The sequence below is a fragment of the Heterodontus francisci genome, chromosome 22 (assembly GCF_036365525.1).
Source record: "Heterodontus francisci isolate sHetFra1 chromosome 22, sHetFra1.hap1, whole genome shotgun sequence".
Taxonomy (NCBI): Eukaryota; Metazoa; Chordata; class Chondrichthyes; order Heterodontiformes; family Heterodontidae; genus Heterodontus; species Heterodontus francisci.
This window is the reverse complement of record NC_090392.1, coordinates 34,091,572-34,152,519: the sequence shown is the minus strand read 5'-3', so window position 1 is coordinate 34,152,519 and position 60,948 is coordinate 34,091,572. Positions and strand designations below refer to the sequence as shown.

The following is a 60,948-nucleotide window of genomic DNA, read 5'->3' as shown; positions in this document are numbered from 1 at the left end:
GGAACTCCTGTAGTGATGTCCTGGGACTGAGATGATTGACCTCCAATAACCACCACCATCTTCCTTTGTGCTAGATCAGCCATGATCTTGGTGAACGGTGGAGCAGGCTTGAAGGGCCAAATGGCCTCCTCCAGCTCCTATTTCTTATGTTCATATAATCTCAGTCTGATCCCTCTCAATCTGCTGAGTGAGTGAATTAAATCTTTCTTGACAAATCACCAACATACCTGACTACAGGTCATGCCCGAAACATCAGTTATTGGTTACAAATCACAACTTAGTTAACTTTGGGCACACAGATGCTTTATAGACATGTATAAACACATATAAATGTAATCAGTTATCCAACAGCTGAGCACTAATGAGAATATTTCACAAAACAAGTAACAAAGGTTAACAGGTTATTCAGTGATTCACTGTAAATCAGCACTAATGGATGCTCAGTATTAATTACAACAGGAACCACAGTCTGAGCTTGTAATTGGCTGATTTAACTTTAAGAGTAATTCCTTCAATATCTGACAATGTTAACAGCAGTGAACAACCTGTCTATCAAACAGCTCAAGTTTGTTGGTGCTTACAAACATTCAGATCTCAACAGCCTCATTCTAGAGCTGAAGAACAGACTTTCTCCTGTCAATATGGAGCTGCAGGATTGGTCTGTGATCTGTTTACTGTTCATCTTTAGTTCAGTACATTTACTGAGTGGATTTAAGACGAGGTTTGCAGACATGATGGTCTAGTCACACATGAATGCGAGATGCCGTGGGGTACACACTCAGTCCAAGAGGGGCAACTGACATCAGAAATAAACCCCACTGTCAGAATGAACAAGGTTCAGTCCCGGATGTGATTAACAGCAGCAATAACAACAGGAACCAACCCCTGCAGTCACTTGTGAATTCGCTGCTGGTGTTTCAGCAGTTTGGATGATCGATTAAATCCCTTTCCACACACGGAGCAGGTGAACGGCCTCTCCCCAGTATGACTGCGCTCGTGTACAGTGAGTTGGCCTGATTTACTGAACCCAGTCCCACAGTGAGAGCACCTGAACAGGCTCTTGTCAGTGTGAACACGTTGATGGGACATCAGTCCCAGGGAACTTTTATAACACTTCCCACAGTCTGGACATTTAAAAGGTCTCTCATCAGAGTGAACTCGCTGGTGCGTCAGCAGGTTGGATGACTGAGCAAATCCCTTCCCACACATGGAACAGGTGAACGGCCTCTCCCCAGTGTGAACTCGCTGATGTCTCAGCAGGGCAGATGAGCAGGTGAATCCCTTCCCACACTCAGGGCAGGTGAACGGTCTCTCCCTAGTGTGAACTTGCTGGTGTCTCAGCAGGTCAGATGAATTAGCAAATCCCTTCCCACACATGGAACAGATAAACGGTTTCTCCCCACTGTGAAGTCGCCGGTGTCTCAGCAGCTTGGATGACTGAGTGAATCCTTTCCCACACACAGAGCAGGTGAATGGCCTCTCCCCAGTGTGAAGTCGCCTGTGTGTCAGCAGGGCGGATGAATCAGCAAATCTCTTCTCACACACAGAGCAGGTGAACGGCCTCTCCCCAGTGTGAACTCGTTGGTGTCTCAGCAGCTTTGATGACTGACTGAATCCCTTCCCGCACACCGAGCAGGTGAATTGGTTCTCCCCAGTGTGATTGCGATGAGTTTCCAGCCCAGATGGGTAATTGAATTCCTTCTCACGCTCCCCACATTTCCACGGCTTCTCTCCAGTGTGACTGCGCTTGTGTTTTGACAGGCCAGATGGTCGGCTGAAGCTTTGTCCACACACAGAACACGTATACGGTTTCTCCACACTGCGAACAAGGCTTTTTGCTTCCATGGTCAAAGGCTGATGACATTCAGATCCTGATGAATCGAGTGACTGTCAGATCTTGGCGTGATGTTTGGTTTGAGTTTCCTGCCTGCAAATCCTCCCCTTCTAAAACCCTGTTAAAGGAGTTTAAAACAGGAAAAAGGGAGTGAGAGAACACCCACAAAAAACAGGTTTTGAAATTGAGCTGAATGAATCTGGTAATTTGTGGAGCCAGAACAGAGAGTGGGTGGAGCTTCAGGGTCCCAGTGACCAGGAGAGAAATTTATTGACTCATTGATTTTATTCTTACTTTGCACACAGGGGTTGGAGAACTGAACCCAGCCAGAGTAGAGGGAGGGAGAAAACTGGCAGTGGAGGAAAGAAATGGAGCAGATGGTTCCATGAGTTTGGATTTCAGCACAGGGAGGAGGGAGAGTGTGTGGGACGGGGATTTACAGCTTTGGGGGAACAAGAGAAAAAAATGTTCCATCGAAACTAGAATTGTCTGTTTTGAACTTCTGTTCTGGACTAACAGTGATGAATTTTGTAAATTCCTTTTCCAGAGTATTGGCAGAGGTTTTACAGACATTGATTTTATTCACACTCTGCACACAGGGGGAGGTTTCTCACCATTTCTCCTTACGGTGTTGGTAAGTGCCAGGGTTACTGTTTACATCCCGCTGAATTGTAACAAATAAAATCAAACCAAATATCACGTCAAGATCTGACAGAGTCACTCAATTCACCATCATGTTCATACTTTGAGCATTAAAGCAAAAAGCCCTGTTCACAGTGGAGAAACCATGTATGGACGAGGCTTCAGCTGATCATCTGGCCTGTTGAAACACATGTGCAGTCACACTGGGGAGAAGCTGTGGAAATGTGGGGACTGAGAGAAGGAATTCATTATCTGTCAGAGCTGGAAACTCATTGCAGAGTCACACTGAGGAGAGGTCGTTCACCTGCTCAGTGTGTGGGAAGGGATTCTCTCAGCCATCTAGCCTCTATACACCAACACGTTCACACTGGGGAGAGGCCATTCACCTGCTGTGTGTGGGGCAAGGGATTTAATCAATCATCCAACCTGCTGAGATTCCAGTGACTTTACAAGTGACTGCAGGGGTTGGATTCTACTGTAATAACATCCAGTACAGAACCATATTCATTCAGACAGTGGGGTTTATATCTGATGTTAATAGTCTTTATAGATGGGGTGGAGTTTAAAAATCTAGCAATCAGTTTGCCTCACTTTGTAACCCTTACTCTTCAAATAAAGTATCTTTCTTTGAGTTTTTCTCAAGGTTTTGTGGGATGAAACCAACCACTGATTTACTTGTACTTCTTGCAATTTAATATATTGTATTTGCTGCTCACAATGCAGTCCGTTCTATACTGGGAAGATAAAACATGGACTGAGTGATCACTTTGCAAAACATCGCCGTTCAGCCTGCAAGCGTGACCGAGTTTTTCGACACTTCCCATTTAAATTCTCCGTCCCACTCCCACTCTGACCTCTCTGTTCTGATGAGAGGTCACTGACCTGAAACGTTAACTTCTCTCTCCACAGATGCTGCCAGACCTGCTGAGTATTTCCAGCAATTTTTGTTTTTATTTCTGACCTCTCTGTTCTTGGCCTCCTGCATTGTTCCAATGAAAAGCTTCATGGGAGCTCAAGGAACAGCAGCTCATCTTTTGATTAGATACTTGACAACCTTCCAGACTCAACATCGAGTTCAGCAGTTTCTGTACCAACAGAGAGTTGTCAGGCTCTGGAATGCTCCACCTTGAAAAGGTGGTGGAACCTGATTCTATCAGTAATTTTAAAGCAAATTATCAGGCATTTGAGAACGAGGAACTTGCAGGCTTACCAACAAGTGGGTGTGTGGAACGAAGCACGACTACTCTGAGCTAGCACAAGCATAAAGGGTTGAACAGCCTCCTTCTATTCTGAAAGTTTCTATGATTTTAGGACTTAGCCATTTAGACCCTCGAGCCTGTTCCACCATGCAATGAAATCTTAAACAAGGGTGGGTGGTGAGGGATCAAGCTTGGGTAGATGTAGCAAACCAAGGGGTAGAGTCAAGGCAGGAGAGAATAGTAATATGGGAAATGAAGGTCAGTCAAGACTAGATATTACAAAGCTAACAAAAAGACAAAACTAAACGCTCTGTATCTGATGCCACGTAGTATTCATTGTCTTTAGTCTTTAAAGAAATATTAAATTTTACATAGTTTACAGCAACTATACTTTCCTTCGAGGCACAAAAACCCCAAAAGTAAAGGCAGTCAACCGTGGATAACAAAGGAAGTTAAGGACTGTATAAGAATAAAAGGACTGTATAAGAATAAAAGAAAAGGCCTATAAAGTTGCCAGAAATAGTAGTAAACCTGAGGATTGGGAGGATTTTAGAATACAGCAAATGAGGATGAAGAAACTGATAAAGAAAGGGAGAATAGAATATGAATGTAAACTAGCAGAAAATATAAATACGGATTGTAAAAACTTTACAGGTATGTAAAAAGGAAATGTTTGGCTAAGACAAATGTGGGTCCATTACAGGCAGAGTCAAGAGAATGTATAATGGGGAATAGAGAAATGGCAGAGAAGCTAAATGATTACTTTGTGTCTGTCTTCACTGAGGAAGATACAAGAAATCTCCCAGAATTAGAAACAGAAAATAGGAGTAGGCCATTCAGCCTTGCTCCGCCATTCAAAAAAGATCACGGCCGATCGTCTAATTCAGTACCCTGTTCCCACTTTCTCCCCATATGCCTTGATCCCTTTGGCATTAAGAAATATATCTGTCTCCTTCTTGAATATATTTAATGACTTGTCCTCCACTGCCTTCTGCAGTAGAGAATTCCACAGGTTCACCACCCTCTGAGTCAAGAAATTTCTCCTCATCTCTGTTCTAAATGGCATACCCAGTGTCCTGAGACTGTGACCCCTGGTTCTGTGAATTCCCAGCCATCGGGAACATCCTCCCTCCATCTAGCCTGTCTCGTCCTGTTAGAATTTAACGGTTTATATGAGATCCCTCTCATTCTTCTAAACTCTATTGAATATAGGCCTAGTCGACCCAATCTCTCTTCATACATCAATCCTGCCATCCCAGGAATCAGCCGAGTAAATCTTCTTTGCATTCCCTCCATGGCAAGAACATCCTTCCTCAGATAAGGAGACCAAAACTGCACACAATACTCCAGATGTGGTCTCACCAAGACCTTGTATAACTACAGTAAGACATTCTTGCTCCTGTACTCAAATCCTCTTGCAATGAAGGCCAACAAACCATTCGCCTTCCTAACTGCTTGCTGCACCTGAATGCTTGCTTTCAGCGACTGGTGTACAAGGACACTCAGGTCTTGTTGCACCTCCCCCTTTCCCAATCTATCATTCAGATAATAATCAGCCTTTCTGTTTTTACAATCAAAGTGGATAACCTCACATTTATCCACATTATACTGCATCTGCCATGCATTTGCCCACTCACCCAACTAGTTCAAATCACATCGGAGCCTCTTTGCATCCTCCTCACAGCTCACATTCGCCCCCAGCTTTGTCTCATTTGCAAACCTGGAAATGTTACATTTAATTCCCTCACCCAAGTCATTAATATATATTGTGAATAGCTGGGGCGCAAACATTGATCCCTGTGGTACCCCATTAGTCACTGCCTGCCACCCCGAAAAAGACCCATTTACTCCTACTCTGTTTCTCAATCCATGCCAGTATATTACCCCCAATCCCATGTGCTTTAATTTTGCACACTAACCTCTTATGTAAGACCTTATCAAAAGCCTTCTGAAAATCCAAATACACCAGATCTACTGGTTCTCCCTTATCTATTCCAATAGTTACATCCTCAAAAAACTTAAGATTTATTAAGCATGATTTCCCTTTTGTAAACCCATGCTGACTTTGTCTAATCCTGTTTATGCCTTCCAGAGATCCAAGGGACTAGGGAGAATGAGGAATTGAAGGAAATTAGTATTAGTAAGAAGGTTGTATTGGAGAAATTAATGGGGCTGAGGTTGACAAGTCCCCGGTACCGGATATTCTACATCCCAGAGTGTTGAAAGAGGTAGCTATGGAGATAGTCGATGCATTAGTGATCATCTTCCAAAATTCTATAGATTCTAGAGCGGTTCCTACAGATTGGAAGGTCGCGAATGGCACCCCACTATTTAAGGGAGGGAGGGAGAGAGAAAATAGCGATTTACAGACCTGTTAACCTTACATCAGTCATTGAGAAAATGACAGAATTTATTACAAAGGATGTGGTAAATGGACATTTGGATAATAATGATCTGATTGGGCATAGTCAACATGGATTTATGAATGGGAAATCATGTTTGATGAACTTGTTGGGAGTTTTTTGAGGATGTCACTAACAGAATTGATGAAGGGGAGTCAGTGGATGGGTATACTTAGATTTTCAGAAGGTTTTTGTTAAAGTCCCCCACAGAAGGTTGGTTAGCAAAATTAAAGCACATGGGATAGGAGGTAATATACTGGCATGGAATAAGGATTGGTTAACAGGCAGAAAGCAATACAGTAGGAATAAACGGGTCATTCTCGCATTGGCAGGCTGTGACTAGTGGGGTACCGCACGGATCAGTGCTTGCGCCCCAGCCATTCACAATACATATCGATGATTTGGATGTGGGGACCAAATGTAGTATTTCCAAGTTCGCGGATGACACAAAACTAGGTGGGAATGTGTGTTGTGAAGAAGATGCGAAGCGACTTCAAGGAGATTTGGACAGTGAGTGGGCAAGAATGTGCAGATGGAATATAATGGGGAAACATGTGAAGTTATCCACTTTGGTAAGAGGAATCGGTGCAGAGTATTTCTTAAATGGTAAGAGATTAGAAAGTGTAGATATACAAAGGGACCTGGATGCCCTTGTCAATAAGTCACTGAGAGCCAACATGCAGGTGCAGCAAGCAATTAAGGTGGCTAATGGTATTAGAATTAGAACATTACAGAGCAGTACAGGCCCTTCGGCCCTCGATGTTGCGCCAACCTGTGAAACCATCTGACCTACACTATTCCATTTTCATCCATGTGTCTATCCAATGTCCACTTAAATGCCCTTAAAGTTGGCGAATCTACTACTGCTGCAGGCAGGGCGTTCCACGCCCTTACTACTCTCTGAGTAAAGAAACTACCTCTCACATCTGTCCTATATCTATCACTCCTCAACTTGAAGCTATGTCCCCTCGTGTTTGCCATCACCATCCGAGGAAAAAGACGCTCACTATCCACCCTATCTAACCCTCTGATTATCTTATATGTCTCTATTAAGTCACCTCTCCTCCTCCTTCTCTCCAACGAAAACAACCTCAAGTCCCTCAGCCTTTCCTCGTAAGACCTTCCCTCCATACTAGGCAACATCCTAGTAAATCTCCTCTGCACCCTTTCCATAGCTTCCACATCCTTCCTATAATGCGGTGACCAGAACTGCACGCAATACTCCAGGTGCGGTCTCACCAGAGTTTTGTACAGCTGCAGCATGACCTCGTGGCTCCGAAACTCGACCCCCCTACTAATAAAAGCTAACACACCATATGCCTTCTTAACAGCCCTATTAACCTGGTTAGCAACCTTCAGGGATTTATGCACCTGGACACCAACATCTCTCTGTTCATCTACACTACCAAGAATCTTCCCATTAGCCCAGTACTCTGCATTCCTGTTACTCCTTCCAAAGTGAATCACCTCACACTTTTCCGCATTAAACTCCATTTGTCATCTCTCAGCCCAGCTCTGCAGCCTATCTATGTCTCTCTGTACCCTACAACATCCTTCGGCACTATCCACAACTCCACCGACCTTAGTGTCATCTGCAAATTTACTAACCCACCCTTCTACACCCTCTTCCAGGTCATTTATAAAAATGACAAACAGCAGTGGCCCCAAAACAGATCCTTGCGGTACACCACTAGTAACTAAACTCCAGGATGAACATTTGCCATCAACCACCACCCTCTGTCTTCTTTCAGCTAGCCAATTTCTGATCCAAAGCTCTAAATCACCTTCAACCCCATACTTCCGTATTTTCTGCAATAGCCTACCGTGGGGAACCTTATCAAACGCCTTACTGAAATCCATATACACCACATCCACTGCTTTACCCTCATCCACCTGTTTGGTCACCTTCTCGAAAAACTCAATAAGGTTTGTGAGGCACGACCTACCCGTCACAAAACCGTGCTGACTATCTCTAATGTACTTATTCTTTTCAAGATGATTATAAATCCTATCTCTTATAACCTTTTCCAACATTTTACCCACAACCGAAGTAAGGCTCACAGGTCTATAATTACCAGGGCTGTCTCTACTCCCCTTCTTGAACAAGGGGACAACATTTGCAATCCTCCAGTCCTCCGTCACTATTCCTGTCGACAATGACGACATAAAGATCAAGGACAAAGGCTCTGCAATCTCCTCCCTAGCTTCCCAGAGAATCCTAGGATAAATCCCATCTGGCCCAGGGGACTTATCTATTTTCACACTTTCCAAAATTGCTAACACCTCCTCCTTGTGAACCTCAATCCCATCTAGCCTCGTAGCCTGAATCTCAGTATTCTCAACAACATTTTCTTTCTCTACTGTATGTTAGCCTTTATCACAAGAGGATTTGAGTACAGGAGTAGTGAAGTCTTGCTTCAATTGTATAGAACCTTGGTTGGACCGCACCTGGAGTAGTGTGCGCAGTTTTGGTCCCCTTACCTTAGGAAGGATATTATTGCCATAGAGGGAGTGCAACGAAGATTCACCAGACTTGTTGCCGGGATAGTGGGACTGTCCTATGAAGAGAGATTGGGGAAACTGGGCCTGTATTCGCTAGAGTTTCGAAGAATGAGAGGTGATCTCATTGAAACCTACAAAATACTTAAAAGGATAGACAGGCTAGATGCAGCTAAGATGTTTCCCCTGGTTGGGGAGTCTAGAACCAGGGGACACAATTTCAAAATAAGGGGGAAGCCACTTAGGACTGAGATAAGGAGAATTTTTTTTTACTCAGAGGGTTGTGAATCTTTGGAATTCTGTACCCCAGAGGGCTGTGGAAGCTCAGTCATTGAGTATGTTTAAAGCAGAGATTGACAGATTTCTAAATACAAATGACATAAGTGGATATGGGGATAGTGTGGGAAAAAGCCATTGAAGTGGATGATCAGCCATGATCATATTGAATGGAGGGGCAGGTTCAATAGGCTGAATGGCCTACTCCTGCTCCCATAACAAACTAGATGAACTGATAGCGCACATTGAAGTAAATAAATATGATCTGATAGTCATGACGGAGACATTGCTGCATCATGACAAGAATTGGGTCCTGAATATTGAGTATATGATCTCAAGAAGAATAGGAAGCTAGGTAAAGGTTGAAGGGTAGCACTCTTAATTAAGGATAGCATTGGTGCAATAGTTAGAGATGACCTTGGTTCAGGAGATCAGGATGTAGAATCGGTTTGGGTGGAGATGAGGAATAGTAGGGGAATGAAGTCACTAGTGGGAGTGGTTTACAGGTCCACTAACATTAACCATAATGTAGGACGAAGTATACAAGAAATACTGGGTGCTTGTGATAAAGGGACGGCAATAATCATGGATGATTTTAATCTATATATAAACTGGAAAAATCAGATTGGCAATAGTAGCCTGGATAAGGAGTTCATAGAATAGGAACATAGGAAGATAGGAACAGGAGTAGGCCCTGTTAGAGACAGCCCCTCGAGCCTGTCCCGCCATGCAATGAGATCATGGCTGATCCGTGGCCTGACTCCATATACCTGCCTTTGGCCCACATCCCTTAATATCTTTGCTTAACAAAAATCTATCTCAGATGTAAAATTAACTGTTCTAGCTTCAACTGCTGTTTGTGGGAGCGAGTTCCAAACCTCTACCACCCTTTGCGTGAAGAAGTGCTTCCTAACATCTCTCCTGAACGGTCTGGTCCTAATTTTTAGACCATGCCCCCTAGTTTTAGAATCTCCAACCAGTGGAAATAGTTTATCTTTATCTAGCCTGTCTTTTCCTGTTAATATCTTGAAGACTTCAATCAGATCACCCCTTAACCTTCTAAATTCTAGCGAAAACAGGCCTAATTTGTGTAATCTCTCCTCGTAACTTCACCTCTATAGTCCAGGTATCATTCTTGTAAACCTACGTTGCACTCCCTCCAAGGCCAATATATCCTTCCTAAGGGTGTTGTGCCCAGAACTGCTCACAGTACACCAAGTGGGGTCTAACCAGGGTATTGTACAGCTGCAGCATAACCTCTGTGTCTTTATACTCCAATCCTCTGGATATAAAGGCTTGCAGTCCATTTGATTATTTTCTGCACTTGCTCGTGGCATTTTAAAGATCTAATCACCTGAACCTCCGCTTTGGACATCCACTGTACTTAACCTCTTCCCATTTAGAGAGTACCCTGCTCTATCCTTTTTTGGTCCAAAATGGATAACCTCACATTTGCCCGCATTGAAACCCATCTGCCACAGTTTTGCCCACTCACCTAGTCTGTCAATATCTCTTTGTAATTTTATGCTATCATCTAGACTGTCTACAATGCCACCTAACTTTGTATCATCGCTGCGGGACACCACAAGTCACATCCTATCAATCGGAGTATTTACCCATTATCCCCACTCTCTGTCGCCTACCACTTAACCAACTTCCTAACCATGTCAATAATTTGCCCTCAACTCCATGGGCTTCTACCTTAGTTAACAGTCTCTTATGTGGGACTTTATCAAATGCCTTCTGGAAGTCCATATAAATAACATCCATAGACATTCCCCTGTCCACTACCTTAGTCACCTCTTCAAAAAATTCAATGAGATTTGTCGGGCATGACCTTCCCGTCATGAATCCATGCTGGCTGTCCCTGATTAACTGAAATGTTTCTAGGTGTTCAAGGTATCCTTGATTATAGACTCCAGCAACTTGCCCACCACAGATGTCAGGCTAACTGGTCTGTAATTTCCTTGGTTGCCCCTTTCACCCTTCTTAAAAAGTGGAGTGACATGTGCAACTTTCCAATCATAAGGAATGTTTTTGAGATAGTTTCTTACAGCAGCACATTCTGGAACCAACCAGACAGCAGGTTATATTAGACTTGGTATTGTGTAATGTGACAGGATTAATTAATGAGCTCAGAGTAAAGGCACCTCCAGGTAAACTTAAATAAGGGCAACTATGTGGGCATGAAAGCTGAGCTAGCTGAAGGGAACTGGGTTACTAGGCTCAGGGATAGATCAAAAGAGAAGCAGTGGCAGATATTCAAGGGGATATTTCAGAATACTCAGTATGATTGGTCAGAATATAAAGAACAGCAGAGGATGACTAAAAGGTTAATCAGAAGAAAGGAAGCTAGCTAGAAATGTAAAAACAGACAGCAAGAGTTTCTACAGGTATTTAAAAAGGAAAAGAGTAAGTAAAGCTAGTGTTGGTCCTCCAGAGAATGAGAATGGGGAGTTAATTGTAGATAATAAGGAAACTGCGGATGAAATGAACAAATATTTTCCTTCTGTCTTCACGATAGAGGATAGAAAAAGCATTCCAGTGATAGCTGTAAATCAGGAGGTGGAGGAAGAGAGGAACTTGGGTGAAATTACAATCACCAGGGAAGCGGCACTGACCAAACTGATGGAGCTGTGGGCTGACAAGTCCGCGATTACGATGGGCATTTTCCTCGGGTCTTAAAAGAGATGGCTATTGAGGTAGATGATGTGCTGGTATTAATTTTTCAAAATTTACTAGATTCGGGGAAGGTTCTGTTAGATTCGAAAATAGCGAATACAAGTCCTTTATTCAAAAAGTGAGACAGAAAGCAGGAAACTAAAGGCCAGTTAACTTAACATCTATCTTAGAGAAAATGTTAGAAGCTATTAAAGATATTATAGCAGGGCATTCAGAAAAATTCATGGAAATCAGGCAGAGTCAACATGGTTTTGGGAAAGGGAAATCATGTCTAACCAATTTATTGGAGTTCTTTGAAGGAGTAACATGTGCTTTGGATAAAGAGGAGCCTGTTGACTTACTGTACTTGGATTTCCAGAAGGCATTTGACAAGGTGCCACATAAAAGGTTACTGCACAAAGTAGGTGCTCATGGTGTAGGAGGTAACATATTAGCATGGATAGAAGATTGGCTGGCTGGCAGAATAGAGAGAGTATTCATAAATGGGTCCTTTTCTGATTGGCAGAATGTGACAAGTGGAGTCCTGCAGGGATCTGTGCTGGAGTCTCAACTTTTTGCGATTTATATCAATGACTTAGATGAGGGGAGCGATGGCATGGTCGCTAAATTTGCAGATGACACAAAGATAGGTAGGAAAGTATGTTGTGAAGAGGACATAAAGGAGGTTGCAGACCGATATAGATAGGTTGAGTGAGTGGGCAAAATCTGGCGGATGGAGTATAATGTGGGAAAATGTGAAGTTGTTCACTTTGGCAGGAAGAATAAAAAACAGAGTATTACTTAAACGGAGAATGACTGCAAAACTCCGAGGTGCAGAGGGATCTAGGTGTACGGGTGCATGAGTCATAAAATGTTAACATACAGGTACAGCAAGTAATAAAGGCGGCTCATGGAATGCTATCCTTTATTGCGAGAAGAATTGAAAATAAAAGTAAGGATGTTATGCTTCAGTTATACAGGGCATTGGTGAGACCACATCTCGAATACTGACTGTGCAGTTTTGGTCTCCTTATTTAAGGAAGGATGTAAATGCATTGGAGATGGTTCATAGGAGCTTTTCTAGGTTGATACCTGGAATGAGCAGGTTGTCTTATGTGGAAAGGTTGGACAGATTGGGCTTGCTTTCACTGAAGTTTAGAAGTGTGAGGGGAGACTTGATTGAAGTATATAAGGTCCTGAACGGTCTTGACAAGGTGGATGTGGAAAGGATGTTCCCTCTTGTGGGGGAGTCCAGAACTTGTGGGGGGCGGGGGTCACCCTTTTAGGACAGAGATGAGCAGAATTTTTTTCTCTGAGGGTTGTGAGTCTTTGGAAGTCTGCCTCAGAAGATGGTGGAGGCAGGGTCATTGAATAATTTTAAGGCAGGAGTAGATAGATTCTTGTTAGACAAGGGAATCAAAGGTTATCAGGGTAGATGGGAGTGTGAAATTCGACACGCAAACAGATCAGCCAAGATCTTATTGAATGGTGGAGGCGGCTTTAGGGGCCAAATGGCCAACTTCTGCTCCTATTCATACGTTCGTATGATCATGGCTGATCTGTGACCTAACTCTATCAACCTGCCTTTTCCCTATATACCTTAATACCTTTGCTTAACAAAGATCTAACAATGTCAGATTTAAAATCAACATTAATCTCGCATCAACAGCAGTTTGTGGAAGAGAGTTCCAAACTTCTACCACCATTTGTGTGCAGAAGTATTTCCTAACTACTCCTGAAATGTCTGGCTCTAAGTTTTACACTATGCCCCCTAGTTCTAGACTCACCAACCAGTGGGGAAACAGCAGACAGAGAGAAACCATCAGTCCCAATTAATATCTTGAACATTGGGGCTGCACAGTGGCGCAGTGGTTAGCACTGCAGCTTCACAGCTCCAGGTTCAGTTCTGGGTACTGCCTGTGTAGAATTAGCAAGTTCTCCCTGTGACCACGTGGGTCTCGCGGGGTGCTCTGGTTTCCTCCCGCAGCCGAAGACTTGCAGATTGATAGATAAACTGGCAATTGTAAACTGCTCCTAGTGTAGGTAGGTGGTAGGAGAATTGAGGGAAGGTGGGGATGTGATAGGGAATATGGGATTAATGTAGGATTAGTATAAAATGGGTGGTTGATGGTCGGCACAGACTCGGTGGGTCGAAGGGCCTGTTTCAGTGCAGTATCTCTCTATGACTATGACTCTATTTCAATCAAATCACTCATTAATCTTCTAAATTCATGTGAATTCAATCCACATTGTGAGGTGATGCATTTTGACAAAAGGGATAGGCAAAGGCAATATATATTTAATGGTAAAGTTCTAAAGAATGTGCAGGGACAGAGACACCTGGTGGTTCATGTGCATAGATTCATGAAGTTGGCAGGATATTGAGAGTAGTTAGCAAAGCATATGGGATCCTGAGCTTCATAAAGAGAGGTATTGAGCACAAAAGTTGGGAGGCAATGCTAAACTTTTATAAATCTCTGGTTCAGCCACAACTAAAGAATTGAAAACTTCAGAAAGGATGAGAGGGTCCTTGTGAGAATGCAGAGGAGATTTACCAGAATAGTTACTGATATGAGGGAATTTAACTCCAAAGTTAAATTGGAGAAGCTGGGGTTGTTCTCCGTGGAGCAAAGCAGATTGAATGGAGATCTGATAGAGGTGTTCAAAATTATATCAGGTTTAGATAAGGTAGACAAGAAGAGCTGTTCCCATTTCCTGCTGCTACAAGGACTAGGGGACAACAATGTAAGATTTTGGCTAAGAGATACAGAGGATGTGAGGAAGAACTTTTTTTTTTTTTACAATGACTGGCAATGACCTGGAGCTCGCTGCCAACGAGGATGGTGGAAGCGGAGATGATCAATCATTTCAAAAGAAAATTAGATAGGCACTTGAGGGCAATAAACCTGCAGGACCACGGGGATAGAGTGGGGGAATAGGACTGACTGGATTGTTCTACAGAGCTAGCATAGACACTAGGGGCCAAATGGCCTCTTTCTGTGCCATAATTAACTCTGACTCATTTGTGTAATCTCTAATTTAACCCTTGGAACCAAAGTATCATTTAGGTAAATCTGCACTACACTCCCCCAAGGCCATTGATTCGTCCCAAGGTGTGGTTCCCAGAACTGAACACATACTCCAGATGTGGTTGAATCAGGGCTTTATGTATCTCTGTGCTTTTCCAGTCACACTGATACCTGAAATCGTTTTCCACAGACAGAACAGACAAACCTTTCTCTTTCCACATTAAAAGACTGATGATATTCAGGTTCTGATGAATCGAGTGACACTGTCAGATCTTGATATGATGTTTGCTTTGAGTTTCCTGTCTGCAATTCCTCACCTAATACCCTGTGAAAGGAGGTTATAAAAACCATCACTGTCTGTTCATGATAGAAGTTCAGAAAAGACAAATACTTCTTTTGGTTTGAGTTTGCTATGTGTAAAACCTCCCTTTCTAAAACCCTGGAAAAGGAGTTTATAAAAGCCATCACTGTCAGTCCAGGATAGAAATTCACAACCTTCTTTCCTCCTGCTTCCTGGCCCAGGAGGGCTGCGCATGCCCCACAAAGATGGTGGCAAGTCGAGAGATTTCCTGGTGGGACTGCTCCTGAGGCTGGCCAAAGTGGCCCTCAACAGGCCCAGGCAGCAGGCAGTCGAGGGGGGTCGTCCATCCAGACTGTCTGCCTCTCTTCCACGACTACATCTGCACCTTGGTGTCCCTGGAAAAGGAGCATGCAGTGTTCACCGGTGAGTTTCTTCCCTTCATCGGCCAGAGGGACTGGAATGTATCATCATTCCTAGGAATAACCTTATAGTTTGATTTAGCTAAGTTTCCTTTATATTTTTTGCTACCGCATATTATTAGTGCCCCTACCTTTAAATTACCGATACAACAAAAAAGACCTACACAAGTCAGGGATCGACTTACTCATCCAGCACCCACCCTGATAAGCAGCTCTTAATTGGTCTGTCTGTCTTTCGCGACTCAGTTCTGTGAACAATGCCTACAATAAGAACAGAAATAAAATAATGCAGATGCTGGAAATCTGAAATAAAAGGAGAAAATGCTGGAAACACTCAGCAGGTCAGGCAGCATCTGTGGGGAAAGAAACAAAATTAATGTTTCAGGAACATTGAGCCACCGGAGCTTGCAGCCTGGAACTCAGAGTGGGAAGAGGAGGAAAAATGAGGAGAGGCAATCTAGTCTAACACTCTCAGCAACCTACAATCCACTTACATTACCGGGATAGGGAGACAGAGTTTAGAAACATTCACCAACACGACTCCAGGAAAACATCCCAGGAGGAAAAGGGGGAGCAGTGTGTGTACCTGCCCTGATATCCCCCCTCCCCAGGCCTGTCAATCAAACCCCCCACTCCTCCCAGTCCACAGCTCAGCCCAGCAGCTTCCTGCACCTTGAGCCAGCCCTGCCCAGGTGTGGCCCAGTCCAAGGGGAGTCTTTGTGGGAGTGGGGGAGGGGGCACCTCCTGCCCTGTGCCGTGTGGCAAATGTTTCCTCCCTCCCCTCCCCCAGATCCCTTTACTACTGAGATAAATTTCCTTGAAAGTTTTGCCCTTTGATGTTAGTTTATTAATCCTTAGTCCGTCCAAAAGAGCTAAAAAGCTGTCCTCCATTAACTCAGGCCCATCAGCGAAACAAACCTCGCAACTGCCGTCCCGCTTGATGCAAATGCGGGACCGGGAACCGCTTATTAGGAGTGTTGAGGCCTAGACCGGGTGTTTCTGAAGTCTCCCCGCGGGCACCATCACGCCCGCCGCCGCCTACCAGCTGCAGCGCGATTCACAAACGACGTACGATCACCATCACTCACACTGCGCATGCGCCAGACTGTACCACATTCCGCCTGCGCACTGGTCTCCTGTGACGTCAATGGAACGCTTCAAGCGCGGAGAGTGTTGGGTCAAAGCAGCGCCATTGAACGTCAGAATATGAACAGGGGAGAGAAGTGGCCATTGAGGGACTTTGGGTTGAATTCGCTTTTTGTCATGTTGAGCAGCGCCATCTTTATTATTGGCAACTCCCTCTGACGTCTATTAGTGACGTTTCAATCGGTGAAGCTGCTTTTGCGCATGTGTCCGTAGTGCGCCACCTAGTGGTTTGGTCATCAGCAAATGCGCGTCCTGAATACATTTTCACTGTTTTTATATCATTGTGTGTATCTTTGTAAGAAACATGAACTTCCCCGATATTCTATTACAGATAAATGGCAGACAACACTACCCAGAATGCTCCGTGCCGGTGAATCTCCCCCATCTCCATCAAATGGGGAGCTGAGCACGGACGAGTGCAACCTGACGAATACCGAGTTTCAGTGTCTCTCAGGCCCCGAATCAGAGCCGCTGGGTCCGGCGGAAAAGGAGGGGGCACCATTAAAGCGGTGGTGCAGCGCCTTCTCCATCCGAGCCGCCGCTTCCGAGTTTCTTCTTCCGTTTCCACCGAGTCAGGAAGCTGTGATTTGATTGGCTGGTAACTATTGTAGCTTTGTTTCCCTTTCTCCAAAGTGAGGAAGTTACTGCAAGGAGCTGGAAATTAAAATTGGAGCATGAGCAGCAGCTGGCATCACTGGGGCATATCTGTGAGGTCGAGCGCTTCGTGGATAGCACATTTATAGATGTATTCATTGAAGAGTATGCAAGGAGAGAGGGAATGGTGGCCATTAGACAGTCAAGAAGAAATGGGACGGGTTTGCTGGAGACCCCTGCGTGCATCTCACTCTTCTGCGAGTATTCAGTTCTAAATACTGATGAAAGTGATTGTTCATCTGGGGAGTGCAGCTAGAGCCAAGTCCCGAACACCACGGGTGGCTCAGCTGCACAGGGGTCACAAAGAAGACTGGAAGAGCAATAGTAGTAGGAGATTCACTAGTAAGGGCAATAAACCGGTGTTTCTGCAGGCGCAGGTGTGACTCCACGGTGGTGTATTGCCTCCCTAGTGCCAGGGTCGAGGATGTCAGTGAAAGGCTGCAGAGTAAAGGCTTGCTCGGGTCTGAAAAAAAAACCCGAACCGAGCCTGGCAGAACCACATCCAACCAAAGCCCGACCCGGCCCGAGTCCTTCCATTTTTTCCTGTGCCCAACCTGACCATCAGTTAACTTGCTGATCTGCACAAGCTTAAAGTAACTGTAAGAAAACCATCTTTCTAGTCCAAAAATGAAATTAACAGTGGAGCCACTTAACTGTGATAGAGCATGTCCGACCCGAGCCCGAATGCCGGACCCGGAAGTGCAACCCGACCCGAACCTGATACATCGTCGGGTCCTGTCGGGTTCGGGTCGGGTAGCAAGCCTTTACTGCAGAGCACCCTGAATGGAGAGGTTGAACAGCCAGCAGTCGTGGTCCACATTGCTACCAACAACACTGGCAGAAAGAGGGATGTGGTCCTGCAGTCAGAATTTAGGAGCTCGGTCCTGGTTGCCAATTTTCTACCTCAAAAGTAGTAATCTCCGGATTACCCCTGGTACCACTCGCAAGAGAACAGAGAAGTAGGAGGAAAAAGCATATGAATATGTAGCTGGAAAGATGGTGCAGGAGGGAGGGCTTTCGATTCCTGGAATATTGGGATCAGCTCTGGGGGTGATGGGGCCTGTACAGGCCAGGTTGCAACTAAACAGAGCTGGGTCCAATTTCTTTGTGGGGCAATTTGCTAGGCGGGAAGGTTTAAACTAATTTGGCAGGAGTGTGGGAACCAGGAGGTAATATCAGAGAGCAAACCAAGGTGCACAGAATACTGGGAGAGACAGACAGCACTAGTGTAGGAAATAATAAGTTATTAGATGGGTCAGAGTAAGGGAGAAATAAATACAGTCTAAATTAGGATTACTGTTAATGTATGTGAATGTGGTAAATAAGATTGGTGAGATACAGGTGCAGATTGCCATGTGGAAATATGCTGTGGCTATAACAGAGACCTGACTCAAAGAAGGGCAGGACTAGGTATTAAATATTCCTGGATGTAAAGTGTTCAGGAAATATAGGAAAAGAAGGAAATGGGGAGGGTGGCAGTATTGATTCAGGAGAACAATGCAGCCCAGGCGAGAGAGGATGTCCCAGAGAAGTGAAGGACAAAACCAATTTGGCTAGAGCTAAGGAACTAAAAAGGTGCAGTTACATTGCTCGGAATAGTCTCTAGGTTACCAACTAATGGGAACCATGTAGAGCAGGGTTGTCCAACCTTTTCGAGTGGGGGAGCCAAATTACAGTTTTTGTCTTAGATGGGGGACAATTGAGAGAATTTCAGAAAAATAAAGGCATTAAAATGTATCTATCAATTAAAACTGCAACAATGTTTTTAGTGAAGCAGCTTTAAATGAGAAGACTAACTTAATGACTTACTTTGATTATTCTCTCCCCCTTCCTTCCCCCTTGCCGCCCTCCCCCCACCAACGCCTCTCTCGTCAACTTCCCCCTCCTCCCCCACCTGCCGACCCTTCCCTCCCTCTTAGAGTTTATTCAGGAAAAATTTCTACAATAGTGTGTTTCAGTCCAACAAGTGGGGAGGCACTGCTAGACCTGGTGCTTGGCATTGACTTGGGACAAGTGGATCAAGTGTCAGTGATCATTTTATCATAAGGTTTAGGTTGGTTATGGAAAAGGACAACAATCAATCCAGAGTAAGAACAGTGAACTGGGGAAAGCCAACTTCAATGGGGTAAGAATGGATCTGACCTTGAAAAAAATGCAATCAAAGGTTGATAGGCAAAACAGTAACTGAACAATGGGCTGCCTTTAAAGAAGAGATGGTTTGGGCACAGTCAAGGTGTATTCATTCCCATAAAGGGGAAAGGTGGGGCAAACAAATCCAGAGCTCCCTGGATGATGAAAGGGATAGAGATTAAGACGAAGAAAAAGTGTGCTTATGACAAATGTCAGATGGATAATACAACTGGGAACCAAGCTGAATGCTGCACAGGTCTTGGTGAAACAGGAGGTAATTCAGATACATGAAAGGTTTAAAATTGATAAGGATGAGGTATTGGATAGGCTATCTGTACTTACAGTTGACATGGGACAAGGACCAGATGAGATGCATCCAAGGATACTGGGGGAAGTGATAGTGGAAATTTCGGTGGCACTGGCCATAATTTTCAAGTCTTCCTTGGACTCGGGTGTGGTGCCAGAGGAGATTTGTTATATCTCAGTCACAGTTCAATGGCAAACGCCTGGTTCGATTTCTCAGGTAGGGAGTTCAAAGCCAACTCCAGTCTCTGCCTGCATGTAGTTTAAAGATGGTGATCTTAGGCAGTGTCCTTCCTCCATTGGAATAGATGGAAAATCTTTATCACTGGTTCAGTGAATGTACCTATTTGAAACTTACTTCATTAAATTGCATTTATGTTCTCTCTCATATATTTATACAATTTTTTTATATTGTATTCTCAATGAAATGAATATCTGCAGCCCTCTGGGGTGGAGAATTCCAAAGATTCACAGCCGTCTGATGAAGAAACGTCTCCTCATCTCAGACGGAAATGATTGTCCTTTTATCCTGAGACTCTGCCCCTTCGTTCGAGATTCTCCACCCATGGGAAACAGCCTATCAGTACTTAACCTGTCAAACCTCTCAGAATCTTAGATGTTTCAATGAAATCGCTTCCCATTCTTTAAAACTTCAGAGAATATAGGCCCATTCTACTCAATCTGTCCTCATAGGGTAACTCTAATCCCAGGAATCAATCTAGTTAACTTTTGTTGCACCCAATCTAAGACAAGCACATCCTTCCTTAGGTACGGAGACCAAAACTGTACACAGTACTCCAGGCCTGACCTTACCAAAGCCCATGTACAATTTTAGTAAGATGTTCTTACTCTTATACTTCAGTCCCCTTGCATTAAACACCAACATTCCAGTTATTTGTTTTAGTCCTTAAACATTCTCCGCTGATATATTTTTACTCTTTGTTTTTCTGTGTTGCTATTGAAGACGAATCAGTACAAAGAAACAGAAACACAATTTGACATCTTAAAAATGCTTCCACTCTCTTGTATACTCACCATTATACTAATGTGGAGCTGACACATGGATGGAGTGTGCTTTTTCTGTGGAAGCATCACAGGGAGAATCGCATTGGGAACAAGACTAATCTACTTCACCAGCACCAGAGGGAGAAATCTTTATTACAGAGAGGGAAACAAAGAGCAGGAGAGAGAAAGAGACAAATGCAGACAAAGAGACAGAAACAGACAGAGAGACACACAGAGAAAGGTAGAGACTGAAAGGTGTAGATACATTTCACAATTCTGTTCATTGAGAGAGACAGACAGAAAGATTTGCATTTTATAGCTTCTTTCATGACCTCAGGACACCCAAAGAGCTTTTGAGCCAATTAAGTACTTTTGAAGTATAGTCACTGTTGTAATTAATGGACAGTGAGAGAGAAAAAAATGCAGAATTGGAAATGGCAAAGTAGCATCTTAAGAATTGTGTGGAAATATAGAATCTTTGTTTCCAAATTGTCTCTTTGTTTGATGCAGATTCAGCAGATGGAAAGATTTGCTGAATTTTGAAATACTGTTCAGTTTAAATCTCACTTGTCCATCATTTTACAACAGACTGGCACCAAGAATCCACTCGCCAAACAACTCATGACTAGATGGTCTGAAGATGAGCCTGTCTTAATGGTTAATGTTAAGGGGGAGAATCCTTAAGAAGGAATACCTCTTTCAACATAGGAGATCCAAGCCTCATTTTCGGATGTTAAACAGTTGGAAATATTGCATTGTGCTCCGTAATCTCCTCCACCACCTGTAATAGTGTTGTCATGCTAGGCCCCGACCTGCCAGGAATAAGGCACATTAATTTTGCATGAACATTGATTTTAAACTGTTACTGGAGTGAAGAAAGGACTTGTTAAACAGAAAAATATAAGCAAAATACTGCGGATGCTGGAAATCTGAAATAAAAACAAGAAATGCTGGAAATACTTAGGTCTGGCAGCATCTGTGGAGAGAGAAGCCGAGTTAACATTTCGGGTCAGTGACCCTTCTTCGGAACCGGCAAATTTTAGAAATGTGAAAGGTTATAAGCTAGTAAAGCGGGGGTGGGGCAAGAGATAACAAAGGAGAAGGTGTAGACTGGACAAGGCCACGGAATAGCTGACCAGAAGGTCATGGAGCAAAGGCAAATAATATGTTAATGGTGTGTTGAAAGACAAAGCATTAGTACAGATAGGACTGTTAACGGACTAAAAATTGAACAGCAGCAAGTACAAACATGAAAAAAAACAGTGGGTAAGCAAACTGAACAAACTAAGATGAAATAAAATAAACATACAAAAAAGTGTAAAAAAGAAAAAAATAACAAAAAATAAAAGTAAAATGCGGGGGCCCCGTCATGCTCTGAAATTATTGAACTCAATGTTCAGTCCGGCAGGCTGTAGTGTGCCTAATCGGTAAATGAGATGTTGTTCCTCGAGCTTGCGTTGATGTTCATTGGAACACTGCAGCAATCCCCAGGATAGAGATGTGAGTGGGGGGGGGTGGCGGGGGAGTGTTGAAATGGCAAGCAACCGGAAGCTCAGGGTCCTGCATGCGGACTGAGTGGAGGTATTCTGCAAAGGGGTCACCCAGTCTGCGTTTGGTCTCCCAAGTACAAGTAAATCGCTGCTTCACCTGAAAGGAGTGTTTGGGGCCTGGGATAGTGAGGGGTGAGGAGGTAAATAGGCAGGTATTACACTGTGATCGCAGGGGAAGGTGCCATGGGAAGGGGACGAGGTGGTGGGGATAATGGAGGAGTGGACCAGGGTGTCATAGAGGGAACGATCCCTTCGGAATGCTGACAGGGGAAGGGAGGGGAAGATGCGTTTGGTAGTGTCATCACACTGGAGATGGCGGAGGATGATCCTTCGGATATGGAGGCTGTTGGGGTGTAAAGTGAGGACAAGGGGAACCCTGTCGCAGTTCTGCAAGGGAGGGGAAGGTGTGAGGGTAGAGGTGCAGGAAATGGGCCGGACACGGTCGAGGGCCCTGTCAACAACAGTGGGGGGGAATCCTTGGTTGAGGAAAAAGGAAGACATATCAGAAGCGCTGTCATGGAAGGTAGCATCATCAGAGCAGATACGTCGGAAACGGAGAAACTGGGAGAATGGAATGGAGTCCTTACAGGAGGCGGGGTGTGAAGAAGTGTAGTCGAGGTAGCTGTGGGAGTCGGTGGGCTTATAATGGATATTAGTAGACAGCCTATCCCCAGAGATGGAGACAGAGAAGTCGAGGAAGAGAAGGGAAGTGTCAGAGATGGACCATGTGAAGGTGAGAGAAGGGTGGAAATTAGAAGCAAAGTTGATAAAGTTTTCCAGTTCGAGGGGGGAGCAGGAAACAGCACCGATACAATCATCAATGTACCGGAAAAAGAATTGGGGGAGGGGGCCTGAGTAGGACTGGAACAAAGAGTGTTCGACATATCCCACAAAAAGACAGGCATAACTAGGACGCATGCGGGTACCCATAGCAACACCTTTTACTTGAAGGAAGTGAGTGGAGTTGAAGGAGAAGTTGTTCAATGTGAGAACAAGTTCTGCAAAGCAGAGGAGGGTGGTGGTGGATGGGGTCTGGTTGGGCCTCTGTTCAAGGAAGAAGCGGAGAGCCCTCAAAGCCTCCTGGTGTAGAGAGATTGGACGTCCATACTGAAGAGGAGGCGGTTGGGGCCAGGAAACTGGAAATTGTCAAAATGACGTAGGGTGTCAGAAGAGTCACGGATGTAGGTGGGAAGACACTGGACCAGCGGAGGAAAGATAGAGTCAAGATAGGAAGAAATAAGTTCAGTGGGGCAGGAGCAGGCTGACACAATGGGTCTGCCGGGACAGTCCCGTTTGTGGATTTTGGGAAGGAGGTAGAAGTGGGCTGTCTGGGGTTGCGGGACTATGAGGTTGGAAGCTGTAGAGGGAAGATCTCCAGAGGAGATGAGGTCAGTGACAGTCCTGTGGACAGTAGCTTGATGTTCGGTGGTGGGGTCATGGTCCAGAGGGAAGTAGGAAGAAGTGTCTGAGAGTTGGCATTGAGCCTCTGCAAGGTAGAGGTCGGTACGCTTTCCAACAACAGCACCACCCTTGTCTACAGGTTTGATGACCATATTGGGGTTAGAGTGAATGAGGAGGGCAGAGAAATTGAGATGACCAATGTCTCGTCGACAGTTTTCAATGAAAAGATCAAGAGCGGGTAAGAGGCCAGGGGGAGGAGTCCAGGTAGAGGGAGAATGCTGGAGGCGGGTGAATGGGTCTGCTGGTCGGGGGGAGGTCTCCTGGTCAAAGAAGTGAGCCCGGAGGCGGAGGCGACGGAAGAAAAGCTCAATATCATGCCAAGCACGAAATTCATTGAGGTGGGGACGTAAGGGGATAAAACTGAGACCTTTGCTGAGTACAGAACATTCAGCATCAGAGAGGGGGCGGTCAGAGGGTATAGTGAATACACGACAAGGGGTCAGATCAGAAGGGGTGGGGTAAGTGAAGGGGAAGGAGAATCTGGAGGAGCATTCGTCCCCATCAGCTGCTGGAGCTTGTGTTCCTTGACATCTGAAAAGAAGAAAAAAAGTTTTTTGTTAATGCGTCGGATGAAACGAAGGATGAAATGAAACTGCGGAGTAGAACAGCTTTGAGTTAAGGTGAGGTGGTGCTTCTGGAGAGAGCAGTTCAGTGTGTGCATGTGGCGGCGCATTGCAGTGAGTGTGGATCTCAGGATGCGGCAAGAATAGCAGTCCGAGGAACGTTGTATTTCTCGGAGATACCTGTGATCCTGGCTGGATTCAAAACATGATGGATGAAACTGCAGTTGGAATCCACGTGGAATAAGTCGGAGCCGGAGACAGTCACTGAGGAAGGAGATGTGGCTGTGAAAATGAGTTTTGGTAGACACTTTATCAAATACCAGGAGGCAAATAGAAAGCAATGAGATGAACAAGGTAAAAGAGACAAACGAAAATCCCGTCGGAGAGAAGAGCAGAACTTCAAGGTAGACATTCCTGGAAGAGAATTAGCAGTGGATTAAACACTAAAATAAAAGGAAAATACTGTGGATGCTGGAAATCTGAAATAAAAACAAGAAATGCTGGAAATACTCAGCAGGTCTGGCAGCATCTGTGGAGAGAGAAGCAGAGTTAACGTTTCAGGTCAGTGACCGTTCTTCGGAACAGATTGCCCATGGCTGGAAAAGACATTTGCATGTTAACAGACAGTGTTTGGCAAGACAAAGCAGTCATTCCCTGACATTCAACCCAAAATGGACTTTTGATCACCAGACGTTGAAGGTGGGGGAGCTCGCATTCCAGGTTGACTGCTAAAATGGCTGAATACACAAACCAACTTGGTCAAACCAGCTAGTCACATGACTAACCTGCAGGGCAACCTGGGTTTTTCGAATTTGTACAAACAGTTTGGGGCGAAAGTCTGTTTGCTCCTGGACTGAGAAGATCTCTCTCTTGTCTGCTCCCATCTCTTTCTCACAAGCCTCAGAAGACACATGAACCCCAAGAGAGAAAAGTCTCCTACAGCGAACAAGGTTTAAGAAGAATACTGGGCCCCAAGAGAGAAAAGCAAGATCTACCTACAATCAAGGACTCTACATTGAGCTCGAAGAACCGTGACAAAAACTCTTCAGATATTGCCACAAACTTTTCCACTTTATTTTTTTTCTTCTCTTTTCTGTCTCTATTTGCATGTGTGTATCACAAATGCATGCTAGCATGGGCGCATCGTGCAACCATAGGTGTCAACCAAATTAGTTTAATAAATTTCAACTTTTCTTCTTTAAATCTAAGAAAGTCTGTTTGTGCTGGTTTCTTTGCCTTATAATTGGAAAGGGGTGAACAAGGATTCACCAAGGGGGAGCTAAAAACACAGTGTGTTTAAAATTAAATCCTGTTACAGTAAAACCAGGTGAAGGCTGAAAGGGACCCCTAGACCTCTTTCTCACCTGGTTGTAATTTGGGGGCTAGCTCCAGAATCGACCCACAGCCAAACAAGAGAAATTGGAATTGAGAAGCCAAATTGTTCCCAGGTTTTCTTGTGTTGTGTGTGATTGAATACTAACATGTCTGCAACTGAAGCTAGTAGGTCTCCAAGCCAGATTGAAGTAACTTGTGATAAGTTAAAAGCATTGTCTATGGAGGAGTTGAAGAAAATGGCTGAGCAGTATGGGATTACGGTACATAGCAGGACTAGGATGTATGAACTCCTAAGGCTAGTGGCCAGCCATTTTTCCCTTGAATCTGAAGAAGCAGAAGCAGGGTTAGAAGCAGACCCAGACAGGGTATTGTTAGCAAAGATACACATGGAACAGAGTAAACTTGAATTTGAGGAGAGGGAGAGAGAAAGAATATTCCAGAAGGAATGCGAAGAGAGAGAGAGTTGAAGAGGCTTGAGTTAACTATGGGGTGACAGAGTAACCCCAGTGAAAGCATGGCCAATATGGCAGAGCATAATTCAGGGCTGAATACAAAATAGTTAAAACTAGCTCAATTTTTTTGTGTCCTTTGAGAAACTGGCAAGGCGGCTAAAATGGCCAGCTGGGACCTGGCCTCTTTCACTACAAAGCAAGCTAACTGGAAAAGCTTTATTCCCTGTTGCCAGATGAGAGTTTATCAAATTACGAACTGACCAAAAACGCTATCCTTGGGACATATAAATTAGTACCTGAAGCCTATCACCAAAAGTTGAGAACCTTCAAGAAGCAAGCTAATCAAACTTATCTCGAGTTTGAAAGAAATAAGCAGATGGCTTTTGACCTGTGGCTGAGGGCCCTTAAAGTACAGCTCAGCTATGAGAATCTCAGAAAAGTAATTCTGTTGGAGGAATTTAAACACTCTCTCACAAGCTCCATAAAGACCCATGTTGAGGAGCAGCGGGTTCAGGGAGCCCGGCAAGCTGCCGTCCAGGCCAATGAGTTTGCTAATCTATAAGTTGGTTTCCCAGGGGAGAACCTTTCCTCGTCACCCCCACAAATCCGAAAAGGACAAAGGGTGGAAAGGTGACAGGAGCCTAAGCAGTCCCGGGAGAGAAAGGAAAGCAGGAGACACAGGGGGCCCTCCTCCAGCCAAAAAGGAAGGTGCTGTGAGCAAGAGTGAGACCCAGAGACCTGTGTGCTCCTGTTGAAATAAAGCAGGGCATTTAAAAGCTGACTGCTGGAAACTAAAGGGAAAACCGGTAGGGTTAATCAGGGCACACCCGCTCAGTGCAGAGGTGAACCTGATGGAAAGCCCAGCAGAAAAAGCTGTGGCTTTAACTGCAGTAGGAGTGAGACCCAGGAAGCTTACAGCTGAAAGTGCAGGAAAATTTAATAGGATTCCTGAAGGTTATCAGGGTTTTCTTTCTGAAGCGAAAGTAACCCCATACCCCTCGAGTGGGGCAAACAAGCCCATAGTGATTCTCAGGCCACTAGATCCCTTTTACTGGGAAAAGGCCTGACCTTTCCCCCAGAGAGTGCAGTGAACACCAAAATGGTGGTAAATGGTATTGGAGTGCAGCATATGTCTGTACCTATACACAGGGTGCACCTGGAGTGCGATCTAGTTTCAGGACTGGTGACCATAGGGATTGTCCCGAGTTTGCCTGTGGATGGAGTTGACCTGCTCCTAGGTCATAATCTGGCGGGAGTTGAAAGTGGTAGCACCCCAGTAGTGAAAGAAAGACCACAGGAGGTCAGAGAGACAGGGCAGTGGTGGGAGACAGACCCCTGCAGTTTCCCTGAATGTGTAATGGATCAGGTCATGATCAAACCAGCTCTCCCTGAGGAGACTGCATTGGCACTGTAGGCAGATAACAATGAGGTCTGCCTGTCTGAGACTTTCTTTGGAAAGTTAGGAGACCCAGGAAATGAATTAAATGGATTTTCCCTAGCTGAGACTCTGTGAGCTGACCCAGTATTAAGAGAATTAGCACAGGCTGCCCAGTCTGAAAGTGAAGCAGAGGGAGTCCCTGATTGCTACTCTTTAAAGAATGAGGTACTGATGAGGAAATGGAGTTCTCCTCACAGACCTAAGAGCAAGGAGTGGACAGTAGTTCACCAGTTAGTGGTGCCACAAAGGTACCAGAGAGAAATATTAAGGGCCCACGAAACTACAGTGGCTGATATATGAAAGACCAAAGCCCGCATAAGACACTAGTTTGACTGGCCAGAACTCCACAAACATGTGGTGGAGTACTGCAGGAGTTGCTACATGTGCCAGGTTGAGGGGAAACCCCAACCTACAGTGAAACCTGCACCCCTAAGTTCTGTACCGGTGTTAGAAGGACCCTCCAGCAGAGGGCTGGAGAACTGTAAGGGACCCCCGCCAAGAACAAAAAGGGACAGATGGGCACAAGGTTAGACAGAGAAATGGAAAAAGGGACCGAGAGAGCAGGTTAAAGAAAGTCGAGGAGGAATCCTGGATGAAAACCCCTACTGTCCGGTCAGCCAAACCCCCAAAAATGTGAAAAGTTAGCCCCCACATCCTCCTACGTAAGTGCAGACACTAGAAGCACCCCACCAGAGTTGCTAACAGCATTTACAGGAACCTGCAGAGACAAAGAAAGACCTCTAGGGGGCAGAGAAACCATGAGGGTGCTGCCACACCTAGTCAAATTGCCACAGGGAAGTGCAGTGATGTCTGCACAAATACCTGCAGGCAGGAGTGTCCTCTGGGACAAAGGGGAGATTAGCAAAGAATCCTCCCCCTCAGAAAAAAAGCACACCATCCATCCCCTGAAGTCAAAAGCCTTTGTACGACTCAGCAAAGCACTGAAAGAGAGTTCAGGATAGACCCGCCCACTACTGACTCTTTTAAAAAAAAAAATTACCTCAGCAGGAACAAAGACCTTAGGCAGGCATGGAAATGGGCAAACGGAAGAGAGGTTTCCCCAAAATAAAGAACCACATGTTTATTGGGATGTCAAAAAGGGAGCAATTAAACAGCACCAGCACCAAGAGAGACAGTTTTAATAAGTTTTAGGATTTATGAATGAATGGGAATGATTGAGAGAAATGCATGTTTTTTTTTTCAGTATCATATCTTTCTCTCGATCCTTTTAATGAAATGCATTTTTCTCAAATCGCATTTCATTCCCCTGGGTGTGGAGGTATCATGCTCAGACCCTACCTGCCAAGAATGAGGCACATTAATTTTGTCATGAATATTGATTTTAAACTGTTACTGGAGTGAAGAAAGGACTTGTTAAACAGATCAGCCGTAGCTGGAAAAGACATTTGCATGTTAACAGACAGTGTTTGGAAGGACAAAGCAGCCATTCCCTGACACATTCAACCCAAAATGGACTATTGATCACCAGACATTTAAGGTGGGCGAGTTTGCATTCCAGGTTGACTGCTAAGATGGCTGAATACACAAATAGACATGGTCAAACCAGCGAGTTACATGATTAACCTGCTGGGCAACCTGAGTTTTTTGAATTTATACAAACAGTTTGGGCAGAAAGTCTGTTTGCTCCTGGACTGAAGATCTCTCTCTCCTGTCTGCTCCCATCTCTTTCTCACAAGTCTCTGAATCCACTGAAAACACATGAACCCCAAGAGAGAAAAGTCTCCTACAGCAAACAAGGTTTAAGATGAATACTGGGCCCAATGAAAAGCAAGATTTACTTATAATCAAGGACTCTACAGTGAGCTCAAAGAACCGTAACAACAACTCTTCAGCTATTGCCTCAAATGTTTCCATTTTATTTTTTCTTCTCTTTTCTGTCTCTATTTGCACGTGTGTATCACGTATGCATGCTAGCGTGCGCGCGTCATGTATCCATCGGCCTTAACCGAATTAGAGTTTAAGTTTAATAAATTTCAACTTTTCTTCTTTAAACCTAAAAAAAAGCCTGTTTAAGCTGGTTTATTTGCCTTATAATTGGAAAGCGGTGAACGAGGATTCACCAAGGGGGAGCTAAAAACACAGTGTGTTTAAAATTAAACTCTGTTACGGTAAGACCTGGTGAGGGCTGACAGGGAACCCTAGACCTCTTTCTCACCTGATTGTAACACTGTTATATATCATGCTGCATGACACTTCTTACATCCTTACCAAATTTGGGAACAAAATCTGAAGAGTTGGCATGGATACAGATGAGAAATGGATTAAGTAAAAGTATAGTGAAGAAAATAATAAGGAAGAATAGCAGCAAGAAATAACAATAAGATTGGCTGAATGAAGCAGCAGTAGAAACAAAACTGGGAGACAGGGAACGCTGGTTATAAAGTTTGACTCCCGGGCAAATTTATTCCAACATTGAGCTGCAAGACATTTGACTAAAATAAATGTCTGTGATGTAACAAACATGAAATAGACAAACAATTTCTCTTTATAGTATATTCCTAGCAGATCTACGAAGACACGGATCATACTGAGCCAGAGGAGCTGCTGTTTTACAACTGTAGGGATGTTACATGATGTTAAGGACCATTTAGCAGTGCCACTGATTCACATTGGTAAAATCTGTGTATTTCCCATATTTATTGTATGGAAATTATAGCATTGTTTTGGGGACCAAATTGGAGATACAGCCAGAGTCAGGAATCAAATGTCTTAATGTGGGGACTGTTAACACTCCTATGAATAGTCTCGGGACATTTTTACTATGTTAACGGTGCTACATAAATGCACCCTGTTGTTGTTATTGACTTTGGGTAGGGATTCTGTTGACAGTCTGAGCTGGAAACTCATGGATGCAGTCACATTGGGGAGAAGGTGTTCACCAGCTGAATGTGGAAATGGATTCACTCAGTCATCCTATTTACTGATACAACAGCACAGTCACATTGGAGGGAGACCATTCAGATACTGCACGTGTGTGAAGAGATTTACTCATTTTCCCACCTGTTACCATCCTAACTTTCAAAGTTCAAAAGATTTGATGCATAATTAGTGCATTCTTACTGGACAGAGGCGGTTTAAATCTTGTGTGGGGAGAGATTGCTGTTGTTATGGCTGCCTGATTGGTCCCCAATTCCCATTCCCCTTATTTTTGGTGGATAATGGAGAGTACATGCACTTTGGTTTCTGTGAAATTTGTTTCCTAATATTATCGATTGATCCATCCCCAGTCTTCAGCCCATTACAGCAAAAGAAAATCACAATTCACTCATTGAGCCTTCAATGGCGGGACTTTTACCCAACATTCCGCATGGTAGGGAATGTTCTCTGATCACACCACAGGACACCAGTGTGCAGGCCTAGTGCCAAACAATTTTAATAACTCGTGTGTTTCCTGTTTCCCAGTTTTGTTTCTACTACTCCTTCATTCAGTTTGGAGCATGCGCAGTGCATGTGATGGCGATGGAGAAACACTTGTGAGTCGCAGCTACAACCAGTCAGGGCAGATGGAGCGATGGAGCTGGTGGGTTGGCAGGGAGGCTTCAACATCCGGTGTAGGCCTCAACATCCCCAATAAGAAGCTCCCAGTCCCACATTTGCACCAAGCGGGGTGGCAGCTGCAGGGCTTCCCCCGGTGAAAGGATCGGGTTAATGGGTGCAATTTGCAGCAGGGAGCATGCACAGCCATCCTGGACCAGGAAGCAAGAGGGGAGAATGTTGTGAATTTCTATCCTGGACTGACAGTGCTGGCTTTTGTAAACTCCTTTTACAGGGGCCTGGAAGGGGAGGATTTGCAGACTGAGAAACTCAAACCAAACATCACATAAAGATCTAACAGAGTTACTCGATTCATCAGGACCTGAATATCATCGGCCTTTGAACGTGGAAGGAAAAAGGTTTGTCTGTTCTGTCTGTGAGAAATGATTGCAGTATCAACGTGACTGGAAAAGCACTGAGATACACAAAACCTTGGTTAGACCACACCTGGAGTCCTGTGTTCAGTTCTGGGCACCACACTTAGGAAGGATATATTAGACTTGGACGGCGTGCAGCGCAGATTTACCTGAATGATACCTGGACTCCAAGGGTTAAATTACGAGGTGAGCTTACAAATGAGTCATCGAGTCATTCTAGCACAGGAGGAGGACATTCAGCTTTTCGGTTCCATGCCAGCTCTCTGTAGAGCAATCCAGTCAGTCCCACTCCCCTGCTCTATCCCCACAGTCCTGCAGGTTTATTTCCCTCAAGTTTCCATCCAATTTCCTTTTGAAATTATTGATCGTTTCCACTTCCACCACCCTCATAGGCAGCGATTTCCATGTCATCACCACTCAGTGCGTTTAAAAAAAGTTCTTCCTCACATTCTCCCACCCCACCACCCCATCTCTTGCCCAAAACCTTAATCTGTGTCCCCTAATACTTGTCCAATCAGCTAATGGGAACAGCTTTTCTTTGTCTACCTTATTGAAAGCTGTCATAATTTTGAACACCTCTATCACATCTCACTTTAATCCCCTTTGCTCCAAGGAGAGCAACTCCAGCTTTTCCAACTTGCACCCTCTAAAGGACCTTCATATCCTTACTAAAGTGTGGTGACCAGAACTGGCCACAATACTCTAGTTGTGGCCTAACCAAAGCTTTATAAAGGTTCAGCACAACTTCCTGCTTTTGCATTCTATATTTCCACTTGTGAAGCTTAAGATCCCAAATGCTTTGCCAACTACTCTTTCAATATGTCCTGTGACCTTCAATGATCTGTGCACATAAATCACCAGGACCGACTGTCCCTGCACACTCTTTAGAACTGTACCATAAAATATATTGCCTCTCCCTATCCCATCTGCCAGAATGCATTACCTCAGAATGAGGGTTGTATTCCCTGGAATTTAGAAGATTAAGAGGAGATTTGATCAAAGTTTTCAAGATATTAATTGGAGCTGATAGGGCAGATGGAGAGAAACAGTTTCTGATGATTGGGGGACTCAGTAATAGGGGGCATAGTCTAAAACTTAGAGCCAAATCTTTCGTTAATCCACCCCTGGTCCCGTAAACGATAGCAGTAATCCACTCCAGGGCCCTAGAAACGCGAGCATTAATCCACCCCGGGTCATGTAATTTCAAGCATTAATCCACCGCTGGACTCTGTCAATGATAGCATTAATCCACTGTTGGGCCCTGTAAACCTGAGCATTAATCCACCCCGGGACCCTGTAAACCCGAGCATTAATCCACTCCTGGGCCCTGTAAACACGAGCATTAACCCACCCTGGGCCCTATAAACATGAGCATTAATCCATTCTTGGGCCCTATAAACATGAGCATTAATCTACTCTGGGCCCTGTAAATGGGAGCATTAATCCACCCGTGGGCATTTAGGTTTAAACATTAATCCACCCTTGATGTACATACAAAATTACAACCCACAAACAGGTTATGCTGGTGTTTATAATCCACATGAGCCTCCTCCCAATCTAATTACCCAGTCCCACCCTGGCCCCATATCCCTCTATTCCCTTCTCCCTCAAATGTATTGAGTCTCCCGTTAAACACATCATTGCTCTCTGCTTCAACCACTCCACGTGGCAGCAAGTTCCACATTCTCACCACTCTCTGAGTAGAGAAATTCCTCCTAAGTTCTCTATTTGACCTGCTAATGTCTCTCTTATATTGCTGCCCCCTTGTTCTGACTCACTTGTAATTTTAAAGATGCCTATCAGATCTCCTAGTCTTTTCCAGAGAAAGGAGCCCCAGCCTTCTCAATCTTGCTGGATAGTAGCATCCTCTCTGGTGACATCTTTGTAAATCTATTCTGCACTTTCTTCATTGCTTCAATATCTTTTTTTAATATGGAGACCAGAACTGCTCACAGTCCTTCTAAGTGAGGTTCTCTATAAATTTAACATTCCCTCCCTGCTGTTGCAGTGTATTCCTTTAGAAAAGAACATCAGCTCTTTTTCTGCTCTCTTATCGACTTGTATTTCTCCTTTTAGTGATTTATGTGGCTCTGTTCCCAGATCTCTTTGCTCCTCTGCTCCTTTTAATTTCTTGCATTCTAACCAATAACTGGCCTCCTTATTCCTCCTTCCAGAATGAACCAGCTCACATTTCACTCTTTTGAATTTCATTTCCCATTTATCTGTCCATTCTGTTGGCCTGTTTGTCTTCCTAGATTTCAGTCCAGTCCTCAACATTATTAATTCTACCACCCAATTCAGTGTCATCTGCAATTTGCGAAAACAACCCTCTAATTCCTGAGTCCAAATGTGGGTAAAGAACAGAAGCCCCATTGTACTTCGCACTATAGTTGATGGCCTGGGCACTTGGGTTTCTGCATAATTTATTTAATAATTTTGTTCATTGCTTTCCAGCCCCAATCTCAATGGAATGACATGAAAATAATTCAACAATTGGAGCTTTCAATGGCAGATTGGTTACCCAGGACTCCCATCCTTTATCATCAGGGCAATCCCTCCTCCTTTTCGTCTATCCCTCTAAAGGTTCAGTATCCTGGAATATTTAGTTCCCAACCTTGGTCTCTTTGCAACCATGCTTCTGTAAAGGCTATTAGATCAAACCTATTAATTTCTATCTGTGCTATTAATTCATCTATTATGTTGTGAATCCTTTGTACTTTCAGTTATTGTGCCTTTAAATTTCTAGTAATTTTTCCTGGTGTCATCTTAGTCACTAATGTCCTATTACCTTTGTTACTCTCACTGTCCCTTCCTGATCCATTCTGCTTATTTTTGCACAACACGCTGCTCTGCTCTGGAGCCTTAGGGAGATACAGCACTGAAACAGGCCCTTCGGCCCACTGAGTCTGTGCTGACCAACAACCACCCATTTATACTAATCCTACATGAATCCCATATTCCCTACCACATCCCCACCTACCTACACTAGGGGCAATTTACAATGGCCAATTTACCTATCAATCTGCAAGTCTTTTGCTGTGGGAGGAAACCGGAGCACCCACCGGAAACCCACAGTGTCACAGGGAGAACTTGCAAACTCCACACAGGCAGTACCCAGAACCAAACCCAGGTCACTGGAGCTGTGAGGCTGCAGTGCTAACAACTGCGCCGCCTTGATATTTCCTGTGCTGCTTTGGAATTTACCCTTTCCTGAATCCTCCCACCAGCCAGGCTATCCTGGTTAACAGGTTTTTAAGCAGCTTTACCCGCTCCCAGGCTGCATGTGATGTTTGCAGCCTGAAGGAGTTCATGGGCCATGTATATATTCAGTGTGAGAGGTTACAGTCCCTTTGTAGTTACCTGAAGGGGCTGCTCCTCAACTTTTAGTTACACTTTAGTCCCAAGCTCCTAATCTTTGGCCACTCGGTATGGATTGAGGTGAGTAAGTCGAATGATCTTCTGCTGCAACTGCCGTTGGGCCTGTTTAACACAGCAATGTGTAGGCCCAGGATGGGTAAGGCCCATTGCGGGGGAAGTCACTCTGGCTGCTGGCTTCTTCCATGGTCTTGTCTCTGCATGGGTGGCTCTGGAGAGGGAGCATGCAGTGCGCGCCAGTATGCTTGATACCTTACCCACCCACTGTCACCTCAGGGTACAGTGTTTCATAGACACTGGTAACAGAATTCTGGGACTTTGTTGCTTATTTTGACCATGTTAGCTTGATTGAGCTACACACTTGGGGAAATAAGAGAGAGGAAAGAATGTTCAAGTGAAGATTTGCCGATGAAATGCAAACCAAGCATCACATCAGGGTCTCAGAGTCTCATCAGGAGCTGAATATCATCAACCGTTGAATGTGGAAGGAAAAATGTTTGTCAGTTCTATCTGCGGAAAAAGATTTCAAACATCAGTGTGACTGGTGACACACACACCCGAGTGAGAGTGTTCCAGTGCACTGACTGTGGAAAGAGCTTTAACCAGTTACACAGCCTGAAAAACATCACAGCATTTACAGCTGGGAGGAACCGTACATGTGTTCTGTGAGTGGATGAAGCTTCAACTGATCATCCAACCTGGAGAGACACAAGGACACCCGCACCACGAAGAAACCGTGGAAATGTGGGGACTGTGGGAAGGGATTCGATTGCCCATCCCTGCTGGAAACTCATCGACGCAGTCACACCGTGGAAAGGCCGTTCACTTGCTGTGTGTGTGGAAAGGGATTCACTGTTATTCTGTCTTCAGACACATCAGCGAGTTCATACTGGGGAGAAGCTGTTCAGTTGCTCTCAGTGTGGGAAGACTTTCAGGCAGTCATCCAACCTCACTGAACATCTCCGTGTTCACAGTGGGGACAGGCCTTTCATCTGCTCACTGTATGGGAAGGGATTCACTTGTTCTTCCCATCTCACTGATCACAAACGTATTCACACTGGAGAGAGACCATTTGTCTGTTCCTTGTGTGGGAAAGGATTTATGAAATCATCCCACCATCTGAGAAACCTGCGGGGTCACACTGGGGAGACGCCATTCATCTGCACTGAGTGTGGGCACAGATTCGCCAGTTCATTCATCCTGCTGAGACATCAGCGCATTCACACTGGGGAATAACCTTTTACTTGCCTGTGCGGGGGAAGAGATTCACATGATCAAAGAACAAAGAACAGTACAGCACAGGAACAGGCCATTCGGCCCTCCAAGCCTGCGCCGATCTTGATGCCTGCCTAAACTAAAACCTTCTGCACTTCCGGGGACTGTATCCCTCTATTCCCATCCTATTTATGTATTTGTCAAGACGCCTCTTAAACGTCACTATCGTACCAGCTTCCACCACCTCCCCTGGCAGCAAGTTCCAGGCACTCACCACCCTCTTTGTAAAGAACTTGCCTCGCACGTCCCCTCTAAACTTTGCCCCTCTCACCTTAAACCTATGTCCCCTAGTAACTGACTCTTCCACCCTGGGAAAAAGCTTCTGACTATTCACTCTGTCCATGCCGCTCATAACTTTGTAAACCTCTATCATGTTGCCCCTCCACCTCCGTCGTTCCAGTGAAAACAATCCGGGTTTATCCAACCTCTCCTCATAGCTAATGCCCTCCAGACCAGGCAACATCCTGGTCAACCTCTTCTGTACCCTCTCCAAAGCCTCCACGTCCTGGTTGTTGGGAGGCCTGTAGAAAACCCCCAATATCATGACTGCACCCTTCCTATTCCTGAGTTCCACCCATATTGCCTCTCTGCACGACCCCTCCGAGGTGTCCTCCCGCAGTACAGCTGTGATATTCTCCTTAACAAGTAATGCAACTCGCCCACCTCTTTTCCATCCCCCTCTATCCCGCCTAAAGCTTCTAAATACCGGAACATTTAGCTGCCAATCCTGTCCTTCCCTCAACCAAGTCTCTGTAATAGCAACAACATCGTAGTTCAAAGTACTAATCCAAGCTCTACGTTCATCTGCCTTACCTGTTATACTTCTCGCATTGAAACAAATGCACTTCAGACCTCCAGTCCCGCTGCGCTCCGCAACTTCTCCCTGCCTGCTCTTCCTCTTAGTCTTACTGGCCTTATTTACTAGTTCCCCCTCATTTATTTCACTTGCTGTCCTACTGCTCTGGTTCCCACCCCCCTGTCATACTAGTTTAAACCCTCCCGAGTGACGCTAGCAAACCTCGCAGCCAGGATATTTGTGCCCCTCCAGTTTAGATGCAACCCATCCTTCTTGTACAGGTCCCATCTGTCCCTGAAGAGATCCCAATGGTCCAGATATCTGAAACCCTCCCTTCTACACCAGCTGTTCAGCCACGTGTTTAGCTGCACTATCTTCCTATTTCTAGCCTCACTTGCACGTGGCACAGGGAGTAATCCCGAGATTACAACCCTAGAGGTCCTGTCTTTTAACTTTCTACCTAACTCCCTAAACTCCCCCTGCAGGACCTCATCACTCTTCCTGCCTATGTCGTTGGTACCGATGTGTACCACAACCTCTGGCTGTTCACCCTCCCCCTTCAGAATGCCCCCTGTCCATTCAGAGACATCCTTGACCCTGGCACCAGGGAGGCAACATACCATCCTGGAGTCTCTTTCACATCCACAGAAGCGCCTATCTGTGCCCCGACTATAGAGTTCCCTATAACTATTGCTCTTCTGCGCTTTGTCCCTCCCTGCTGAACAACAGTGCCAGCCGTGGTGCCACTGCTCTGGCTGCAGCTGTTTACCCCGATAGGCTGTGGAACCTGAGGTGAGCCATCCTTGGACTAGGGGTGTGAGTTTGCTTGGTCAGTATGTTTCTCACGCAAACTGCTCCTTAGGAATATGCCATGTCTGGCTGATGAGATAAGAGTGTTGTTGAAGCCTGATGTCTCTTTCTGTTGTTGCGCTGTACCAGCTGCAAGGCCAATGGTGAGATAGATATGTAAACGAAGGATTGAAAATTACTGTATCTTATTCGTTTAGAGCAAGAATTAAATTGTAATATTATTGGTGCTTTAGAATGCAAATTAAGGATTGAAATATTGTTGTAAGATTATTGGTTGCAGAATAGTATAATTGCCACTGTTTGACTGTAATTCTTTAGAACATCGCACTGAGTCTCAATGTGAGCTCTACTGTGTTTGTTCTCCTTGTGCACAAGTTAATAAAGTAGTTTGCGAGTACTCATCCAAGGAAGTTTGATTTATTTTGCTCTAGTTTCTTCCAACATCCCCCCCAACAGTATCCAAAACGGTATACTTGTTAGAGAGGAGAATAGCCACAGGGGATTCCTGCACTGACTGCCTGCCCCTTCTAGCAGTCACCCATCTATCTGCCTGCACCTTGGGTGTAACCACTTCTCCAAAACTCCTGTCTATGACCTAGCTCAGAGGACAGGAACTTGTTCACACCAATAAGAGACCATTTAAATATTCTGACTGTGAGAAGAGCTTCAAAAGTAGAAATGATCTGATGAAACACCAGCCACTTCACACTGGGGAGAGGCCGTTCACCTGCTCTGTGGGTGAGAAGGTTGTCACGTGGTCATGCCATCTGCTAACACACCAGCGATTTCATATGTCTATGTAGTTTTGGGGTGATTAGAATTAGCTTTACTTCATTCTTTAATCTGATACTAACATTAGTTAAAGGAGTCAGTTTTATTTTATACCAATGTATTAACAGTTAATCCTAAAACCTTGATTGAGTTATGAGTTCCATATGTATTAAATTGTGTATGTCTTGATTATGTAGCTTTAATAATGTAGATGTTCAAAGAATCAGTTTCTGTAACTCACTAATACAAATTTCATATTGCTTGTGTTATCTTAAAGGAATGATAACTAAAGTGAATAGAGCCTTTCACAGCTGCTGGCAGGTATTCTATCACATCAAGTCTCAATTCAAATAGGCTAGGAACCGACATCACAAGATCAGAGCCAACCATCAGGCCAAACATAAGGTAGCCTGATGGTCAGAAAGGATTAAAGGTCAGGGCCCACAATGCCTCAACACGCGGAGAACAAGAAGATTCCCAGAAGTGAAACTGCAGAAATAGGACTCCAGCACATGGTGTGGTGAGAACAAAAGAACCACTGATAGACTGAGCTGGTTTTGCATCCTGTGTGACCAAAGCTCTATTAGAAAGCACAGCCACGAGAACTGTAAATTCATAACCTGAATTTTGTAAGTATAACTCCTTAATTCTTAATAAAGTTTTCCTGAATTACTACACCAAGTATCCTGTTGTCATATTGGTCATAGACTTTTCGGGACAAGAGCTAAAAGTGAGATTCAAAGAAAAAACTCGCTTAGAATTGGTGACCATGAAGGGACATGTCTAAAACAGGAATGTTTGGTTAGTAAGAAAGGATCTTGGGTGTTTTGTCCAGCTAACAATCATGCTAGGAAGGGTGCTGAAATATTGTGAACCAGAGGTCACTAAGACGCTTCAAGAAAATCACATCTAAAACAGTATTCTCTCAGTACAAGGAAAGGTTTGACAAAATGCCCGACCTCAATATTCAGACATTACAGACAGAGTGTTTAACAAAGGGAGAACAAGTCCATTTGAAGAAGTAATAAGATTTTATTCAAGAATGAGTAGACAGCAAGAAGTTGAAAACCACAAAGGCAAAACCTTCTGGCGTACAGTGCATATTTTTGTGTGCTAAAAGACGACGCGATTGTCAGAGAAAGAGGTTGAAGATTTAAAATGGTTATTACAAAAACAAGAAAAGCAGAGCAGAAAATGTGAAACCTGTATCATGCAGGCCACCACCTGCCAAGAATGAGATATATTAATTTTATATATGAACATTGATTTTAAACTGTTGCTGGAGTGAAGAAATGACGTATTTGAAGATCACCAGACACTGGACTGGACTGGAAGGACATTTGTATGCTGAGAGATGCTGCTTGTGGAGAAAAAGAGTTATTCCCTGCTTCAATTAACCCAAATGGATTTTGATCACCAGACATTGAAGGTGTAAGGAAGCGCATTCCAGGCCCTGCTAAGATGATACAATCCACAAAGCCAGGACTGTTAAACCAGCTAGTCACATGACTAACTGGCTGGTCCAGGTTTTTTGAACTAGCCACAGGACAGTTTGAATTCAGAAGGCAGTGTGCAACTGAAGCTGAAACAAGCAAGTCTTTCACCTGGCTGTCTGTCTCTCTCTCTCTCACTTTCTCCCCAAGCTACCTGACCCATGGAAGACACGTAAACCTCAAGAGAGAAAAGACTCCTACATCGCCTGAAGCGTGAACTGGGCCCCAACGAATTGCAAGACTTACCGGCAACCAAAGACTCCACATTGAAGTAAAAGGACTGTAACTACCACATATTGCCTCAAACTTTTCCCCTTTATTCCTTCTACTTTTTCTGTCTCTATCTGTATGTGTGTTTATCGTGCATGCTTGCTAGCCTGGTCGCGTCGTATATTCGTAGTCATTAACTGGATTAGAGTTTAAGATTAATAAACTGCTACCTTTCTTGTTTAAATCTAAGGAACCTTGTTTGATTTGTCAGGCAAACCCCACCTGCCAAGACTAAGGCACACATTATTTTGCCACATGACCATTAGAACTTAAAAATTGCAAGCCCTGATTGGAAGGGTATTTGCATAATACCAGACAATGTGGAAACAGGGAGCCGGTCCCTGTTCCTCCAATACACAGAAGTGGTCAGACCAGTTTTAGTCACATGACTGGCTGGCTGTTGCAGAGTTTTTGAACTCCCGACAAAGGAATTGCCAGGCAGAACGCCGTGTGCTCATGGACTGAGAATATCTCAGTTTCCATCTCTTCTCACGGAACTGAATCTTGTGAAAACACATGAAACTCAAAGAGGGAACTGTTTGCTACATGAACAAGGTTGTTAGAAGATTATTGGGCCCCAGCAAAACACCAGACCATATCTTTAATCAAGGACGACACTGAGCTCAAAAAATAGTAACACGATATTGCCTCAAATTGTTCTTATCTTTTCTTCTACTCTATTCTGTCCCTATCTGCATGTTTATATCGCGTGTGCATGCTAACGTGGGCTTGTCGTAAATCTGTAGGCATGAACCGCATTAGAGTTTAAGTTTTAAGGTTTTAATAAATTTCCTCTGTGTGCGCTCATTTATTTTGCTTGATAATTGGAAAGTTGTGAACAAGGATTCACAAAAAGGGAGCTCAAAACACAGTGTGTTTAAAATTAAACCCTGTTACAATAAGACCAGATGGAGACCGCATAAGACCCCTAGAGCATTGCTCACCTGGTCATAACAGAAATTGGGGGCCAGCTTCCAGATTGTTACCCACAGACAAATGAGTTAAATTGAAAGTGGGAAGCCAAATTGTTCGCAATCAAAAAGAGCAAATTATTACAGGTTTTCTTGTGGTTGTGTGTGATTGAATACTAACATGTGTGCAACTGAAGCGAGTAGCTCTCCAAGCCAGGGTGAAATAACTTGGGATAAATTAAAAGCATTGTCTATGGGGGAGTTGAGAAAATGGCTGAGCAGTGTGGGATCACGGTATGTGGCAAGGCTAGGGAGTCTGAACTCCTAAGGCTAGTGGCCAACAATTTTCCCCATAAATCTGAAGAAGCAGAAGCAGTGTTAGAAGCAGTCCCAAACAGGGTACTGCCAGCAAAGATACAATTAGAACAAAGGAAACTTGAATTAGAAGACAGGGAAAGAGAAAAAGAGAGAGCCTTCCAAATGGAACATGAAGAAAAACAAAAACAGGAGAGTGAATGAGAGAGAGAGGAAGAAAGAAAAAGAAACACAGGAGGAGGAACGAGAGAGAGAGGGGAGAGAGAGAGAGAAAGGGTATTCCGGAAAGAATCTGAAGACCAAGAGCTGAAGTGGATTGAGTTAGCTAGTGGGCGACAGAGTAACCCTAGTGAAAGCATAGCCAATATGGAGGATCAGAATTTAGGCTTGGTTACAAGATTGCTAAAATTTGCCCAATTAGTGGCACCTCAACTATGAGGTCATTAATTAATCCTATCTCATTGCACAATACTAGGTCTCGTATAGCTTGTTCTCTGGTGGCTCCAGAACATATTGTTCCAAGAAATTAGAGTCATAGAGTTATACAGCACAGAAACAGGCCCTTCGGCCCATCGTGTCTGTGCCGGCTATCAAGCACCTAACTTATTCTAGTCCCATTTTCCAGCATTTGGCCCATAGCCTTGTATGCTATGGCGTTTCAAGTGCTCATCTAAATACTTCTTAAATGTTGTGAGGGTTCCTGTCTCTACCACCACTTCAGGCAGTGTGTTCCAGATTCCAACCACCCTCTGGGTGAAAATTTCTTTCCTCAAATCCACTCTAAACCTCCTGCCCCTTACCTTAAATCTGTGCCCCCTGGTTATTGACCCCTCTGCTAAGGGAAAATTATCTTCCTATCTAACCTATCAATGCCCCTCATAATTTTGTATACCTCAATCATGTTCCCCCTCATCCTTCTCTGTTCTCAGGAAAACAACCCTAGCCTTTTCAGATTTTCTTCATAGCTGAAATGCTCCAGCCCACGCAACATTCTGGTGAATCTCCTCTGCACCCTCTCCAGTGCAATCACATCCTTCCTATAGTATGGTGCCCAGAACTATACACACTACTCCAGCTGTGGCCTAACTAGCGTTTTATACAGCTCCATCATAACCTCCCTGCTCTTATATTCTATGCCTCGGCTAATAAAGGCAAGTATCCCATATGCCTTCCTAACCACCTTATCTACCTGTGTTGCTGCCTTCCGTGATCTATGGACAAGTACACCAAGGTCCCTCTGACCCTCTGTATTTCCTAGGGTCCTACAATCCAATGTATATTTCCTCTCCTTGTTAGTCCTCCCAAAATGCATCACCTCACACTTCTCAGGATTAAATTCCATTTACCACTGCTCCACACATCTTACCAGTCCATCTATATTGTCCTGTAATCTAAGGCTTTCCTCCTCACTATTTACGACAGCACCAATTTTCGTGTCTTCTGCGAACTTACATATCATACCTCCTATATTCATGTCTAAATCATTAATGTACACTACAAACAGCACTGATCCCTGTGATACACTACTGGTCACAGGCTTCCACTCGCAAAAACACCCTCGACCATTACCCTCTGTTTCCTGCCACCAAGCCAATTTTGGATCCAAATTTGCCAAATTGCCCTGAATCCCATGGGCTCTTACCTTCTTAACCAATCGCCCATGCGGGACCTTATCAAAAGCCTTACTCAAGTCCATGTAGATTACATCAACTGCTTGACCCTCATTGACACATCTTGTCACTGCCTCGAAAAATTCAATCAAATTAGTTAGACACGATCTCCCCCTGACAAAGCCATGCTGACTATCCCTGATTAATCCCTGCCTCTCCAAGTGGAGATTAATCCTTTCCCTCAGAATTTTTTCCAATAGTTTCCCAACCACTGATGTTAGACTCACCAGCCTGTAATTACCTGTTCTATCCCTGCTACCCTTCTTGAATAATGGCACCACATTTGCTGTCCTCCAGTCCTCTAGCACCTCTCCTGTGGCCCGACAGGATCTGAACATTAGTGTCAGAACCCCTGCTATTACTTCCCTTGCCTCATACAACAGCCTGGGATACATCTCATCTGGGCCTGGGGATTTATCCACTTTTAAACCCGCTAAAGCATCTAAGCCTGCTAAAATTATCCTGAAAACATACTATGTATTCCTCATCGAGGCTATCGCTGCCCATCTGACTTTTCCAGTCTAGATGTAGGTTAAAATCCCCCATAATTATCGTTGTACCTTTCTGACAAGCTGCCATTATTTCTTCCTTTATACCTCGTTCTACTGTGTGAATGTTAGGTGGCCTGTACACCACTCCCACAAGTGACTTCTTGCCTTTATGATTTCTCATCTCAACCCAAACTGCTTTTACATCCTGGTCTCCTGAACTTTGGTCATCCCTCTCTATTGTGCTAATACCATAATTAATTAACAGAGCTACCCTTCACCTTTTCCTAGCTCCCTGTTCTTCCTAAATGCCATGTACCCTTCAATATTCAGGTCCCAATCTATGTCGTCCTGCAGCCATGTCTCTGTAATGGTTATCAGATTGTACTTATTTATTTCTATTTGCGCTCTTAGTTCATCTGTTTTGTTTTGAAAACTATATGCATTCAGATACAGAGCCTTTAGTTTTGTCCTTTTATTATTTTTGCAACCCCTAACCTTATCTGTTCATCTACTCTTAGATTTGTACCCTCTGTCTCTTCCTGTCACAGTCTGTTTATCATTTCCCATATTAATACCTTTCTCTCTTGCCTTGTCTCTACTCCTTGATTTATCATATCTTCCCAAATTTGATCCCTTGCCCCCACTATTCAGTTTAAAACCTTCTCTACGTCCCTCGTTATGTGGCTCGCTAGAACACCGACCCCAGCACAGTTCAGCTGTAGACAATCCCAACGGTACAGCCACCATTTTCCTCAGTACTGGTGCCGGTGCCCCACGAATCGGAACCCACTTCTACCACACCAGTTTTTGAGCCACGCATTCATTTCTCAAATCTTATTTGCCCTATGCCAATTTGCACGTGGCTCAGTTAATAATCCAGAGATTATTACCTTTGAGGTTCTGTTTCTTAATTTGGCGCCTAGTTCCTCATACTGACTATGCAGAACCTCTTTCCTTGTCTTGCCTAAGTCATTGGTACCTACATGGGTGGACTGCTTTTACATCCTGGTCTCCTGAACTTTGGTCATCCCTCTCTATTGTGCTAATACCATAATTAATTAACAGAGCTACCCCTTCACCTTTTCCTAGCTCCCTGTTCTTCCTAAATGCCATGTACCCTTAAATATTCAGGTCCCAATCTACCCCTTCCCACTGTATGTTCCTTTCCAGCCCTGTATAGATGTCCCAAACCCTGGCACTGGGCAGGCAACACAGCCGTCTGGACTCTTACTCTTTGCTGCAGAGAACAGTGTCAATTCCCCGCACTATACTGTCCCCTACTACCACTACATTCATTTTTTCTCCCTCCACTTAAATGGCTTCCTGTACCATGGTGCCACAGTCAGGTTGCTCATCCACCCTGCAGCCCTCACTCTCATCCAAACAAGCTGAAAGATCTTCAAACCTGTTGGACAATTGCAAAGATGAGGCGTCTGCACTCCTGCCCTGTGGGTCCCCTTACCTGCCTCAGCTGCAGCCACAATCTCCTGTCACTGACCAAATCAGAAGACCCTATTCTAAGGGGTGTGACTGCCTCCTGTACAAAATGTCCAGGTAACTTTCCCCCTCCCTGATGTGTCACAGTGTTGGCAGCTCGGACTCCAGTTCAATGACTCTGATCTGAAGCTCTTCAAGCCGCAAACTAAATTAATCACTTCCAGCCATGGGGTAAAGACCTATCACCACCCCAACATGTCTATTGAGGCCTGTGAAAAGGCAATGGCCAAGGTTGTTGGCCTCTTGGCCATTGTTGCAGCCTCAAATATATATGGGAAGGCTGTATTTTTCCTGAGGACCGAGCGGGCAGTGGTCCTGGCCCTGAGGAAGGGGCTCACCATGTGAGGGACTTTCCTACCACTACGAGGTTGCCACTGGGGGCCACCGTGCAATGTGTAATTGTATCCATCATTCCGTCCTTTATTCCCGGTGAGCTCCTCCTCCCCCACCTGCACCATCGAGGGGGGGGGGGGGGGGAGGTCGGAGATCAGTCTTTGGGAAAGCAACCTCCAGCATGTGTACTCCTTTCGCCGCCAGCTGTATATGCAGCTGGTGTGGGAGGAGGTCTCAGAGAGCCACTTCAGGAGGCGGCCCAAGGTGTTTTCTGGACCTCAGACAGGGCATGGTGCCAGGCCGGCATGGTGCCAGGCCTGCATGGGGGTGGGATATGTTCGGAAGAGCTGCCCCAGCTCCACCTTGGCGGCCCAAGGTGGCACCGCTGCACCTCCTCCACTTCCCTTACACCTACAACAGCCATGGCTCAGTCGGTTCTGGAGGCCGTGGTTTACATGGCCTCCGGTGGGGAAGGGGGGGCCCGTCCAAGTGGAAGGAAGGCGCAACGTAAAACAAAGGCACATCCCGTGGACACAGAAATACAACCTAGGTCTGAGCTCACACCAGAGCCTGATCCCAGGGAGACCACCTGCCCCATGGCAGAGCTTGGGCCCGAGACATCAGGTCTGAAGGAGGGTGCGGAGGTTGGGACGGAGGTCTCTGAGTCTCAGCACCACACCCAGAATAAGATGAGGCGGCGCCTCTCCTCTGATGAGGAACCTGAATTATGGAGTTCATCTTCTGGTGCGGGTCCTCGGGTTCCCCCTGCCACCAGCACCATCAGGATCCTCAGAACTGTGTGGGGAGAGCAGCCTCCATAAATTTTGCAACTCCTGAGGAGGGGTGGGGGAGCTTGTGGGCCCACCAGGAGAAAATACTTCATCTGCCACCAGGTCAGGTATCGTGGGTGGGGACAAGACCCATGAAGCAGTCTGTTGCTGCTGCCCGGGATGTAGCCAATTCGGAGGACGATTTGCATAGTACCTTCTCTGCTGGGCCACTGGGAGCTGGCCGGCCGGAGGATGGCCTCTTATCTCTGCCTCCGGTCCTGACTCCAGCTGGATTTCCAGAGTCGGGAACAACCATCTCCCCTGGGCCAATCACTAGCCAGAGGCCAGAGGTGGAGGGGATTTCCTGAACTGCTGGCACCCATAGGCCCAGTTTCCCGAGAGGAATCCAGGGAGGGCTCCTCTGCCATCGATCCTGGGGCTGAGATATTGATGGAGGTGGGACCCGCTGGCACGGCCGGACATTCGCTCCACAGCGTGTGGTGGATGTGTTAGCTGCTAACGGTGATTGTCCAAAGGCAGTTGGATTTGATATGGGGCACGGAGGATGATATTGGATCCATCGCCAGAGAGATGGTGGACTCCCTTGTGCCTCCTACTGAGTGTTCTCTCATCCCTAATGCAGAAATCTGGGATTTTCTTACTGCCTGCAGGGGTTGCCACAATAAAGTTCAGCTGGCCCTCGACCAGTGGTCGAATTTCTGATGATCATCAGGTCCGACCATGCCGCCCTCAAGAAAGAGAGCAAGTGAAAAAAGGTCATGTGGCGGCGATTCCAGGCATTCCTCTCTGGGTTGCTGGGGGAGTGGAAGGCGAGGAGCACTTCCGCTCCCTTCTCACAGTAAGGTATCGGTGATGGGATCATAGTACTTTTGACATGGAGATATTCACAGCAGCCTCAACATTAACAGCAGCCTCAACATTAATGACAGCAGGGGGTCTCTCCGCAGATTTTACAATTTCTCAGCCCTCAGGGAAGGGAGGTATGTGGTGAGCTTTCTGCAGAAAACCCACACCATTCCGGGAGACGAAGCCACCTGGCAACTGGGGTGGAGGGTGGGTTTTACATCAGTCAAGTCACCTCACCCCTTTTCTAGTGGGGTGGCTATCTTGTTGGCCCTGACTTTTCAGCCGGAGATCTTGAGTGGGGGTGGGGGAGGGTGTCAAGGAGACTTGTGCTGGTCAGCTTGCTCCACCTCACCGTCCACCTGGGTGGCGTACCGCTCCACTTTGTGAACGCCGAGGCCCGTGTGTTGCAAGCGCACTTCTTTAAAGTGTCCGCTCTCTTGAGCTCTATCAATAACGGCGAGAACATCATCCTAGGGGGTGAGGGGGGGCAGTGTGGATTTCAACTGTACCCTCGTGGTGAGGAGGTGAGGGATCGCTCCAGTCCCCAGTGCGGCCAAGCGTTGGTGGAGAAGTTAAGGGAGCTGATCAGCTCCCTCGACTTTGTGGATGTTTGGCGGAATCTCCGTCCCGTCTCCAGCCCCTTCACCTGGAGATCTGGGGGGAGGGAGATCCTGAATCAATCACCTCCACATTTTACAGACATGTGTCTCCTGCGTCTCGGTGGCCTCCATGTGGCTAGTGCCATGCTCAGACCATCACTTGGTGTGGGCGGAGCTCACTCTGCTCCACACACAGGCGTGGTCCGCGTACTGGCACTTTAAAACCAGCTTCTGGAGTACGAACAATTCCAGGACTCGTTTCATCGATTCTGGAGAAGGAAACAGGGGGGCTTCCCCTCCTTGAGGCTATGGTGGGATGTGGGCAAGACTCACATTCATGTCTTCTGTCAGGAGTATGCAAAGGGATCGACCAAGAGGTGGGAGGATGAGGTCGGGCACCTGGAGAGGGAGGTGCTCGACTTGGAGTCCTGTCTTGGTTAGGTTGTCGTGGACCCGGCCCTGTGGCAGGCGTACAAAGAGAAGGGTGCGCTGAGGGACCTGCAGATCGTAGAGTCCTGAGGTGGTTACGTGAGGTCACAGATCCAGAACCTGGAAGATTTGGGCCATGCCTGACCCTTCTTCTACTCGCTGGAAAAATGGTGGGGGGTCCGTAAGCAGCTCACTGAGTTGCTGGCCAATGACTGATCCTCCATCACGAATCGGGAGGGAATAGACATCTTGCTCCATAACTATTATGGCACGATGTTCTCTCTGGATCCATCCAGCCAAGGTGCACGCAGAGTATTGTGGGAAGACCTGACGAAGGTCTGGAGGCTCCACTCATGTTGGCACCCTCTACCAGCTCTCGAGGGGCAAATCCCCAGGGCTGGACGGGCTGACCGTGGAGTTCTTCAGGGCATTCTGGGACGCCCTGGGGGGGGAAGGGGACCGATTCTGCGGGAAAGCCTGGCAACTGGGGAGATGCCCCTCATGTGGCACAGGGCGGTCGTTATCTTGTTGCTGAAGAGGGGTGATCTCCACTTCCTTAAGAACTGAAGTCTGATCTACCTCATATGGATTATAAGATCTTTGCCTGGGCTTTTGATAAGGTCCTGCATGGGAGTTTGGTTAAGAAGGTAAGAGCCCATGGGATCCAGGGCAATTCAGCAAATTTGATCCAAAACTGGCTTAGTGGCAGGAGGCAGAGGGTGATGGTCGAAGGTTGTTTTTGCGAGTGGAAGCCTGTGACCAGCGGTGTACCGCAGGGATTGATGCTGGGACCCTTGTTGTTTGTAGTGTACATTAATGATTTAGACATGAATATAGGAGGTATATGGCAAGAGGATTCGAGTAGAGAAGCAGGGATGTCTTGCTACAATTAAACAGGGCCTTGGTGAGGCCACACTTGGAATATTGTGTGCAGTTTTGGTCTCCTTATCTGAGGAAGGATGTTTTTGCTATAGAGGGAGTGCAGCGAAGGTTTACCAGACTGATTCCTGGGTTGGGGGGTCTGAGGTATGAGGAGAGATTGAGTCAGTTAGGATTATATTCGCTGGAGTTCAGAAGAGTGAGGGGGGATCTCATAGAAACCTATAAAATGCTAAAAGGACTTGACAGGGTAGATGCAGGAAGTATGTTCCCGATGGTGGGGGAGTCCAGAACCAGGGGTCATAGTCTAAGGATACGGGGTAATCCTTTCAGGACTGAGATGAGGAGAAATGTCTTCACCCAGAGAGTGGTGGGCCTGTGGAATTCACTACCACAGAAAGCAGTTGAGGCCAAAACATTGTATATTTTCAAGAAGGAGTTAGATATAGCTCTTGGGTCTAAAGGGATCAAAGGGTATGGGGCGAAAGCCGGAACAGGCTACTGAGTTGAATGATCAGCCATGATCATAATGAATGGCAGTGCAGGCTCGAGGGGCCGAATGGCCTACTCCTGCTCCTATTTTCTATGTTTCTATGTATGATTAGTAAGTTCGCAGATGACACGAAAATTGGTGGTGTCGTAAATAGTGAGGAGGAAAGCCTTAGATTACAGGACGATATAGATGGGCTGGTAAGATGGGCGGAGCAGTTGCAAATAGAATTGAATCCTGAGAAGTGTGAGGTGATGCATTTTAGGAGGACTAACAAAGCAAGGGAATATACAATGGATGGTAGGACCCCAGGAAGTACAGAGGGTCAGAGGGACCTTGGTGTACTTGTCCATAGATCACTGAAGGCAGCAGCACAGGGAGATAAGGTGGTTAGGAAGGCATATGGGATACTTGCCTTTATTAGTCGAGGTACAGAAGGGAGGTTAAGATGGAGCTGCGTAAAATGCTAGTTAGGCCACAGCTACAGTACTGTGTACAGTTCTGGTCACCACACTATAGGAAGGATGTGATTGCACTGGAGAGGGTGCAGAGGAGATTCACCAGGATGTTGCCTGGGCTGGAGCATTTCAGCTAAGAAGAGAGACTGGATAGCCTAGGGTTGTGACAGGTGGACTCCCCGCCAAGGAGTTAACACATTTTGTTTGGAGCACCACGCACCTCCTTTATCTGGGAGTCCACCTGAGCCCCCCTGAGGAGGTCTGGCCAGCAAACAGGCAGCAGTTAGAGGCAAAAGTCACCATTCGACGAGGGTGCTGGACTGTACTGCTCCGAGTGCTTTCCTGCAGGGGCTGAACACTGGTGACCTTGATGCTGTGGTACCAGTTGGTCACTTTGGTCCCGTCCCCTGCATTTGCCACCAAGATCCAAAAGAAGCTCGTTGATTTATTCTGGGGCAAGAGGCAGCTCCAACAACACTCAAGAAGCTTGATGCCATCCAGGACAAAGCAGCCCACTGGAGTTGCACCCCATCCAGAAACATTCATTCCCTCCACCAACGACGCACAGTGTGTACCATCTAGATGCACTGCAGCAATTCACCAACGCTCCTTCGACAGCACCTTCCAAACCCGTGACCTCTACCACCTAGAAGGACAAGGGCAGCAGATGCATGGGAACACCTCCAAGCCACATACCATCCTGACTTGGAACTATATTGCAGTTCCTTCACTGTCGCTGGGTCAAAGCTCCCTTGCTCACAGCACTGCAGGTGTACCTACCTTACATGGACTGCAACAGTTCAAGAAGGCAGCTCACCACAACCTTCTCAAGGGCAATTAAGGATGAGCAACAAATGCTGGCCTAGCCAGGGACACCCACATCCCCATAAATGAATAAAAAAAACACTGGGGCTGGGACTTTACTGAGCTCCCAATGTTGGGCTCCGTGGCGGGGGTGGGGTGCCAGAAGATCATCCAGCAGCAGCCCGCACAGTGCCCGATGCTGGGATGGCCAGGCCCAATCTTCCCGGCAGTGGGAAGGCTCCATAGAGGCATCCCCCCTCTACCACTGGCTGATGGAACCCGGATTAAAATATTCAAATTTCCCTAATGCTTACATTTGAATAAAATTAACTCCAATCTACCGTCAGCCGCGATCTTCTGAGCGGCGGCTGGCACTCGTGTACCTTTACTTTCCCGTCTGGCGAAAGCAGGCGCTGCAGTGGTGGGGAAAGAGGGAACTTAAGATTTTTAGTACTTAGGTGCAAAGGGGAACGGGGTCAAATTTTCATAATTAGTGTAGGCAATGGTGAGAAGGTGTGACCTCTGCACTTTGTTCACTTTGGTGGGGTGGTGGGGTGGGGGTAAGAGAAGGCCAAGGCCAAGTGTGGAAGGTCAGTGTTTTGTGGAGTGGGGGGGGGGGGAGGTGCGGGGAGAGGGCAAGTAATGAATTTTTTTGTTGGGGGTAGGAAAGGGGCAGTAGATGTTTGATCAGAACAGTGGGGGAGGGTGTAACCGTAAAAATGTAAACTAGCCGGCTGCCCTTTAAAAATGGCGCCAGCACCTGCACACAGGCAACTGATGCCATTGCTGGCATCGGAGAGCCCACCCCTTCCATGTGATTGGAGGGGCCCTGACCGGGTCATTAGCATGGGCTGCCACGAGGAAAATCATGGTGGCACAGCGGTGCAAATGCGGGCCATCGTTTTTTTCGCCCGCTGCCACTCTGGGTGCATAAAATCCACCCCGGGTCTCTGCCACAGTTCTGAGACTCCTGATTGAGGAGGGTGATCAGTCGCTGATGTGCATCCGTACCCAGGCCGCGACTCTCCACCTTTGGACCCTGCCAAGATACCTGTACATTGAGCATCCTCCCAGTGTGCACTGGCGATGTATTTTTTTCGCTGGGACACCGTCTTCAAGACGACATGCAGCTCCCGGTGGAAAACGATAGCCGCACCTCTCTGAGGGAGTTGACTTGTCTTTTACCAGGATCTATTCAGAGTCTGAAACATGGTCGCCTCCAGTCAGGGCGCTCCCCCTGGCTGTATGGGGGGCCAGCTCTGGGGATGAACCGACAGGTGGAGGAGTAGTCAAAGACGCCTTTCGCTGTGGGTGTTGCAGAGGCTTGGGAGTGTGAAGCACTCCTGGCCGAGCTGACCCCCACTCAGCCGGAACTGCTCATTGGGCCCAGGCCTTGAAACCCAACTCGGGAGCCGGTCCCAAACAACCTGAGTCATCTCTCGGAAATGCCCTCTGTGCCATTCTACATCGCGAGGAGGTGTTTCCTTTACGGGCTGCTCTCCACTTCTGAATCCTCGTCTGCTGCCTGGACACGCTATGGTGGTCTGAGTTGCCATCTGGTGGTAAGGGGAATCGCCAGTGGAGCCTGTATTTTATGCAGTCTGGACGAGTCCATGTTCTATGTTTATATGGTGTGTACGACATTGCAGCCCCACTTTTTAAGGGGACTGCTCCTCAGGTTTTGGTTGCACTTCAGCCCCATCCTCCTGATCCGTGGGCACCCAGTGCAGATGGGGGTGGGCCAGGAAGAACATCTCCTCATTGGGTCTGCTCCTGGGCCTGGCCAAGATGGCAATTCACCGGTCCAGGCAGCGGGCTGTCAGGGGGTCTGTCTGCCCAGATTGCCTGCCCCTCTTCTGTAGTTATGCTCGCGCCCGGGTGTCCCTGGAGAAGGAACATGCGGTGTCCCCCGGTACACTTGAGGCCTTCCATGACCAGTGGGCACCGCAGGGGCTGGAGTGCATCCTAGATGCAGAAAATTGCATTTTAATTTGAGTTTTGCTCTATTCAACTGTTGTTAATAAAATTATTGGGGGGGGCTGGGCCTTGACCATGAGAATATTTGAATGTCTGAGAACTGAAATAATCTAGAGGAATGACGAGGTGTTGGTTGTGACTCAGTGCTTACATTCTCGTCTCTGAATCAATCAGTTGTGGGTTCAAATCCACATCCATAGACTTGAACACAAAATCTTAACGGATTTTACAATGCAGTACTGAGGGGGTGCTGCACTGATAGAGTTCCCGTCTTTCAAATGACACCTTCAACCAAGTCTGCATCTGTTCTCTCAGATGGATGCAAACAATACTATAAAGTTATTTTGAAGAGCAGAGATGTTCTCCCCAGTGCTGCCAATAATTATCCCTCAACCAACATCACTAAAAAAGATTTATGTGCTCATAGCCAACTTTCTGTTTGTGAGACATTGCTGTGTGTAATTTACCAACCGTATAGCTGACATTGAAAGGATTTGCATTTATATAATGCCCTTTCATGACCCGAGGATGTTTCAAAGATTTTTTTTTACAGCCAATGAAGTGCTTTTGAAGTGTTATCACTGTTGTAATTTAGGAAACACGGCAGCCAATTTTTACACAGCAAGCCCTCACAAACAGCAATGTCATAATGACCAGATCACCTGTTTTACTGATGTTGATGAAGGGATAAATATTGGCCAGGACACTGGGGATAACACCCCTGCTCTTCTTTGAACTAGTGCCACAGGATCTTTTACATCCACCCTAGAGGAAAGACAGGGCCTCCATTTAACATTCTATCTGAAAGACACCACCTCTGATCGTGCAGCACTCCCTCAGTACTGCACTGGGGTGTCAGGTTTGATTTTTGTGCTTAAGTCCTGGAGAAAACTTGAAGCCACAACTTTCTGATTCAGAGGTGAGAGTGCTACCCAGTGGGTCACAGCTGCCAACAGCACTGAGTACACATCAGAATTTCATTAGCTGTAAAACACTGTGGAACATCCTGAAGTCCTGAAAGGCGCTATACAAATACAAGACTTCCATTAACAAAGAAAGAAGGGCTCAAAATTGGAAGTCAGTAGTAGAACATCAGTCTCCTCTTATCTTAGAAATCAAGGACTCAAACACTCCCACACTTGGATGCAAAGCTGATGTATTTGACATATATCCAGAATATTAAACTACAGCCCAGTTAAAGGGATTATTAACATCAACCGAAATAAACCCCAACTGTCAGAATGAACAAGTTTCAGTCCTGAATGTGATTAACAGCAGCAAAAACAGCAGAATTCAACCCCTGAAGTCACTTGTGAACTCGCTGGTGTTTCAGTAGGTTGGATGACTGAGCGAATCCCTTCCCACACATGGAGCAGATGAACGGCCTCTCCCCAGTGTGAATGCGCTGGTGTACAGTGAGGTTGCCTGATCGCTTGAATCCAGTCCCGCAGTGAGAGCACCTGAACGGTCTCTCATCACTGTGAACACGTTGATGGGACATTAGTTCCTCGGAGCTTTTATAGCAATTCCCACAGTCTGGACATTTAAAAGGTCTCTCATCAGTGTGAACCCTCTGGTGTGTCAGCAGGGCTGATGAATCAGTGAATCCCTTCCCACACATGGAGCAGGTGAATGGCCTCTCCCCAGTGTGAACTCGCTGGTGTCTTAGAAGTTTGGATGAATTAGTGAATCTCTTCCCACACACGGAGCAGGTGAACGGCCTCTCCCCAGTGTGAACGCGCTGGTGTCTTAGAAGTTTGGACGAATTAGTGAATCCCTTCCCACAGATGGAGCAGGTGAACAGCCTTTCCCCAGTGTGAACTCGCTGGTGTGTCAGCAGGTTCGATGAATTAGTGAATCCCTTCCCACAGTCGGAGCAGGTGAATGGCCTCTCCCCGGTGTGAACTCGCTGGTGTGTCAGCAGGTTGGATAACTGAGTGAATCCCTTCCCACACTCAGAGCAAGTGAATGGTTTCTCCCCAGTGTGAACTCGCTGGTGTGTCAGAAGGTTGGATGAATTAGTGAATCCCTTCCCACACTCGGAACAGATGAACGGCCTCTCCCCGGTGTGAACTCGCTGGTGTGTCAGCAGGACAGATAACTGAGCAAATCCCTTTCCACACTCGGAGCACATGAATGGCCTTTCCCCAGTGTGAACTCGCTGGTGTGTCAGGAGGTTAGATGAATTAGTGAATCCCTTCCCACACACAGAGCAGGGGAATGGCCTCTCCAGGTTGTGACTATGTGGATGAGTTTCCAGCTCAACTGGATTATTAAATCCCTTTCCACAGTCCCCATATCTACATGGTTCCTCCCCATTGTGACTGCACTTGTGTTTCAACAGGCCCGATGATCGGCTGAAGCCTCGTCCACACACGGAACACGTGTACAGTTTTTCCCCACTGCGATCGGTGCTTTTTCCTTCCATGTTCAAAATCCTTTGATATTCAGGTTACAATAAATTGGACAAGACCGTCAGATCCTGATCTAATGTTCGGTTTGAGTTTTCCAGTTTCAAATCTTCCCCTTCCAATATCCTGTGAAATTGATTTACAACAGAAAAAAGGGAGCGTGAAAGAACCCACAAAAACACAAAGGCGGGTTGTGAACTGGAGCTGAATGAATCTGGTAATTTGTGGAGCTGGCACGAGGAAAAAGTGATCATGAAAGCTGCTAGATTGTCATACAATTCAAACTGGTTCACTAATGTCCTTCATGGAAGGGAACCTACCACCCTGTCTGGTCCTGCACAAGACTCTGCCCTGTATGGGAGGAAAGAGAGGTAGAGTGGGAGAGATGGGAGGCGTAGGGAGTAAAAGAGAGGGATTTTATATACTGCTCAACCAGAACTTTGACAGAACCTCAACTTCACCATCTAGAAGGCTTAGGATAGCCGGTGTATGCGAACACCATCACCTCAAAGTTCCCCTCCAAGTCAAAGTGACTTCCTGACTTGGCTGACATCTAGTCTTAGGTGAACAGAAATATCCCCCAATTAAATAATGGGAAGTCTGAAACCATTGCAGTGGATAGTGAGAGTGGATAATATTCAGTGTTTAATATTCAGGAATCTTATACCCTCCCCGGTGGCAGGTTTGGAGGCGGGGGGGGAGGGAGCATGTAATCGGGTGGTATGCCTGAACGAGGGGCCCGCTGAGAGCCAGCTCCCTGCCCTTGCTACCGCCCCCACCCCCCGCGAGGGCCCTCTCATCCTGACCTACCTGTGGCCTGCATCAAGCGCCGCCTCCAGATTCCTTGGGGAAGGCCCGCCGCTCTCCACTCCCCAATTGGCACTTGCTTCGGCGGCCTCACACAAAATAGGCAGCGCTTTGATCAGAGGTGAAAACCCGCTCTCCGGCCCACCGCCTCCCCGATCCCCACGCCACCGCCTCCCCGATCCCCACGCCACCTCCTCCCCGATCCCCTCGCCACCGCCTCCCCACTCCGCCTGCGATCTCACACTTGGCAACTCACAATGCCCGGGTGATTGACGGGAACTACGAGCCAATAGGATGGACAGGCGGGGCTGGAGGACCCTGCAAGAGCCCGCCCACTCCGTGCCACGAGACCGCTCCTCTCCCCGATTGGTTGGCTGTCCCAACGACAGCTCGGTCCTCCAGGCCCGCCCCCGCTCTCCCTATTGGTCCGTAGCTGCTATCAATCAACCGTAGGACGGGCGGTGGGAGGATGAGGCGGCAAGGAAAGGAGAAGCAGTCGGTTGCAAGCCGCAAGAGGCTCCGGCTGGAGAGGTTTTAACCGGGGATCCTCGATAACGCGGAACGAGCTGTAAATAACGACAGCCAGACCTGTGTGCCAACAGAACTTGTTGCATAGGAGAGGAAGCCCCTGCCCACAGCCCCACAAGTACAGGGAACAGAGATTAGATGTCCCGCCGCCACTCCAGGACCGAGAAATGGGTTAGTGTTGGTCCCGACTGGAAAGATCTTGTATCATGATGTACATTATGAGGTAGCGTCGGTGATTCTAACTTTAACCCGAGTGCAGCTGCCCTGGTGGTGTCCAGTAGAAACGGAGAGACTTTACGAGACCTTGTTGCAAGAAATGTCCTGCCAGTTTTGCAAGCTAAATTACGGGGATGAGAGTTGGAAAGGGTTATATACATTTAATCTGGACAGTCGCTTTGGTTCGGGGAGATAGAGGAGGCGGGTGTTCAACAATGCTGCCACAGCATTTAGCACATGAGCGTCTCTGATAAACAGTTTGGACGATGCACAGCTGCAGATGCAGGTCAACACTTTAAGAGACCAGCTGCGAAAGATACTGGGGGAGGTTAACGAGCCAGAGGGGTCGGAGTTATGGGAGGACCAGGCTATTTATAGGTCATAGCCGAGCTGGAGGCGCACGCTCAGACGATCAATAGTTAAATCAGGGAGGATCGGAATGCGTTGGCACAGGCAGCTAGAAATGATGTGTGTGTGTTGGACGGTGCATGGTTACTGAATGAAGTAATCTGGAGGACCTGCAGCAAGAGCGTGTCCCTTCCTGGGTTAGCAATTGGCACCTCACCGCGCTGAGCCCGTATGATAATCTGATGAGTTTGTGTTAACTCAGACTGGCCTCAGAGGCAAACCCGGTTCCAGTTGATTGTGGCCAGTCCAACCACACAATAATGGGGATTGTACTCCGGATGCCGGTTATGGGCAGGTTACAGTGGCCTGCACCGGTATACTGGGTAGAAAACATTGGCGTCCTGAGGAATGGGGTGCCACCATTAGTAATAAAGTGTGAGCATGCCATGACTGGCACTGACCTCAAAGGGTGCCAGAGCAGGGGTGCGCATGTAGTGTTGTGACCCCAGCACCTGAATGCATTTGATTGACCAATGGGTGGGTTTGAATTGGAGAGTGCAGAGCCCATTAATTGCACCATGGAGGTGATAACCCAGAACCACGTTCCACCCCAAGTAGCATACGTGGGCAACGGGACGTACTGCATCACGACGGGCGTGGACCAGTATCTGGTACGCAATGACACTGAGTGCCCTATCGCCAACAAAACTTTCTGCTTCAAACCCCACACAGAGGTTCAGGTGGCGCAAGAGCGCATCATCCCCCATTTCAGATTTCACCACGGTACACCTCACAGTGAACGACATGGTACAGGGCCTGCAGTACAACTAACCATGGTGTCATATCTGTTAAAGTTATCCTGTAACAAGAGAAGGAAAGCACTCTGAAATTATTGGGAGCCCCTGATGAAAGGGTTACCAGGAGTTTTACTGTCTGTAAATATGTTGAATGGGATTGTTCGTATGGCATAAGAAACGGGACCCCAGGTGTAATTGATCCCCAAGTGTAATTGATAAGTAATGTATGGTTTGCTTGAGACCCACAATGCGCCTCCCGCGGCAGAAAACAACAAAATTCGTGATATTTCTGGTTTTGGTGATGAAATATCAAAGGGGGAGATGTAGCACCAGCTTTCTGGCCATTTTTATGAATCATATTTTAAATCCAAAACCCCAATAAAGAACTATACTGTTTGGCAAGCTTGTGGGAGTGGCTTAGGGAATCGGATTGACTGGCAGGAGTTTTGAGCCAGGCTAACCTAAGGTGCATTCAGTTTAGTTTAGAGATACAGCATGAAACACTCCCTTCGGCCCACCGCGTCTGTGCCGACCATCAACCACCCATTTATACTAATCCTACACTAATCCCATATTCCTATCACATCCCCACCTGTCCCTATATATTTCCCTACCACCTACCGATACTAGGGTCAATTTATAATGGCCAATTAACCTATCAACCTGCAAGTCTTTGGCATGTGGGAGGAAACCGGAGCACCCGGAGGAAACCCACGCAGACACAGGGAGAACTTGCAAACTCCGCACAGGCAGTACCCAGAATCGAACCCGGGTCCCTGGAGCTGTGAGGCTGCAGTGCTAACCACTGTGCCGCCCAGAAATATGCAAACGTACATTTCCCACTGACAGGCTGGGTAGAAGGGAACCCAGGCCGATTGTCGTCATCACCATCTAACATGATTACTGGGAACAATACCCCGAGTGGCATCGCAATAAAGCAGAGTCATGACTCACTCCCAACCGAAACTGGTGGAAGGCAGGAGATGGCCAGGCCATTGTCTTCCAGGAGATAAGCCAGTTAAGTAAGATCAGCTTGAGATTGAAACCCATTACCTGCTAATGGCCATGAACTCAGGAAATGGCAGTCATCCAGTAATCAGCACTCATTGTCTCTCCAGGTGCCAGGCCTAGGAGCGGGAAAACAAAATATCATTTTTCACAAAGATTTCAAAGGTTGTGAGTCACTCCAGGCCATGGCGGTGGTGGGGGAGGTGTGCACAGACAGATCGCCTGAGTCAATACATCGATCAGTATTGGCGGGAGAAAAGGTGATGGGATTTGGATATATACATGGAGTCATTTGGCAATGGTGCTGGCTCTTCTTTCTTCTCAACATCAATCTACAGCAAGTCTCCCATGTGGGGTTCGACTCGATTCAACGGAACACCGCCAGAGCTGAGAGCTGCTCTTCATCCCTCATTGGCCAACCTCAACTCAAACTGGAACTTGGATTCTGTGTTAGCGGTACAGAACCAGGAACGAGACGGACAGGAAGAAGCTGCAAGCAAGGTAATCGGGGTGAGCATATTGCCTGCGCCTACACATCCACAACAAAACTTAGCTGTGTGAGGGTGTGATTGTAAGTGCCAATCAAACCTTAGAGGGGTTTAATGCTGGGGGTCCTGTGTTAGTTAATTTCACAGGAGGGTTCTTTTATTAGACCGTGTAATTTAGCACGGTAGGGCTTGTTGGACAAGCCAGGGTGATACTGTTTTGTACTGCTTACAAATGTTATTGTTAATTTTATTAATATGGTTGAGCCCGAAAATCGTGGGTCTGAGTCTGATCTGTCCATATATTCCCTATCGTTCAGACCTTGTAGTAAGAGGTGTGTTTTCAGTACGTCAGAGAAAACCGCTTACGCCTATCGCCCCTTTTCTCACGGGACTACATTGGCTTCCAGTCAAGCAACGCCTCGATTTTAAACTTCTTGTCTTTGTTTACAATCCCTGCATGGCCTCGCCCCTCCCTATCTGTGCAATCTCCTCCAGCCCTACAACACTCTGGGATATCTGCCCTCTTCCAATTCTGGCCTGTTGTGCAGCCCATATTTTGTTTGCTCCACCATCGTTGGCCGTGTTTTCAGCTGCCCAGTTGCTAAGCTCTGAAATTCCTTCGCTAAACCTCTCTGCCTCTCTACCTCTTCCTTCCTTTAAGATGCTCCTTCAAATTTGCCTCTTTGACCAAGCTTTTGGTCATCTGTCCAAATTTCTCATTATGTGGCTCAGTGTCAAATTTCATTTGATAACACTCCTTGGGATGTTTTACAATGTTAAAACGCTGTATGAAGGCAAGTTGTAGTTGGATGTGATTAGCAATATCAATAACAGCAGAATCCAACCTCTGCAGTCACGTGAACACTCTGTTATTTTTACAGAATGGATGAGCGAGTGAATCCCTTCACACACAAGGAGCAGAAGAATGTCCTCTTCTCTATGAGCTCACTGGTGTGTTAGAAGCTGGGATAATTCCCACAGTCGGTGCAGGCTTCTCCCCACTGTTACAACCAGGTGAGATAGGGGTCTAGGGGTTCCCTCTCAGCCTTTGCCTGATCTAACTGTAACAGGGTTTAATTTTTAAAACACTGTGTTTTTAGCCTCCCCGCCCCCACCCCCCACCCCAGTGAATCCTTGTTCACTACCTTCCAATTGTAAGGCAAAGAAATCAGACAGGTTTTCTTAGATTTAAACAAGAAAGGTGGAAGTTTATTAATCTTAAACTTTAATTCGGTTAACGACTACGAGAACGCGACGCTAGCATATATACGCGATTAACACACGTGCAGATAGAGACAGAAAAAGTAGAAGGAATAAAGAGGAAAAGTTTGAGGCAATATATTGTCTCATATAATATAAGACAATAAAGTTTAGGGCGGCACAGTGGTTAGCACCGCAGCCTCACAGCTCCAGGGACCCGGGTTCGATTCCGGGTACTGCCTGTGTGGAGCTTGCAAGTTCTCCCTGTGTCTGCGTGGGTTTCCTCCCACAAGCCAAAAGACTTGCAGGTTGATAGGTAAATTGGCCATTATAAATTGTCACTAGTGTAGGTAGGTGGTAGGGAAATATAGGGACAGGTGGGGATGTTTGGTAGGAATATGGGATTAGTGTAGGATTAGTATAAATGGGTGGTTGATGTTCGGCACAGACTCGGTGGGCCGAAGGGCCTGTTTCAGTGCTGTATCTCTAATCTAATCTAATATATGGTAGTTATTTACAGTCCTTTGAGTTCAATGAAGAGTCTTTGGTTGCCGGTAAGTCTTGCTGTTCGTTAGGGCCCAGTGCATGCTTTAACTTGTTTCGATGTAGGAGTCTTTTCTTTTGTGAGGTTTAT

General features: G+C 46.1%; 1 protein-coding gene across 1 annotated transcript; it reads right to left on the bottom strand.

Moving 5' to 3' along the window:
* Nucleotides 1–294: 294 nt before the first annotated feature.
* LOC137381301 (zinc finger protein 850-like) lies at nucleotides 295–55,907 on the bottom strand. The gene is made up of 2 exons (XM_068053651.1): nucleotides 53,822–55,907; nucleotides 295–1,741 (listed from the first exon to the last, which is right to left on the bottom strand). Exons 1-2 carry the CDS (start codon nucleotides 54,937–54,939, stop codon nucleotides 892–894), a joined length of 1,968 nt encoding a protein of 655 aa, XP_067909752.1. The 5' UTR covers nucleotides 54,940–55,907; the 3' UTR covers nucleotides 295–891.
* Nucleotides 55,908–60,948: the final 5,041 nt, after the last annotated feature.

Bases quoted from the DNA above. Each gene is read 5' to 3' on its own strand.
- LOC137381301 (XM_068053651.1), bottom strand. From the start codon at position 54,939: ATGGAAGGAAAAAGCACCGATCGCAGTGGGGAAAAACTGTACACGTGT. The intron at 1,742-53,821 runs GTGACTTCAGGG...ACACAAGCGCAG, and splicing joins AAACACCAGCGAGTTCACAA to TCACACTGGAGAGAAGCCGT.